The sequence below is a fragment of the Euprymna scolopes genome, chromosome 18 (assembly GCF_053919585.1).
Source record: "Euprymna scolopes isolate OS-2025 chromosome 18, ASM5391958v1, whole genome shotgun sequence".
NCBI classification, from domain to species: Eukaryota; Metazoa; Mollusca; class Cephalopoda; order Sepiida; family Sepiolidae; genus Euprymna; species Euprymna scolopes.
In genome coordinates this window covers 100,313,080-100,385,168 of record NC_136499.1, presented here as the reverse complement: position 1 = coordinate 100,385,168, position 72,089 = coordinate 100,313,080, and the positions used below count along the sequence as shown (strand labels likewise).

At 36.6% G+C, this 72,089-nt stretch overlaps 1 protein-coding gene and 3 non-coding genes across 4 annotated transcripts in view; 1 reads left to right on the top strand and 3 right to left on the bottom strand.

The window, feature by feature from the left end:
• Window positions 1–14,881: 14,881 nt before the first annotated feature.
• Window positions 14,882–14,953, bottom strand: Trnag-ucc (transfer RNA glycine (anticodon UCC)). The gene has a single exon. It is a non-coding gene; the product is annotated as a tRNA-Gly (tRNA).
• A 19,528-nt stretch (window positions 14,954–34,481) lies between these two features.
• Window positions 34,482–34,555, bottom strand: Trnat-agu (transfer RNA threonine (anticodon AGU)). The gene has a single exon. It is a non-coding gene; the product is annotated as a tRNA-Thr (tRNA).
• Window positions 34,556–52,089: 17,534 nt separating this feature from the next.
• Window positions 52,090–52,162, bottom strand: Trnaf-gaa (transfer RNA phenylalanine (anticodon GAA)). Its single transcript has one exon. It is a non-coding gene; the product is annotated as a tRNA-Phe (tRNA).
• Window positions 52,163–59,258: 7,096 nt separating this feature from the next.
• The window catches only part of LOC145297888 (uncharacterized), a 19,756-nt gene continuing 6,925 nt past the window's right edge, over window positions 59,259–72,089 (top strand). Inside the window, exon 1 of the mRNA XM_080144218.1 lies at window positions 59,259–59,851. Coding sequence (XP_080000344.1) covers window positions 59,259–59,851 — 593 coding nt within the window. The remainder of the gene's footprint in view (window positions 59,852–72,089) is intronic.

Genomic DNA, 72,089 nt, shown 5'->3' with positions numbered 1-72,089 from the left:
TTATGCAGCATATGGACTGCTATTTTTTTTTTTTTTTTTTTTTTTTAGATAGGATTTTCAAGTTAAATTCAATTTTTACGATATCTTTTGTTTATTATATTGTTAGGTGAATTAGTTACAAAAGGCTCTCGCCCCCCACGTTAATAGGTTTCTACGTTCTTATTTCAGCACGATCCGTGTTCTGCATTAATGCTTTTATAGAAAATCCAGATGGGAAATTCAATCTCTCTCTCACGACTTCATGTATAACTTTGGCCTCGTGGGGAGACAACTAAATCTGGACGCAAAAACAAAGTCCATCTGGATTATGGTACTTATGCAGAATACGGACTGTGCTATTTTTAAATAGGATTCTCAAGTTAAATTAAATTTTTACGGTATTGGGTTTGTATTACTGTACACATAGATTCGAAAAAGTTGTCAAAAAACAAATATATAACAAATAAATGTTATCAAAGGCAAGATAAGTTACTTTTCTACCAAACTGGATATATTTTTTGTGTTTTTATTCAATGTAACATATTTATTCAGCTCGAAAAACATGCAGTGTTTACCGATGTATTGGAAAATTCAAAATGGCGGCCGACTCTCTCTTAAACACGGTAAGTTCGGAAAAAGATGTTATAAATAATAAACTAGACAAAATACTATTAAAGAAACACCGAATATATGTCAACCTATGTCACGGTAATATATATTGAGCGAATTTCTAACAGTATTTTGTCTAGTTTATTATTTATAACACCTTTTCCCGAACTTACCGTGTTTAAGAGAGAGTCGGCCGCCATTTTGAATTTTCCAATACATTGGTAAACACTGCATGTTTTTCGAGCTGAATAAATATGTTACATTGAATAAAAACACAAAAAATATATCCAGTTTGGTAGAAAAGTAACTTATCTTGCCTTTGATAACATTTATTTGTTATATATTTGTTTTTTGACAACTTTTTCGAATCTATGTGTACAGTAATACAAACCCAAACAAATATATAACAAATAAATGTTATCAAAGGCAAGATAAGGTACTTTTCTACCAAACTGGATATATTTTTTGTATTTTTATTCAATGTAACATTCAGCTCGAAAAACATGCAGTGTTTACCGAATTATTGGACAATTCAAAATGGCGGCCGACTCTCTCTTAAACACGGTAAGTTCGGGAAAAGGTGTTATAAATAATAAACTAGACAAAATACTGTTAGAAATTCGCTCAATATATATTACCGTGACATAGGTTGACATATATTCGGTGTTTCTTTAATAGTATTTTGTCTAGCTTATTATTTATAACACCTTTTTCCGAACTTACCGTGTTTAAGAGAGAGTCGGCCGCCATTTTGAATTTTCCAATACATCGGTAAACACTGCATGTTTTTCGAGCTGAATAAATATGTTACATTGAATAAAAACACAAAAAATATATCCAGTTTGGTAGAAAAGTAACTTATCTTGCCTTTGATAACATTTATTTGTTATATATTTGTTTTTTGACAACTTTTTCGAATCTATGTGTACAGTAATACAAACCCACGGTATTTTTTGTTTACTAAATTTTTAGGTGAAAGAAAGTACACAGAGCCACCCCTCTTCCCTTGTCAAAAATGGGTTTAACATCATTATTTCAACATGGTCCGTATTCTGCATAAATACCGATAGAATGACGTGTAAAAAACCGAATACGGTTATTTTAAATTTTAGTAAAAACATAAAAAACCTACCCAGTTGGGTAAAAGAGTAACTTATTTTAGGTTTGTATAACTGTACACAAAGATTCGAAAAAGTTCTCAAAAAATAAATATATAACAAATAAATGTTATCGAAGGCAAGATCAGTTACTTTTCTACATAACTGGATATGTGTTTAGCGTTTTTATTTGATGTAACATGTTTATTTAGCTCGAAAAACATAGTGTTTACCGATTATTGGAAAGTTACAAATGGCGCCCGATTCTTCTTTGACATGGTAAGTTTGGGAAAAGGAGTTTAAAATAAAACACTAGACAAAATACTGTTAGAAACTTGCTCTATATATGTTATATACATAGGCTGACATATATTTGGTGGGTTTTTAACAGTATTTTGTCTAGTTTTTTAATTTTAGCTCCTTTTCCCAAACTTACTGTGTCAAATATGGGAAAGGGGGCGTATTATTTAAAAAAATCTTTTCTGTACGAAGCACTTTCACTTATCAATTTAATGAACGGTACTTGTACAGTTTAGTCAAGACATTAAAACATGAAAATATCGAAAAAAGTTTAAATTGTATGTATTCGTTATGGAACGAAGTTCTCGGGAAAAAAAATTCACTTAATTTCATCAAGTAGTTTTTTTTTTTTTTTACAGCGGAAAAACACGTCTTTATGAGAGTGCGTTGAAGACAGCCATCTTGGATTAAAAAAAAGTGTTTGAATTTTAGAAATGCCAAAGGGAGATAACTCCAGTTTAAGCGCTGACACCCCTCCCCATCTTTAATACTAGCTTTTCTTCCTAAAAATCGAACATTTTGCTCGGTATCATAACAAATTGTTTTTTCGCTGTAAAAAAAAAAAAAAAAAAAAAAAAAAACTACTTGATGAAATTAAGTGAATTTTTTTTTTCGGAGAACTTCGTTCCATAACGGATACATACAATTTAAACTTTTTTCGATATTTTCAGTTTTTAATAAAATATCGTATTATTGTTTCTTTTTTTTTTTTTTTTTTTTCAAATTTTACCATTCTACGGTATCTTTTGTTTAATAAATTGGGTTAACCTGTACGGATAGGGTCCGGACGTCCCGCCTCGTTCTGAGTTCGGGGAAAAAAATCGTCTGACGTAAGCGGTGTCGAGGCGAAAAATTACCCCTTCAATAAAGTGCCGAGTTGTTAACTTAAGAAAAAAAAAATCTCAGTTCAAATAATTAGATTTTTTTTTATTTTCACAGTTCAAATAATTAGAATTTTAAAAAATAAACAGTTCAAATAATTAGTATTTTTTTTACCCCCTTCTAAATTCCACAAATAATTAGAATTTCAACAGTTCAAATAATTAGAATTAAAAAAAAAAATAAACAGTTCAAATAATTAGAATTAAAAAAATAAAAAAACTTCTGTCGTCATGCGCCCTCGGTTGTATTTTCTTTTCGTTACGACACTGACTTTCATCTATCTCCACAATTATTCCGGGGCCCCTTAATTTTGTTGAGGTTGCTAATAATTTCTTCATGTGAAGGGCACCTCCAACAATAATTTTTGTTCCTTTTTACTTGTCATTTGTCTTTGACAAATGACGCACATAGGTCCTTCTTTTCGTAAGATGCTATTTTCTCGTAAGAAAATTTTTGCCTCATTGTAACAACTCCAAAATTTGCTCATGCTTGTCAAATCCATGTTGAAGGGGTTTTAGGGTTAGGGTAATTTTTTACTTTGACACCGCTTACATCAGACGGCTTTTCCCTGAACTTAGAACAAGGTGAGACGTCGGGACCCTATCCGTACAGGTTAACCTTAAATGGTTAGGTGAAAGTACAAAATAGTTATAAAGCATGCACCCCTTCCCATGCTAAGAATGGATTTCTAAATAATGTTATTATTTCAACACGGCCTTCTCTAGATGAGTATCAAAAATAACTGCATTTGAATTTTCGATATATTTCATTTTGTTGTTTTTCTTCGTTCCGTTGAAAACTCGTTTCGAGTTTTTACGCAACCTCAATATGGTTTGCATAAACTTCAATTTTTTGTTCTCATTTAGTGGAGGAGAAATCCTTCATGACTAAGACAGTTTTGAATTTTTGTACCTTTCTCTTTGGCCTTTTGGTCAAGATCAAAGTGTAGTATCTGTTCTTCAGATGCTGCACTTCTATTTCTTGTTCTCTTTCGGTGGAGGAGAAATCCTTCACGACTGAGACAATTTTTATTTTTGTACCTTTTCTCCACGTTAAAAAAAAACCCTGGTGTCTAACTCTGTCCCGTGTGGAGGCATAGTAAATAGGTACATTAAAAAATGACCTTGGTGTCTAACTCTGCCCTCGTGGGGAGGCAAAGTAAATAAGTCACTGCAGGAAGGCATATTAAGCTTCCCGGTGCACTGTGATGAGTCCCCAACTAAGAGCAAGTAATGAATTGGTTTGATTTAAAAAATGGTCGATTTCACCGATTTCGATGACAGTAAAAATATGAGAGTGTAAAACATTTGTTGATTATCGTTCAATCCCGGGTAACGTTGGGTCTCCCTGTTAGTTTTGAATAAAATCTGACTTTTTTTTTTATTTTTTCACTATTACAGAGTAAACTATTATAAATTGTTAGTTGAAAGAACAGACGAAGCAGAAACATATGACACCAGTGTTATGTGAAAACTTGGGTTTAATGTAAAAATTGTCCGATTACTGAATCGGACTTTGTTTTTTATTGAAAAAAAAAAAAAAAAATCAAATTAATACGAAAGAAAATATATGAAACTTTGACATGGCCGCCAGCGATTGTAAACAACTGACACCAGAACTGGTGGCCTATGTTTTTTATTTGACAAATAGTAGATGTTGTATCATTAATAGTAACAGAATTAATAATTACTAGCACAACCCATGGAAATTTCACAGTAGTTGAAAACACCGTCACATAAGCAAACAACCGAATGTTCTTCAATGGAATAATCAGTGTAATATTAGATCCGACCAGACCATGAAAAAGAAATTAATATTTTTGTAGACAAATATGGATAACTGCCTGAGATATATTATTACAAAAAATAGAAGTAAAACACTGACTGGTAAAAAATAACATTATTATTTGGATCTGGACCGACCAGATACTTACTGGCAATAACTAACTTATTATTGTAACCTACACTGACAGAACACTGGCTGGCTATAACTAATGTACTAGTATTGTGATCTGTACCCACCAGACACTGGCTGGGATAAATAACTTGTTAGTATTGTGATCTGCACCAACTAGACACTGGCTGGCGATAAAAAACTGATGAGTATTACCCACCAAGGACTGGCTGGCAATATTCCATTTTCATAAGAGAATTCAGTATAATAACGGTTGATGTGATTTTGAATATTTCATTTTTATTTTAAAGTATATTTATGAATACTATGATAACGATCTGAGTGACAAGCGTAACAATATATAGATAGTAATTTTTTATGATATTGTATGTGGCTATTATAAATACGTAACAGTAAAAAAAAATATAAAACATTAAAATTAACAATCTTCAAGTGTCAGGTCTGGTCTTGCAGACGACATCGCCGATCATGGCTCTCCATTTTTTTGTTCTTAGTCTTTCTCATGAGCTTATTGTTGGCGCCCTCTTTCTTTGTTACAAATTTGTTTAAACTGTCTGTGAATTTTGTGCGTTGTCTTCCTTTGCTTTTGTTTCCACATATTTTGCCACTCCATAACAGTTTCTCTAGTCCGTCAGTCCTGATTATATGGATAACAAATTTGAGCTTTCTCTGATGGTATTGAGAAATTAATAATAAGGAAAAGAATAAAAGTGACGTTGCAGTATCTGCAAAAGTTAAAGTCCTGAACATTCATAAAGATCACATATAGGTATCAAAGCAAGCATATTTCAAGAAATGTAACTTGTGTATACAGCATAATTTACGTTCACACAACGGTTCCTGTTAGATCGCCGAAGTTAAGCAATGTTGAGACTGGTCACTACTAAAATGGGTGGCCATTTAGTTCTAGGTGTTGTATGTACTCTGCTTAACTCGACATTGTTTTCAGTCATCTAGCAGTTCTACTTCCCACTGGACTCGAGCAGTACTGATTCTGCCTGCACGCCTGTGGAACGCTGTTCCGCTTGCCTGTTTCCCTCCCGACTTCAACCTGAATGTCTTCAAGTCCAACACAAACAAATTCCTGATGAACCGCCCCCCCCCTAAGTAATGACACTTTATTAATTCTCCAATACTATTACTACACTATCCCTTTGACTATTGTACACACAATAACCCTTATCCCCAAGTGGCCATTGGGCCTTGATAAATGGTGAACTCCATGTAAAAAAAAAAAAAAAAAAATCAGGAGAGGTGTGGTTGCGGATTGCACAACCCTTGCCTTACAATTACATACACAGCTACCCTTACAGAGGATATCCATTGTCTCTTGAGACTGAATGGCGGCATTGCAACTGTTGTGTTGCTTTGTGTAGTTACAAAAAAAAGCAAGATACGTTAGTGTTAGTATGTGACAGTGTCGTTGGATGCAATGATGATGATGATGATGGTGATGGTGATGGCGGTGATGAAAGAAAGAGAGAGCATTGTTAAGAAAGGTAGTTATGATATCAATTTAATACACACACCCACTTATTTGTGGAAATTTGATAAAGAAGAACTGTTTTATTTCATGATAATTTCTGTTGACATAAACGGGCATTAAAAAAAGAACACTAGCTGAAAACCAGACGCTTCAAAATATAGATATCTCAAAAAAAAAAAAAAAAAAAAAAAATGCTAGAAATGACGCCTTTTGGTGATTTGACAAGTTCATCTGGATAGACTTCCCCTGTGAAGAAAGGCCATTAACCAAATTCTAGGTGGTCAAAAAAAAACAAGATGGTGGATACAAAGTCAAGTGTCTGTTAATCATTGTCCAGGGAATTTGATCACCCCAAAAAGATAACCAAATTATTTGTTTTTACTCACATGAAATGGCACTTGGAAGGAAAAACATTTGCTTATGCAAATGAAGGATGGATCCTTCCACATGAACGATGCTGAAAGGTAGGGACTCTCCCCCACGGATGGAGGGTGAAGGCTACAAACTCTCGATGGGAGTGGCAGGTTAAGGAAGAAGAAGAAAAGGAAATTTTTTTTGAGTTTGTGAATTTCAAAAAACTGCCTGAGATTGGTTTTCTGAGAATTGTAAAATAAGATTCTGGGAATCAGAGGTGGGGTTAAACTCACTTGATTCTCAATATAATGAAAGGCAAAAATAGCCCCTGACTTAAGACACACTCTGCCAACTGCCTTGACACCAGTCAAAAAGAAATCTCTGACTTAAGTCTCATCCTATTCCAAGTCTCTGAATCTACACTGTGCAGAGACAAGGCCCCGGACTTAGGGTTATTCGCCATAACTTTGGAAGCTGCAAGTCTCCAGAGCATTTGTATTTAGTCACAACTTATGAACGATCCGTTTTGTAACTTTCAGTGAATAATTATTTTTTTGTTTATAAGAAAAATGACCACTGTTTTTTTATTTTATTATTAGTTAATTGCCTGTCGAATTGAATGTACAGTTGATTTCACATCTACCCTGACGTCCAGACGGTCAAGACACAAACCAAGTCATTGTGAGAAGAGAACAGCACGAAGTCAAAGTGATGTAAAGCCAGCCGAAGTAAACAGTGTTGCCATACAGACTTAGGGTTGTGCACGTTTTGTGTGCGCCAAGCATCCGAGCAGAGCAGTATTTTCCAGTGACTAGTGAGGGTCTTGTCACGCTTGAAAGGTCCAACACTAGACGAAGATAAGGGTTTTGCTACAGAGACTTAGGGTCGGTGCACATTTTCTTGTTGACGTGTGTATGACCTGGCCACTGCTGTAAAGCTACTTCAAAGCACTTACAGCAATAAAGGAATAGCTTGATTTGTTTTGTGTGGTGATTAATGCCATCTTGTTTTATATTTAATCTTTCAGAAAATACAATAAACTGATAATCCCTTATTCAAAAAAAACGCAAGCGGACAGTTGATGAGAGTTGCCAGACTTTATGAAGGAGTAATTATTATTTTAAGAAATGAAAATGAAAATGCAAAAAAATAAATGACAAATGTATTTATCAAAGAAGCAAATATGGTTGATTATTTAGTAAAGTAGTAAAACCTGCGACCAATGTAGAGAACTTCCTGGTTACAAATCGGAGAGTGCAAGGAAAAAATAATTGGGGAGGAAAAATTGTGCTACCTTCGCTAACTAAGATGTAGTTTGAATTGTGACATTCCTATGGATTAATATAAGACTTTATTATAACATGGATGAATTCAACTGCAAATATACACAAAACCTACATAAGATAATGGCTAGTAGTCTAATCATAATGAATTTATATGTGGCATCTGCGTTTGCCAAGCTATAACTTTTTTTTTTGTTTTTTTTTGTGTAGGGGAATAAGTGTTCCTATTTTATTATATGTAGAGACATGGTTAATTCCTATTTCAGTCAGATAAATTACTTAGAATAAACTGAGTAAGGTTTTTGGCTTTACTTCTAAACAACTTATTTTTACTTTTTTCAGTAATATTAAACCTGTGCGATTTTATATGTGCCTGTCGGAGACGTTAACTGTAGTGAAAATTGTCTATTCCTTCTTTCATCGGATTATTTTGATTATTGATACTTATCGAAGACATTCCGATACAAAATATATCTAAGAACACTGACACGCACATAAAGGGTAAGTTATGGGAAACGGATGTTTTTAGAACGTTCCTTGCTCTTCTAGTAAATGTTTTTATACACATTAGGCATCTCTAAACTTGTGTAAAACGTCATCATTGTACACATTAATAGCAACGTTATCAATTCATGTGTTTACTACAATCTGGGTCAATTTCTATGGAAGAGCATTGGCGCTACATTGAATAAATAAAATGTACAATAAAACATGTATAAAAGAAAACAATATGAGATTTACCTTTTGTAAAACAAGTAGATTTTTATTAACAAACTATACAGATGAGAAAATTAATTTTAATGTCTTCTGTTAATACTTATGTATCTGAAGATAATGTTGCTTACAGGCCTCTGCACTATTTTGGAAAAAAGGGCAAACATTGATTAACACCCTCTATTATTTTAATTAATCAAATCCAAACGAATTTTTTTTTAGTTGATTTTGCTTTTGCGATTTTTATTATGTCAAGAGTCATATATTCTATTATATGAATATATCTTTTTATTATTGGAAACCTGTTATAAAAAAATCTTTGTTTAAACTTCATATCATGTAATATTTGAATTTAATATCATTTAAAGCGTTTTAGAAATAATTATTTTTTAGAATTCTATTTTTTTGTTGTTGTTGTAATTCAAATAATTATATTACTGAGAAAAAAAATTATCAATAAAATTTTTTTTAACAATAATATTGATTTTATGTCCAATTTTAATTACAACTTTAAGGTAAGTGAAATAAATAACTATATATATATATATATATATATATATATATATATATAAATATATATATATAAATATATATATATATATATAAATATATATATAAAAATAACTATTTTTTAATTATTTGATCTTTTCAGCTCAAAAAAATATAAAAAATTTTATCGATCTACATTTATTTTGTTTAGTTTTTGTAACATAAACTAGGGGGGGGGTGTTAGAACACCTAAAAAAATATTTCCTCTAATATATTTAATGAAATCTACATTTATTATATAAATTTATTGCATAATGAATAAATACCGAAAATTTCAGGAAAATATGACAACTATTTGATTTTTGCTAGATTTTTAAAACATGGGTATGTCTACGGCTTCTAAAACATCACTACATAGGGACGTTGTTTTAAAGCGTCGATAATGTAAACGCAGTTATCGTTTTACATTTTCATTTTTTTGTATACTGTAAAAAAAAAAAATAATAATAGCAGTTTATTTGAAGCTTCTTTTAAATGGTAAAAAAGTTAGGATGATAATATTAAATTACAGTTACATCGTGTTACATATGTGGGGGGGGGGCTAAAACTGTGGCATGCGTTGGAGGTACTTAATGCACATTATAAAATTTTTGTTGAAATATTCGCAGAATTTTTTTTTCTTTTAAACATCCGTTTCCCGTGACTCACCCTGTGTATTGCAATGAGATTATCAACGAGTATATCTTTAACAAAACTTCTCAAGATAGAAGAACTCAATACTGTTAAGAGGAGCAATTATATATATTAAGTAAATGATAAATAATAAGAGTTATGCATAACTTTTATTATAACATCAGAACAATAAAGAAAAGCAAAAGCGATAAAGAAGAAAACGGAAATTTCTTTAGGCCGTGTTATTTTGAAGCTAAATGCTTCTCATCAGACGAGAAAAAGTGCCAGAATTATGCAAAATGTAAATAAGGACATAAACTGGCTTACTGACATATAGATTGGATATGAGAATCATGAAGAAATATCAAAAGTAGGTATAAAATATAAAGTATAAGATAGTGACCTTTGAAAATTAAAAAAATATTAAAATTATAAACAATACAACTAGGAGAAAATAGATAAGTGTACGAGAAGAGGAAGGAGAGAATATAAGAATAAAATACAAAAGAGTAGTGTATAGGTAAGTAATAGTGAAAAAAGTAAAAAAAAAAAAACGAAAATATGGAATAATGAGGATCTTAAAAATGAACAAACAATAAAAGAAAAATGGAAAAGATAGTGAACAGAAAGGATAAAGTGAAGAGAGTAAAAATGGAGATAGAAAATACAAAAAAAAAAAAAAAGTGTGGAGCATGTTTGGTCCCCCGTGAGTACACAGTGAACGAGGCATAAAAAAAAACCGACTAAGTTCAGCCCCCCCCCCCGGCCCCAATTTAGACCCAAAAGTTCCCAGGGGACATCAAATCCTGGTGAAAATGAACAAACGGTGCAGTTTTAGGCCTTAACATATGTAAGTGTGAGTTCTGCACCATGCAAAAAAAAAAAAAAAAATGACTAAGTCCATCATTTGCCCCCCCCTCTCCTCTCAACTGCAAAAGTCCCCAAGGCCTTAACATATTTAAATTTGAGTTCAGCACCATGCAAAACTGCTAAATAGACATACACAGAAAATTTTGAACAAATATGGTAAAATAGTCCCAAAAATGGAGTGTTTTTATTAGCCTTAAAAGAGCCCCTGGGCACACCCAAGAGTTATCGTGAAGTATAGACAAACAAAATTATATAGAAATCAGTTAGTTGCAACTTTTCAGAAAGTTTTATAAAAAGTCCAAGGCGTCAATTTTTTTTTTGATAAACATAAAAGTGTCAGTTTTAGCCATTTTAAGTCAAAAGGCATCCCTAGGGGGTGCAACCAGAGTTTTCTTGGAAAAACTGTTCTGTTACTTTTTTACGCATATCATGTTTAATGTTTGTGCAAAATTTCAAAAAATTCCAAGCGTAGTTATTAAGAAAAGTGCGGACAGATAAACGGACAAGGGTGAATTTACAGGTCCAAAAAGGATACGGAAATACATATGTAGGGAGAAAGGTAACAACCAATGTCTGAATTCATAATGTTGATGGGAGCATAGGTTGAAACTCCTTTCTCTGACAAGAAAAAAAAAAAAAAGTAAATAGCAACAACTTTGAAACAAAGTCCAAAACTCAAAATAATAAATTTTATTTAACCAGAAGTAGTTTATTTTTAAATATGGATAGAAGTGTAATTTGTATCCAATCTGGTATGTTTGTGAGCTTCCAGGAGCATGAAATCAATAAGATTAAAGTCCATGAATAAAGCGGGGAAACATGCATTCTTATAAGAGGAGAGTCTAGAATTATAATCCAAGTGAAAAAAATAATATTTGCCTAATTGTAAAGATATTGGCCGGAAATCTTTTGTGACTGAGGAAATTGTTATCGTTAACATATTTTATCAAGAAACATTGTGAATAAAGGCATACCAGGAAGATAAGAGTTTTGCAAAGAAAAATATTTTTTGCTTGTTGTTTGTGTAAGCTTCACTAGTAAAGGGTTGAGCAATCTATCTGTTGCAACTTTTGTGTTTGGTATTCTTTGCGGTGCAGTTTTGCGTCTTGTAGACGTAATCAGGCACGTGTGATAATCATGGGTAGCGGCAAAGTAACTTATGGACGTTGTCTGGAACTGATTTGTTTTTGATACGTTAGGCTTTTTATATTGATTTTCTAGAATGTTCCAGCGTGTTTACTGTCTATATGCACGAATAAAATATATAATCCCATGGATTTGTGTGTGTTATAAATGGAATGACCTAGCACCCCTCCATACAATAATATACAGACAATGTAGAAATACTCCTCCAGGAATGAGAGAGTTCCAAGACACCGAGAGAGATCGACTTGTGTCTTGTATCCCCTTAGTAAATAAACCTTTGTATTAACCCTAAGTGAATGTCCTGCGTTATGATTATCTAAAGAAAGATATATCAGTGTGTAAAAAGGTTGTGTCACAACCATGATTCTACGTGTTGATAGAATTTCGTGGGCGAACGGTGACAAAACGAAATTGTTTCTGAAATGAATAAATTCTGGTTGAATACATTCCTCTGATCACGTGACGAGTGATTTAATTTAGCTGGTCACTACACATATATAAATAAAAACAATCTGAAGGTAAACAAAGTAGCATCTAAAGCTTTAAATAATCTGGATTAAAAATTTTTAAAAGTTCCAAGAATGTTCAAAGATAAAAAAATAAAATTTTACAATTTCAAGTGCAATCTTTAGGTTGAGATTATGGCAACTGCTTAAGAATGATAAAAAAAAAAATACAGATTTGTAGAAAAATAGGTTTGGTAAATTTTTGTAGATCCTTGTAAATCCTGATAAAAGTTATAAATTCTTGTAAAATCATTAAAATATTAGTAAAATCCTGTGAATTAATGTACAAATATAGAAAGATCCAGGTAAAAATTCTCAAAAGGGGGATGTTGACAGTTGTTGGTAGGTTTCACTTTTAGATAATATTTCTAAAGTGGGAAAATTTGTAATCAAAACGAAAGTTAAATGCATCTAAGTACAAAATCCAGATACCAAGTGTAATATTAGCAATAAAAATATGTTTTTTTTAATTTGCATTACAAATAAATAATCAACGTATTGTTTTACTGTGTACATTTTCAGCATCCCAATTGAGTTTTTTTTGCGCATTTAAATTAAAAGATATATCAAAATTTGAATTTAACCTTAAGTATTATGGTATCTGTTCAGTGCACATTTACCTATAAGTATGGCAAACCACTTATAATTCAATGGCTGTAAGTTTTTTTTTTTCAAAAATAAACAATTATAAACAGAACGACTCATAGAAGTCTATCTATATTCTTTTTTCATTTTAATATACTTTCATAGAAATGTTTCTGTTATGTCACAAAAAACTATTTTCTTTACGTCACAAGTGTCACGCTCATACATGAATTCCATAGCTAATATAACATACTGACCCAACGGGTCAAGGGTAATCGTGTATATATATATATATATATATATATATATATATATATATCGCTTATGAAAAAAGAATTAAACCCTTGTAAAGTTGTTCCTTCACTTAATCATCAAAACTAATGTTAAATATACATGGAAATTTACAGGACTTATTTAAATGAACTTACTTAGTCCTATAATGGCTTCTGTAGTTTCTTCTAAACTATCATTAAATTTTGGATTTGTTAATGTTGCCATGCACAATCTATAGAGTGAGATAAAAGATGGAATTATTTAAAATTCAGGAATTTTTGCATATTCTTAAAGCAAAGCATCCTAAATCTTATTTAGACGAAAATAAAAAGTTAAAAATATTCAAATGTTTTATCCATTGAAACAAAAATGGCAGTGAATGGTGTGTTTTTTGAAAATTTAAAATTCTATTAAAAATAGTAAAAAAAAGTTTTATATAATTCTGCTTTTCATATAATAATTTCAGGCTTTTATCTTTCTGGGGGGGGGGAGTTGCCCAAGAATAATGGATTTTAATAGATTTTAATTTGTTTAAAAAAAAGAAAACAACAACTTTGTTTTTCTTTCATTTTTTGGCCGTTACTAATATAACAAATACAGATTCAATGGATAAGGATTTTGGAAGTTGTTTAATTCTTTCACGCTGCAAGAACTTAGACACTGGGGTCGGAAAGTGGGATTAAGAAGTCAGCGACCCAGAGGAGGGACACTCTGGCCTGCAAAAAGTGTCTGGGCAGTCCTGTCGGCATTCCCCAGTTGGGACGCCTTAGGCGATTAGCAATAAACTAACCTCTTCTCAAAGAGAGAAGGCAAAGCCTAGGAGGGTGGACCTTTTAGAACTGCACAAAATGAAACTCCGATCACAGAATTAACAGGGACTGGACCATTACAGGAATGGTCTAATCTCTGTTGATTTTGGGGGCCCATTTTCATCCTATCTAATTAATAAAAACTTCCGGGGGTCTATTTTCCTTGATCCAACATTCAAATTTAATGTTTAAAAAAAAAAAATGACATGAAAAACACCATTAAGATCATTTGTTAGTATTAGGTTTAAAGATGATCATGTTGTAATCTATAGGGAAACAGTCTCGTGGCAATATGTTCTATTTGATTTGAAGATGATCATATTGTAATCAACAAGCTGAAGGAAATTAGTTATTATGATCTTATTTCTCTCGTGAAATGGAGGCTTTACACATTTTTGTTATTAATGAATTTACTGATTTGAATTTGTTGGATTACATTTTCACTTCAAATATGGCCACCATTTTGTAATTTTCTATTTTATACATATTTCATCAATACTTCTTTTTTCCTTCTCCACAGAAATAAAATGACGATTACCAATGTACTTAATACCTAATATAGAACCTAGTACCTAATACCTAAGTATAGAACAAGTAACTGGAATTTAGCAATAAACTAACCCCTTCTCAAAAACAAAGAGCAGATCCTGAGAGGGTGGGCCGCCTAGAAATGCACAGAACTAAACTCCTACCGCATAATCCACAGGAATTGGATCATTACAGGAATGTCTAATCTCTGCTGATTTTGGGAGCCCAGGATAAAAATCACTAGCCTTGCACGACCCAATGGATAAGGGATTATTTAGTTCTATTGTGTATATAAAAAAATAAATTAAAATTGGGAAAAAAAAAAAATTTCAACAAATATATTTAACCACTTTCATAATTATTTATTTTCCAAGCAAAAATATCATGCGTCGGCCGGGAGTCGAACCCGGATCGATTGCTTGGAAGGCAACCATGCTAACCGTTACACCACCGACGCTGACTATCTTTACTTGGTTCTCTTATGTATTTATAGCATAAACATTTTTTTCCATTTTTTTTTATTGAGGTGGAATTTTATATCTAATTTTTTTTAATTATTTTTAAAATAAATGCGTTAGCAATAAGTGAAATGTCTAAACAAAAATGGAAAATTACGAGATTTATAAAAGCAAAGATATTACTACGTTTTTATGTTACGCTTGCTGCACGACCCAGTTTGACCTCATTTTCTTTCTCTGGAAGCCCACTCTCACTGCTGCTGTGTTCGTTCGTCGTTCAACGCAAAAAAATGAGATTAGACTTCTTCGACCGTCTGAACTGTTTTCTTCTCGATTAGCGTAGCAAGTTTTATTTTTGTCCTATCGTTCAAAGTGTCCTTTATTGGGGAGTTGAATATTGCCCATCTATTTAACTATCCAAAAATCATGTTTTAACTTAGCCCTTAGTTTTTTTCCCCATAAAGTAAAAAAAAAAAAAATAATAATACAATCACATAAATTTATTTAACAGTGAAATAGTTTTTTGTTTTTTTTTTCCGTTTTCCCGAACTTCTTCATGTGTCACTGTATTATTATAGATTAATACTCTCAGCTACTTTGTAAAGAAATAAAGAAAAAAAAAAAGAAAAAAAGAAAAAGATTCTCCATTTTTTAGCGAACACCCTGAAAAACATGATGGAAAGAAAGAAAGAATCACAATTTGGAACGGCAGATAAGTTTCGTATATAAATTTAACGTAAAATTATCCCCCATTTAAGGGCCATCTACAGTAATTCCTTTTTTGCTTTTTTAGGCGATTACATGTGGTTTTACGACGTCAGGTGAACTGCGTGGTAAAAAAAAAAAAAAAAAAAAAAGAAACAGTTAACAGTCCTAAAACGCTATAATTGCACGGAAATAAACCACCGCGCATCGTTTTAATTTTAATGCCAGTTCGTTATGATTCAGCCTAAATGTGAATTTGTTTTCGCTATATGAATGTGTCGTTCGCAGAGAAGTAAATTTCATTATGACGCGCGTGTACAAACATGTCGGTCAGTGAATTATAGTGCATAATACAGGTCTTTATATCTCAAAAACTACTCGTCTCTGCAAAATTTAAATGAGATTTTCTTATTCAGCATAGTCGAAAACCCGAGAGAGTCATCGTTTTAAAGAAAATGTAAAAATACCAAAACAACAAATGAACATTTTTGATACTTTCTTCAATTTACAGACCTTACCATGCTGAAATAATAATATTATTTAGAACGCCATTCTTAAGATCGGGGCTGGGGAGCTTTGTTAACTATTCTGTACTTTAATCTAACAATGCAATAAATAAAAAATTGAATTTAACCCATCTAAAAAATAGCACGGTTCGTAAACTGCGGAAGTACCCATCTTTTAAGAATAATATTAGCAAAGAAGAATTACAAAACTGTAAAATGACCAGAAAGAAATTATATATATATATATATATATATATATATATATATATATATATATATATATATATATATATATATACACACACACTGTGTGTGCAAAGTCAAGACTTCAAGACAAGGTGTTGATGGCAACAAGAAGTGTATTTCATTTTACGTTACAATTGTTTCAATGTCTAGTTCGACAATTTCAAGCATTATATCGTTTTAAAAATTTCAAAAACCAGCATTTCTTCAGACTTTATGAGTAAACACACTTTAGGCAATGTAGTATTTTTTTAATAGAAAAAAAAAGGCGGGGTTGGGGGGGGATTTCCCTAACGGGGGAAAAGCATGCGAGAAACATATATATATATATATATATATATATATATATATATATATATATATAATTATTTATTTATTATAATAATTATATATATAATTATTTATTATAATAATTATTAAGTACCTACAAACACTAGTGTTTCATTCTTTCGGGAATCGTCAGTGCAGGGTGTCACGATTAACACCAGTCGATAGATTCGAACCTGGCAACAGAAGCCATCTCTGTCTTCATTAGCAAGGATCTAATCTAATTGGCTACCTTTAACTGCGAGAAATATTGTTGAAATTTAAAGATTTATTTTTTTAATGCGGCGGACGTTGGGAATCTGAGCCTTACCTTTTAAATTCCACAATTTTCACTTTTTTAATATCATCCAATAGAGATTTATGTATCAGATAATTAAAAAAAAAAATACTTTTAAAAATCATTTTTTATGACTTTTCACGGCTTGTTCAGTTTTCTATTATAACGTTGTAGTAAATTAAACACGAACTTAAGGTCCATTTTTTTACTCTAAAATAACCGGACGTATCTCAGCGTTCACTCGGAACATGTTTCTTTTGTTAAATTGTTAGTGAACGCTGAGTTACGTCCGGTTATTTTAGAGTAAATAAAATAAAAAATGATTTTAAAAAGTATTTTTCTTTTAATTATCTGATACATAAGTCTCTATTGGATGATATTAACAAGAAAAAAGTTCAAAAAAGTAAAAATTGTGGAATTTATAAGGTAAGGCTTAAGGCTCAGATTCCCAACGACCGCCTTAAATGCTTTTTAACGTCTGTCAGAGTGATCTAATCATTATATGATGATCTACACATAAGAGCTAAATTGATTGACTTTTTATTTCAACTGAAAAGTGCTCAACAATAAGGAACGAGTTTCTTAAAGGGGCTGACATAATTATTTACTATAATAATTATTAAGTACCTACAGACACTAGTGCTTCATCCTTTCGAAAATCATCAGTGTAGGATGTCACGATTAACACCATAGATTTAAACCCGGCAACAGAAGCCATCTCTAAGAACAAAGAATCATTAAAACATGTTAAAACACTTTAAGAAGAGTTAAAAATATATTTAATTTTCGAAAAGGAGACATAAATTAAGTGGATTTTTCTTAATCCACGGAGTTTCAAATGAAATACTTTTCCTCTCATCAGAGGGGAGGAGTTAGCAAAATGCGGAATCGGATTTGGCTTGCAAAGTATTTAATGCAACTACAAGTAAACCATAGAGCTTACTTGGTAAAAGTTAAAAAAAATAGTGAAGCAGAGGGAATGGGGAAAAAAGGAAAAACGATTTCACGTGAATGGATGGTCCAAAGAAGAGTAGAATATCCAATAATGGTAAAATCAAAGAAAAGTTTGTAAAATATATTATATATATATATATATATATATATATATATATATATATATATATATATAAAATGATTCCTCATTTTCTTTTCATGATTAGTAACAAAATTTGTTACCACTAGCCATAAGTCCGAGTGGTAACATCCTAAAACTAGAGGTAATCACCTAAGAAAGTAGCAAAAAAAAAAAATAAATAAATAAATGAAAGCAAAAGAAAATGCATAGAATTTATCTTGTGTAGTCAAACAGGGATATTAGAAGAATGTCTGTCACTTCAGGGTATTCAATGAAAAAAACAGCCTATAGATAATCTACAACAAAACAAAGCCCAAGATGGAATCCCAGGGAACCAAAAAGTAGGCATGTCCATAAGCCTAGTACAGAATTCAAAATTTGCATCAGATTGGGATTTCAAACATCATTACCATATTATCCCAGATCCAACAGATTTGTAGAGACTATTACATCTCCGGTCCGGTTTCGATCATTTGAATTAACTTCAGTCTCAGCACTCGGACTTAGGGTTAGTTTCAATCTGTTCTGGCTTGACCAAGGGTAGGGGAATCCACCATCAGAAATGCTCCACCCAACTAAATCCCATCAAGTGTCAGACCCGTGGTGTTGGAGATACTCATATGATACCGAGTCGGGTATAGGCTAAAGTACTTATATCCTCCTTAGATCTTCTGTGCGTATGGTTAAACAAATGAGACAAGAATGGCAGTTGTTTGGCAGGTTAGTAGAAAGCATAAACATTCAACAAGGCCAGAAAAATGGGAAGGAGAACACAAAATCCAAAGAAGTGAGTTTTATCATTTCTTTTTTTTTTTTTTGTTCCGGTTTTTTCTTTTTTTCTTTAGAACAATCAACAATTAAACGATGCTACAACAAAACATGGTATCAACAGAAAGAAACAAAAGAAGAATATGATGGAGGAGTGGCTTTCAGAATTCGCAGTATCAGGAAGATTCATCAGGGCTTAAATTCAGAAAAAGGCCCCCTGAGCTGGAGATCATCGGAAGGCCCATTGGGGCTTAAAGCTACAAGAAGGAAACAGACAATGAATTCCTCAGTCAGAAAGGTTTCTTCTTAAACCAAGTATAGCTGCAAGGAGGAATACAACATATGGGGATCAAGCATATGGCATGAATACATTAATTTTAAAGTCTTTTGAATCAGATTAACAGGTATCGAATATATTACAGGATTTTCTTTTATTTCTTTTTTTTTTTATAAAGGAAGAGAAATATATATATATATATATATATATATATATATATATATATTTTCAATTTTCACCCCAAACAAGGCACAGTGCAACTTTGAAGCAGGGGGCTACTATCAGGGACTTTATTAGCAGGGTCATTATGAAGGCAGATGAGTAGAAAGATGTTTGTTAACATTACACTTGAACTTCTGCATATCAATGCAGTTGGGAAAGCAGAATCCCGGAAGGGAATTCCAAAGACCCGCAGTTCTGGAGAAGAAACTATTCGAGTAAAAGGCTTTCTTGCATCTAGGGATCTCTATTGTAAAGGGATGAGACTTAGTAGCTTGTCAGGTTTGTTGGGGGTAGTTACGTCGGGGAGGTACAAGTGTTTGCACACTATATTAGGTTGGCGACTCTCTTTTGAATCCTGTCCAGGAGCGAGAGACAAGCAGCAGATGCACCAGCCCAGATGTGACAACAGTACTCCATACATGGGCGAATGGTGGCCTTATAGAGGTATAGGATACTTTCAGGCGTAAGTAGTTTTCTAGCACAGTAGAGGGAGTCAACCTTCCTTGCAGCAGCCTTTGCAATGCTCTCAATGTATCTGTTCCAGTTCATATTCCTTGTAAACGTTAGGCTGAGGAGTTTAAAAGAAGTACTTTCAGGCAATGTGTTCTTGGCTATTGCTATTGGTGGTAGAGAAGGTTTCTTGTAGTTATTGAAGGAAACAAGCTTAGTCTTAGCAGCATTGAATGTGACCATCCATTTTTGTCCCCATTCCACTACAGATTGGAGGTCATCCTCTAGTGTTTCTGCCATTTCCTTGGATATGTGTTCATTTGTTTTCCCCTCATATCTGTTATAGAGAGTGGTGTCATCAGCAAATGTACCCATCTCCGAACAATTTTATCAGGTTATTGTAAGTACAGTACGTTAGTGTGGAGATTTAATAAAGTGTCTACTTAAGGGGGCGGTTCATCAGGAATTTGTTTATGTTGGACTTGAAGATATCTAGGTTGTAGTCAGGTGGGAAGCAGGCAGACGGAACAGAGTTCCACAGGCGTGCAGTTCTAAGAAAGAAGCTTTGTTCATGGAATGCACATTTTGATTTAGGCACAGATAAAGAGTGGGGAAAGTTTTTCACAGTGGATTCAGCTAGACGGGTGTTTTTCGTAAAAGATTGCCCTTTTCTCTTCCCTGCAACCTCTCTCCCATAGAAGAGACGTTGCGAGCCTGTCTTTGCTTTATCGTTACTTCCATGGCAGGTGCTCGTCTGAGCTCCAATCCCTGGTCCCCCCCCTCGCCAATCTTTCACGATAAACACCCGTTGAAACCACTGTCACAAATTTTCCCCACTCTTTAGCTGTGCCAAAACCAAAACGTAGATTCCATGAGCAAAGCTTCTTTCTTAGAAGTGCACGCCAGTGGAACTCTCTTCCGTCTGCCTGTTTCCCACCTGACTACAACTTAGATGTCTTCAAGTCCAACATAAGCAAATTCCTGACGAACCGCCCCCTTAAGTAAGACACTTTATCAAATCTCCAATACTAACAATCACTACGATACTATGCCACTGATTACTGTACCTGCAATAACCCTTATCCCCGAATGGCTTCCTGGCCTTGATAAATGGTGACTTCCATGTAAAAAAGAAAAAAAAGAAGCTATTTTTCAACAGAAGGTTAAAAGACACATTGCCTATGCACACAAGCAACGGGGCCCAAAGTTGTGACAATGTCATCAATTAATTATATAAAAGATAGGAATAACAGAAAGCTCAAGACATGACATGACTGCTAGAGATCTATCTTCATTATACAAAAGGCAGCAGCTCCTCATACAAGATCAGAACACCAATAGGTCAAAATCTAGCCCAGTACAAAATATCTGTGAGGAACCCAGAGTCTTATATGGTGAAACAGGATAAAGGTGGTGTGATTAGCAGTAACCGACACCAGCTCCGTAAGAAATCAGCATCTTGTGAAAGTGATAGCAAAACTTATAACAAAAAAGAGTATCATGCTTATCAACCACCTGCTGGGGCAGCAGATGGTAACCCTTATATGACTAGGTTTGGCAGGGAAGTGAGACCTCTTAATACAGACATGAGTGATACTCACTCAACTCTATTAAGTCACATTTTGAAAGAAAGAAATAAAAGTTTTATCTCAGCTGAAACTGAGATGATAAACGTTCTTGTGGAGGAAGTGATGTAGTACGTTCAAGCAGGAATATCTTTCATAAGGAACTACTATATAAATAACACCGATTCACCGGAAGACTCTTTTTTTTTCTTTTTTAAGCTTTCTCACGAGAAAGTATGATGTGGCTGGTTTATCAAAGTGTAGTATCTGTCCTTCAGATGCTGCACTTCAATTTCTTGTTCTCTGTCAGTGGAGGAGAAATCCTTCACGACTGAGACAATTTTTATTTTTGTTCCTTTTCTCCACATTAAAAACGAGTCTAATGTCTAACTCTGTCCCATGGGGAGGCATTGTAAATAGGAACACCATGTATCATAGCATATATAAATAAAAGTAATATAAAATTATACCAGTATCTTAGAATCCTCTTCTATTATATAAATCTCACTTGTCTGTTTAAATGTATATATGTATGTATGTATGTATGTATGTATGTATGTATGTATGTCCGCCTAAAACTTTCGACAGACGTGATCAATAATGACAAACCTGGTATCATAGTGAAGATCAGACTTCCCGAAAAAAAAATTCGCAAAATTGGCCAGTAAATATAAGTGGTTGAACTGCCCGGTTTTCTGCAGGGTGGGGGGGGAGTACCTTTTTTTTAGTTTCCCCAATAAAGAACGGATTATGTCTGCGCATGCGTGGCTAGACCATTACAAGACACTAACCGACTTTGAAGTTATTCCTTAAAAACAACTTGCTGTTCTACCGAATCATGAATTACATCTAGGTGAAAGCAAAAACAACTTTTTTTAAAATTCTTATTTTTTTTATTGAAACAAAAGATATTCTGTCTCTATTTGATTTTACAATTTTAACATACATGTAAATTAGTTTTAAAAAAAACAAAAAAACACTTGACTTTTTCTTAGTTTTGTTTTTGATCGTGTCTGAACACGAAGTTTGTTTTAGTCAACATATTTCGGTTGAGTTATTAATTTTTTCTTTGAAAATCGTTACATTTCTTTAAATATTTCTTTACATTTGCTTGTATTCAACATAGTCTAATTCAATTTCTTTAACTAAAGTTTAGGATTAGGTTAGGGTAAAAATAATAAAAAAACAAACAAATAATAATAATAAAAAAAATACAGTTTGGTTCGTTGTTCAGCAGAGTTCAGATATCACCATTTCCTTGTGTAAAAATCGCAAAATTTTTATCCGAATTTGGCGACGTCAGCATTTTGTGAGTAAATTTGATGGACGGGCAAAGGAAATAAAAAAAAGGAATAATGGAAGTAATATCTTTTTGCCATTGTTGTGTTAGGTTTTATTTAGATATTTGCACAGATATTATATTTATTAATGGATTCCTTTGTTCAGTCTTGAAAGACAAAAATTACCCCATGTAGGGGGAAGCTGCCCATGTAATTCTGAGGCAAGGGTGGTGCAAGCACCCACCATATCTCCTCTGAATTGGCATTAGCATGTTTGTGTACAGTGGCAAGGAGAAGCCCAGAACGATTGGAAACAATTTTGAGATAAGCAGAGAACATGCAGCACCTGAAAGTTCCAAATGTTCACGCATTTAGTACTAACCAAGTTCAACATTGCTTCACCTTGGTGATCCAGTGGGAACCAGTGTATCAACACGATTATACCATATATATTTATTAAAGAATACAAATATTTTAAACTATTTATTTGTCCGCTAAGCTAATACCTTTTCTAATACAATAAATATGTGTATTCAAACAGCTAACGTATTAATATGTTTTATGTTATAGCTACCTGTAGTGTGGAATGCTATCAAAGGCAAGATAAGTTACTCTTCTGTGATTAAATGCCTTAACAATTGGTAGAAACCTGTTTTTGTGCAGCCTGCAAAAGGTCCCATGCAGACAAAAAGAATGCAGAAAAAAAGAAAAAATGGCTGCCTTTTCTTTTTATATGCTTGCGATATTGTCGTCTAATACACAAATGAGATGCTTCTGGTTTTAAATAAAAAGTCTGATGCTCTACCGACCGTGTGTAACATGGCCGTTACACTCGAATTGTGTTCATTACAATTCAAACCTCTCTCAGATCCCTACGCCATCTGTCACTGTCGAAAAGGAACAAACAACTAAAAATAAATAAATCCGGGTCGGCATCTTTTCCTTTTTAACAAAAGCGTTTATTACTGTTACTCTCCCGTCTCGACACCACTTAAAAGTCTCACACTATTGTCCATCTTGCCCAGTCTACACTTTTCTTCTCTGACCTCACGCGGACCATAGCCAACAATTTCTCATCTTCGACTGTACACACCCATTTTCTTCAACATCAACTTTGTTTCTCTTGACCATGTGACACATTTTTTTTCTCCTTTTTCTTCTTGCGCACATTTCCTAATTTGCATATGTGTTTTTTTCGGCAGCTGCAGCTGCTAATCTCTTCACAAGCCAGCTATCCTTTGCTGCTGCTGCTGATATTTTCCCATGTTCTCATGTGTACTATGAAGGAGGTTGAAAGGTAGCTAGCAAAATAGTATTCTTTTACCATGAAAGGGAGAAGGAAAAGGTGTGTTACTATTGATGACAGTGTTCTAGGTCACAAAAGGGAAAGTCAGGCCAGTGTTAGACTTTCATGAATTGAACCGTTTGAGGCATGTCATACAGGGATCAATATGATAGATATGTGTGATGAAAAGATGAGGAAGGGGAGATGGTTGGTGGGAGGAACAGCGATTGTGAACCATAAACCTACCTACTTTCAGCTACATGTGGTGGAGGATTTATGGCAGTACCCGCTGGTCTACTGTAAAGGAAAAAACTTATCACCTAATACAGCTTGGATTCAGATTGAATGTTGTGCCGAAGATTATGGCAGCAGTTTTAAAAGCAGTGTTGAAGAAAGGAAGTAAAATAAAAGAAGCCACCTATTCATATATTGATAATATTATGGTGGATGTCACGAAGGTATCAGAAAAAGAAGTTGTGGAACTGTTGTCTTAAGTTAAGGAAACAGAAGTCTTTCCACGTGCGTGTGTCGGGCGAGGTCAGGTGATAAAGAGAGAGATTAAAGATGGTGCCTGTGATTTTATAAGCTGTGGTCTCGCAAAATCTTGCCACACATGAAAATGTGGAAGATAGGCTGTATAAAAGCAGCCTGAGTTGAGAAGTAGTTTTTTGTGACCTTTGGCGATTGTTGGATTTTTGGAGGACCGCCGTTATGACTTCTCACGATTTGATCAACAAAACAATAGGAACATTTGAAAGGATTTAGGCTGAGAGCAAAAGGAGTGGCACTGGGCCTTAAGCTAATGAAATAAAGGATGGGAGAGCTAATATTCAGACGAGCCGACAAGATCCCAGAGATAGGAGGAGAAATTAGTTGGCGGAAGTTATTTTCTATCTGTGGCAAATTGTTAAGGCACTATTCAGTTGCTGAATGGCTCTGACTAGCATGTAGTTATGTTATGTTAGAAGAGCAAGTGGACTAGATTGGGAGGGCAGAGTTGATGGCAATACTGTCAAAATAATACAGGAAACTCTACCTGATATAAATAAAAATGACCCTGTTACTGGAGCTTGACACATACCTGAATCAGAAATAGGAGTTATGTGGTGGGATGCAAACAATATAGCAACAGGTGTGGTTGTGGAGATTGACAGTTTGACGGTGGAAGATACAGTATGGTTGAGGAAGAAGAATGACTATAATCATATTAATGTGGCTGAATTTGATGCTGTTCTGAAAGGCATCAATTTACCTATAAAATGGGGATTGAGAGAAACTGAAATACAAGGGGCATGCAATAAGTAATGCCACTGACCCACTTCTCATAGCAGTAGAGCAACGAAACTTGGCTCAGTTATTAGTCTTTCACTACATAGGAACCACCCAGAGTTATGAATTTCTCCCATTGTTTGATGCAGCTCTGGAGACCGTTTTTGTAGAACACCCCAGGTTGGTCCTCCAATCATGACGTGACTTCAGAAATCAAGGCTGCATCATCTGGGAAACGCTTTCCTTTCAAAAATAACTTCATGGCTGGGAAGTGGTGACAGTCAGAGGGTGCAAGGTCAGGAGAGTAGGGAGGATGGGAGATGATTTCATAACAACACGCCCGTGCTTCTGATCTGGCGACATGCAAGTTGTGGACCGGAGCATTGTCCTACGGGAGAAGGGTACCTTTGCTGATCTTGCCCTGCCTCTTGATTTTGAGAGCTTCCCTTAATTTCCTCAAAAGTGAAGCATAATAGGTTCTTGTAATTGTAGTACCCTTTGCCAGGAAATCTGTCATCACTACTCCGTCCTGGTCCCAGAAGACTGTGAGCATGACCTTGCCAGCGGAGGGCTGCACCCTTGCCTTCTTTGGAGGTGGTGAGTCCAAGTGCTTCCACTGCATTGACTGGGCCTTGGTCTCTGGATCATAGTGATGGACCCAGGTTTCATCCTGTGTAATCAGTCTTTTGAAAAACTTTGACTTATCTTCTTGGCACATCTCCAAATTCATCCTCAAGCACTCGACGCGTTCTTGCTTCTAGAATGGTGTGAGCAACCTGGGAATCCATCTGGCAGACACCTTATGCATATGCAAATGATCATGAATGATAGTTTCTACAGACCCTGTACTAATCTTGACATCTTGGGCTATTTGGCGAATAGTAATGCGCCAATCTTCCAAAATGGCAGCCTCAACTTGACGGACAGATGCCTCATCAATGGCAGAAGGGGGGGGGGCGAACAGGTCTGGGAGCTTTTTCCACAGACTTCTGGCCACGTTTGAATTCATAATGCCAGCGTTTTACAAGGTCATATGATGGGGCATTATCACCATAAGTTTCTTTCATTTCATCAAAAATCTCCTGTGGTGTGCGTCCTTTCAAATACAAAAACCGGATCACTGCTCGACATTCAACAGGCTCCATTTCACACCTGACTCAGTTCAAACACCTGTGAAACAGAAACCACAATTAGTTCAGAGCTGTAATTTGCCACATAACCCGTAGAGATATAAATCATTGCGCATGCAAAATTTCAGCTAGATCAGACAACTGGAAGTGGGTCAGGGGCATTACTTATTGCACGCACCTCGTAAGACCCGATTCAGCCATGGTAGTAAGTTGGGGGAACTTTACAGTGTGAAGAATATGAACAAAGGGTGCAGGTAAATGATTGTAAAATGGAGATTAGGGATGCTTGGGGAGTTAGTATCTGAATTTGAACTATGAATAAAGGCAGTGTTTGAGCCTTTAGAGAGAAACAAATACATTAACACAGCCAAAAATAAAAACAATTGTTAGTTGAGAAAGGAAATGGCCTGGTTTGCTGTCTACAAATTGGTGAACTAAAACAGTTGCATGGCATACACCACATGGGAGTGGAAAGAACATTATATTTGGTGCAGAAAGTTGATTCACACATAAAACAGGAAGTTCAGAAGGTGGTTAAGAATGATGTTCAATGTCAATTAATCTTGCCCCCCAAATACATGATTCTGGGGAAATTGTGAACTCAAAGAATTGGACAAAATTAGCTATAAACATAACACACTATCATAAAGTTATCAAAATTATTAATTAAAGTTAACAAAATTAGCTATAAACATGACACACTATCATACTTGTCGATGATTGACTGTGGACCTGGTAGACTGGCAATATAGAGATAGTTACATGCAATTGCAGTTGTAGCGGAATTGGAAAAGGTGACGCTTGAATCAGGTCTAGTAAAGAAGGTGATAATGGATAACGGCAGTGTTTTTCACTCAGAAGTTTTCCAGACGGTGTTAAAAAAATTGAAGATAAGCTAATACAGGACAGCCTATAAGCCCGGAGGAAATGGAATAGTGGGGCAACATCGTTGGATGATAAAGCGATAGCTGAGAGGAAAAGATATCACCTGAAGGGCCACATTCTAGTATAACGTGGCTCCCAAGGTCGGACAGAGAGAGGCCACAGAGATCAGCTTTTAGTTATGAATGAACCCAAAATCACCAGAAAGTGATGCGCACAGACCCTCCAGAATTCAAATAAGAGAAGGCGTTTGAGTAAAATCGCCAAACGCACAATGTACAACGCAATGGGGAAGAGGATTGATTACTGAGGTGCAATCCCCTACCAATTTGAGTGTTGATGGAATGCTATACCATATTTTAGATTTAAGGCATGTGATTCATGTAAATGATGAAGATGTAATTGCTGGGCAAGACGGCAATGGAGGTGAACTAGTGCCAATGCACAGACTGCAGATAGACTGTACTGAGCCAATTTGGGCACGGGATTATCTAATGTAAAATGATCTTTAATGATGGGTGGGGGTCGTGTGGTCTGAAATGCTATCAAAGGCAAGATAAGTTACTCTTCTGTGATTAAATGCCTTAAAATTGGTAGAAACCTGTTTTTGTGCAGCCTGTAAGGTCCAATGCAGACAGAAAGAATGAAGACAAAAGAAAAAATGGCTGTCTTTTCTTTTTATGTGATTGCGATATTGTCACCTAATTTTATAGGTTTTAGGGTGTGAATCAGTGTTCACTAATTCATAATGCTTCCGATTTGAAATAAAAAGTCTGATGCTCTACCGTCAGTCTCATTACATGTTAAAAGTTTGTTCAATTCTAATGTACTTTGTTCAGATTTCATAAAAACGAAATATGGGGAGGAATGAACATGCAACAAAAGAAAAATATTTGCTCTCATATATTTGAGGAAAACTGCATTTTAAATCTAAATTAATTCAAAGTGAATAAGTATAGAAAATTTCATGAAAATCTGACCATTAGTTTTTTGCTAGATTTTATAGGTTTAGGGTGTGAATCAGTATTCACTAATTCATAATTGGGATCTATCAGTTTTTAAAACCAAGGTTGCAGGTGCCGGAATCTCTAGAAGTTGAAAGTAGTAGAGTATCCACGGGACCATTAAAGGTAAATTTAACTTAACCTCCGATTTCCAAAAGGCTTCCACCAAACCACATCCTCACACATATAAAATAAAAAAATGTGGATAATTTCGGAAAAGCAACGACACTTGACAAAGAACTTGGGATCATTGCGTTGAAATGAGATAACATTTATTTACATGCTTTTTTTTGTTTTTTTTACATGAGCATCACCACTTATCAAGACCAAGATGCCACTTGAGGATAAGGGTTAAAGAGTGTACAGTAGAAATTGGACAATATAGTAATTGTTAGTAGTCGAAATTCGGTAAATTTGTTAACTTATATGGAACGGCTCATCAAAAACTTGTTTATGTTAGACTTGAAGACAGCCATTAAAGAAACATTAATTCAAATCGTTCTGACGTTAGTGCTTTTTTGCAACGAGTGCTTATTGGGCAGGCTTAGCTAAATGACTGTCTTGTGAAAAGGGCATAAAGTTTAAGATTACTGATTTTTATGAACAGAAGGGCACACATGGTTATTTTTTTTTAGGAGAAAAGAAAGTCATTAATCCATGTAAGCGTCATGCATGTGTGTGTGTGTGTGTGTGTGTGTGTGTGTGTGTGTTCATCACATAAGAAAACATTAGTTCGAAATAGCATTGTTGAAACAAAGAAATAATTCTCGTTCGCTGTGGTAATTTTCCATGATGAGAATTAAGGTTCATTTGTTTGGCACCCAAATTCGAGACAGGAAATTTTAACGCCTTCCAAGGCAGAGTTACTTAAGCCTTAAATGTTTAGATGAAACAAGAGAAGAAACTGGGATAAAACTAAACTGAACTGATTTGATTTTCATGGGTGAAACCTTATATATGGGTGTTCTGGAACATTCCAGCCTGTGTGTTGCATCACAGTGCAACAAAGTTTTCTTTATCGCATGTGTGCGGCTGGGTAAATTATGACGTTGTAATTCTGTGCGCTCTGATATCTATGGACGTTGAAATGTTGATTGCTATGAAAAAGTCTCTGCCAAAGATTTTGTAGCGTTTACCCCGGAACTAATTTTGACAGTGACATTGAACATTCACCGTTTCTAGAGAGCTCCAAAAAAAGACAAAAAAAAAAGCTGTGGCGCTAAATTCGAGGAGTCTCTCGCTCTCTTTTTGCTCGCGAACACCAGAGGAGTAAGAGGCATTACTGCCACGCTCTGTCGCTCGTGTGTGACACACCCTGTGCCGGTTACAATGGTGAAACCACACAAAAAAAAGAAAAAAATTCTCCTTATCTATTCACTCCGCTCCTTTACCGAACGGCTTTTCTAAAGAAAATTAATTCATCGTTTCTTTCCAACTTAACGCCAAAAACATTTGACCAGTCGGGAAGGATTTCTTCTTTTTTTTTAGGCGAGGACTACTATTCGTCTATGCATATATCGACGATCTCCTCGTGGCAAGTGCATCAGAACATGAACACTTACAGCATCTGCAGCAGTTATTTCACAGATTGACAGATTATGGCGTTATTATTAACCCCCAAAAATGCGAGTTTGGAGTTTTTTCACTTTCGTTTCTCGGCCATTTAATCGACAAAGAAGGTATCCGTCCCTTTCCAGAGAAAGTCCAATCTATAGTCGATTACCAAGCTCCCACTTCACTTCGTAAACTTCGAGAGTTCCTCGGTTTAATTAATTTCTATCGACATTTCGTCCCCCATTGTGCTGAAATCGCGCAGCCATTAACCGACGTACTTAGAAATAAAAACAAAAAAAATGAGACGATTACATTAAGCGAAACGGAATTACGTTCCTTCGATAAGGTCAAGCAGGCATTAACAGAAGCGACGATGTTGGTTTTTCCCCGTCCAGATGCACCCCTAGCTTTATCCGTCGATGCATCCGACGTTGGCATTGGAGGTGTACTGCAACAATTAGTGGATAATACTTGGCAACCACTAGCTTTTTTCTCAAGGCGTCTTCAGCACGCTGAAACCAAATACAGCATTTTCAGCAGGGAACTTTTGGCCGCATACTGCGCAGTTAAACACTTTCGTTACATGTTGGAAGGATCCACTTTCACGCTTTTTACGGATCACAAGCCGTTATCGCATGCTTTGCTTGCCAAGCCCGGAAAACACTCACCCAGGGAAGCTCGCCATTTGGATTTCATATCACAATTTACTGCGGATATCAAGTATATCAGAGGGAAGGAGAACGTAGTTGCAGATGCATTGTCGAGAATGCACATCGATGCCATGCAAGCGATTGATGAGATCGAACTCCACCAGATCGCCATCGACCAACGGGATGACGAAGAACTAAATCGCTTACGTCACTCCGAAAATCTAACCTTCAAGCAAGTCCCAGTACCTTGTTCCAACGAGACGATATGGTGCGATATTTTGAACGGTCATGAACGCCCCTATGTACCCCTTAAGTATAGGCGAGCTGTCTTCTTTCAATTACACAACTTGTCACATCCTGGCATTCGTTTCACGCAGAAGCTGGTGACTTCTCGTTTCATCTGGACAGCCATTAACCAAGACGTTCGTGAATGGACCAAGAGTTGCGTCCCTTGCCAGAAATCGAAAGTAGAGGCATATTAAAAGTCCCCTTGCTACCTTCGCAACCCTTGAGGCACGATTTCAACACGTTCACATAGATTTAGTGGGTCCACTCCCACATTCGATAAACTGTACATACTTATTGACTTGCATCTACAGATTCTCTAGATGGCCTGAAGCCATCCCCATCGCAGATATTTCCGCAGAAACTGTTGCCCGAGCCCTGGTTACACATTGGATATCGCGTTATGGTGTGCCTCACACCATCACAACTGATAGGGGCAGACAATTCGATTCCTATCTTTTTTCTGAGTTGTCTCGCCTACTGGGAAGCAAACACATAAGGACTACCTCGTACCACCCGGCGGCAAACGGCATGATCGAGCGTCTGCACCGTCAGTTGAAAGCAGCTATTAGAGCACATTCCGACCCTAACAAGTGGACAGATTACCTCCCCTTCATTCTATTAGGTATCAGATCCACCATAAAAGCAGATATTGGCTTTACGCCTGCCGAAATGATTTACGGAACAACGCTGACTCTCCCTGGACATATGGTCGCACCGACCACTCCTACACGCATGCCTGACCCAACAAGTTATACCTCTCGTGTGAGGGAATACTTGGCGAAACCTTTTAACGTTGCCCCGAGAACACAGAACACATGCACTCACATCCCCAAAGACATACAATCGTGGACTCATGTGTTTGTTCGGAACGATAGAGGCACGGTCCCTTTAAGGTATTGAAACGCTACTCAAAGTTCTTCGTTATCGACATTGACGGAAGACGAGATTCAGTCAGTGTTGATCGCCTGAAGAAAGCTATTCTGGATGATGATGTACTAGCACGCTAACGGACACAAAACACTGCAGTTCAGAACGGAAACTTCGATTCACCAGTAATTACAACTTCTACCAGATCGGGCAGATCAGTGCAACGTCCTCACCGATTTGCTGTGTATACCCAGTGACTTTTCTACTTTCTTTTGTTCGACATACTATCTAGTAGGGGGGTATGTAGCGTCTACTCCGGAACTAATTTTGACAGTGACATTGAACATTCACCGTTTCCGGAGAGCTCCAAAAAAAGACAAAAAAAAGCCGTGGCGCTAAATTCGAGGAGTCTCTCGCTCTCTTTTTGCTCGCGAACACCAGAGGAGTAAGACGCGTTACTGCCACGCTCTGTCGCTTGTGCGTGACACACCCTGTGCCGGTTCCAATGGTGAAACCACACAAAAAAAAAGAAAAACATTCTTCTTATCTATTCAGTCCGCTCCTTTACCGAACGGCTTTTCTAAAGAAAATTAATTTATCGTTTCTTTCCAACTTAACGCCAAAAACATTTGACCAGTCGGGAAGGATTTCTTCTTCTTTTTTTTCGGACTCAAAATAAACACGAGTGTGATACACCAGGGCAAATAAATTTACACCTCTTACAACAAGCCAAGTCTGATTATTTGTTTTTAATTAATTTTTCTAAATATTTGTTTTCTTACTAATGTTTTTGAAAAATTAATTTTAAGTGAGCTGTTTGTTGTTTTGCCCAGCGAGCACCTCGCTTCAATTTGTTTTGTCTTTATGTAGCGGTCGTTATAATTTATTAAACACGGGTATGTTTATGCGTTTGTTTTTAATTTTGCGGTTTTTGTTATTTTATTAGTACGCTGCGAAAAAATAAATAAAAAAAAAAAAAACCCAAAGAAATATTAGGTTATTTTAGGTTTTTTCTTTTAAACAGTACAAAAATTATGATGATAATATCAACTTATATTTAAGTTACATCGTGTTTTGTATGTGACGTGTCTTGGGGTGTACCGTCATTAACATTCGTTATCGTCCCTTTAATTAGCCAACTCTTTTCTGTCATAGTGATATTTGGGGGAGGGTGTATCTCTAATTTCAGAATTAAAAATTTTTTTTTAATTTATAACAAAATTAAAAATCCTGGTATTTTTTTACGACCTGCTTCAGCGTAGTATAAACACTCCCAACCTTCACATATTTAGAACGGCTTTTGAGGTTGGGGGGTGAGTATTTATTCCGAAAGCCGTTCTTAACATGGGGAGGTTGGAGGGAGGGGTCTATACTATGTTGAGGCAAGTCTTATAAAAAAAAATACCCCCCATATATATTTAAAACAGAAAAAAAAAAAAAACTGGATAAGTTAAAAAAAATTACCCCCCCCCGCCCCGTCTAATTTTTCCGTCCCAAAATTGAGAAACCGTTAGTTGGATAAGAAATGCGGGTAAATTTTTACTTTAACTACAACAACACCGACCAACAAAATTTGTTTTTGTAGGTTTTCGGGGTCGCTCGCTAACAACGAATCTGATATTCAAACGCGTAGCAAATTTACCGTTTCCATGGTATTAACCCCTGAACCCTCGCCAACTTACCGTCATCGTTTATGCTATCCTTACATGATGCGTTTGCGCATGGACGCGCGTAGTAAGGTGACTTGTCATATCGCGGAATAATTGTTTAGCAGACATTTGAAATAAGTTTTCAGAAACCCAAAAATGTGGTTCATTTTTCCGTGTTGCGTAGTTTTTAATGCTTTTTTAAGTGATCTAAAAAATTAGGTTTTTACTAGCGATTTACAAAAGTATTTTTATTTTTCGTTTTTTTATGAGGGGGGGGGAGGTATTCAATGTACAACATTTAACAGATGCTTCTGCAGTTTAATTTACCGTTTTTCCCGTAAGTAACGCAGTAACGCAAACGCACTGACATACACCGCGACCGCGCAGGAGAACTGTTTAATTTTTCACAAAAATTCTATTTACATTGGAGGGGAGGCTGTGAATGGGAGGGGCAGGGGGAGGGGTGGTGTCTGCGTGCGCGACCCCCCCCCCCCTGCCCCGTCCCTCCACCTCCAATGTAAATAGAATTTTTGTGAAAAATTAAACAGTTCTTCTGCGCGGTGTATGTCGGCGCGTTACTTACGGTAAATTGGTGGGGTGGGGGCGTTACTTTCGGAAAAACGGTAAATTAAACTGCAGAAGCACTTTTTGTACAAGTTCTATGATTGAATAACCCCCCCCCCAAAAAAAAGAAAAAAAACGAAAAATAAAAATGCTTTTGTAAACCGCTCGTGAAAACTTATATTTCTAGATCAATTAAAAAAGCATCAAAAACTACGTAACACAAAAAAATGAACATTTTTTTTTTGTTTCTGAAAACTTTATTTCAAATGTCTGCTAAACAATTATTCAGCGATGTATGTGACAAGTCACCTTACTACTCGCATCCATGCACGAACGTATCATGTAAGAATAGCATAAACGATGGCAGTGTGTTGGCACAAAATAGTGCGAGGCTTCAGGGGTTAATACCATGGAAACTGTAAATTTACGACGAGTTTGAATATCAGATTCGTTGTCAGCGACCCCGAAAACCCACCTAGAACCAAATTTTATTGGTCGGTGGGTGCTCTGTTGTAGTTAAAGTAAACATTTACCGAAATTAGCGCTCATTTTACATTTAAAATTGTTAAATTTATATAGATAAGTTTAACAATTTTTAGTAACGACGTCTCAATGTTTTTCTTGTGGGTCGTTTCAGTGGTCATCAACGGAGTACTAAAAAGATATAGATGTCAATGTCAACACCTACAGAGGCTCCAGGGGGATTCGAACCCTCGACCTCCAGTTTACTAGACTGGCGCTCTAACCAACTGAGCTATGGAGCCATATGAATTTTCGGCGTCGATAAAAAGTATTAAATAACTAACTTTATAACTCGATTCGTATTTATTTAAATAACGAATCCATCGTTTAAGTTATTTTTGTTTTATAAAGCAATTTTTATAACATTTCCAAATCTGTTCAAGTACGTCCAAATAAATTTACTAATTGAATTTGTTCAAGACGTCCAAATAAATTTACTAATTGAAGCCTTCTAAAGAAGATATATTTTTTTAAATAAATAATTTTTATACTGCACTAATTAATGTTGTTAATATTCTTTGTAAGGTTACGTATTTTTTATAACAATATTTAAAAAGAGAAATTGAAATTTTATTTTTATCATTCACTTAGTGTTAAAAAAATATTTTAACAATTTTATTATTAAAAAAAAAAATGAATATCAACAAAAATGAAGATTTATTAAAATCTTCATTTTTGTTGATATTCATTTTTTTTTTATCCTAACATTTTTTCTTAAATTTTTTTAAAAGCAATTCTTTAGATTCTAAAGGTCAGTGAAATAAAATCTAACGACGAGAAAGTTCGAATCGTCGGCTGTTTTTGTCTAAACCAACCTACACCGCGTTTGTCGTTTAACTATCATGGTTGCCTTTGTGAATCTGGAGATAACGAAAAGAAATTAACAAACCATTTTTACTTCAATTATTATTTTAAATAGATTCATTTTATTCGTGGGTTAAGGTAGCAAGGTGGGGTCCGAAAATCCAACCTCGTTCTAAGTTCGAGGAAAGATGGGTCACGTGTTACTCTGTCCCCGGTTGCAGAACCTATCCCCTTTGAATAAATTAAGTGCCGAGTTGTTAACTTCGGTCAACAGAAAACAACAAATAATTTTTTAGCGCTTTCTTCTACACTATCGGGACGAAACTTCGGAAATCGTAATACTTAATTTCATATGAAAACAATGATATCTACGTATCCTTCGTATTTAAAGATGATTATATCCAAACAAAAATCGATAAGGTAGAAACGATAATGTGAACGGATGGGGTCCGAAGATCCAGCCTCGTTCTGAGTTCTGCCAAAATTCACCACAGAATTACCCCACCCTATATGTAACACGATGTAACTTTATTATAAATTAATATTATCAGTAAAACTTTTGTACCAATTAAAAGAAGAAGGGCAAAATAAACCAGTAATAATTAAACATTTTTTTTTCATCGTGTTTACATAATTGGCGCTTTAAAATAACGTTCCCATATAGTAGACATTCCAAACGTGAAAACATACTCGTATTTAATAAATCTAGCAAAAATCAACTAATGGTCAGATTTTCGTGAAATTTTCGATACTTATCCATATTACATATAAAATGCAGTTTTCGTTAAATATATGAGGGGAAATATTTTTTAGTGCGTGTTCTCCCCTCCCCCATATTTATTTATTCGAAATTCGAACAAAATATATTTAAATCTATCGAAATTTCTATTTATTATGAAACATAAGAGTTCAAATAAGTAAAAAATATTTATTTTTTTAAAAATTTAAATATACATATTGAACAAAAATTTACTTTGAAGTTGCAATTAAAAAATTGATATAAACTTAATATTATTTTTATTTTATACAAACAGTTCAAATAATTATTTTTTTAATTAAACAGTTCAAATAAATATATTTTTTAAATTAAACAGTTCAAATAATTATATATTTTTTAATTAAACAGTTCAAAGAATTATATTTTTTTAATTAAACAGTTCAAAGAATTATATTTTTTTAATTAAACAGTTCAAATAATTATATTCTTTTAATTAAACAGTTCAAATAATTATTTTTTTTAATTAAACGGTTCAAATAATTATATATTTTTTAATTAAACAGTTCGAAGAATTATATCTTTTTAATCAAACATTTGAAATAATTATATTATTATTAATAATAATAGTTTTTTCGAATTAATATACAGGGTGTCCGTAAAGTTACTATACAGTCTTACCAGTAAATAAACCTGTAAAAAAATAAATAAATAAAACAATAAGACTGTATAGTAACTTTACGGACACCCTGTATACTATAATCAGTTGAATTGCCCAGAAAAAGAAACTTTGTAAACATTAATTAATTTTTAAAAGATTAAAACGATTAAAATTCCATTATTTCAAAATGTTCCGTTACAACATAGATTTTTAATTAATTGTGTTTAATTTTTTTTTTAATATTAACTTTTTACATAAACATGACTCTTGTCAGCTATTTTATCGACAGATTAAAACCAATTTGAAAATATTATTGCACAAATATTAAGCATTTTGTAGCCCCCCCCTCATATTTTGTTTGTCTCTTTTTACCCAACAAAATATGGAACCCCGTAGATAACCAAATGAACATTCAGTAAAACAGTATTTCAATACAAATGTTTATAATATTATTGATCGTCAAACTGTGTAAATCTTAAAACCTAACAAAATTATAACAAAGATTAATTATTAATTACAGTTTGAAGAAGATAAACAAAGGTTTTAAAAATCATTAAGTCGCTTCCGCTTTTCCATAGTCCGTATAGTTAACAAAAATATGACGTCACTGAACCATTCGGTCCATTTTCACAATCGTTTGTTATATATATATATAGACAAAATACTATTCAAAAACACCGAATATATGTCAACTTATGTCACGCTAACATATATTGAGCGAATTTCTAACAGTATTTTGTCTAGTTTTATATTTATAACACCTTTTTCCCGAACTTACCGTGTTAAAGAGAGAATCGGGCGCCATTTTGAATTTTCCAATACATCGGTAAACACTGTATGCTTTTCGAGCTGAATAAACATGTTACATTGAATAAAAACGCGAAAAATATATCCAGTTTGGTAGAAAAGTAACTTATTTTGCCTTTGATAACATGTATTTGTTATATATTTGTTTTTTTCGACAACTTTTTCGAATCTATGTGTACAGTAATACAAACCCCCAAAAATATATAATTATTTGAACTGTTTAATTAAAAAATATAATTCTTTGAACTGTTTAATTAAAAAAAATATAATTCTTTGAACTGTTTAATTAAAAATATAATTATTTGAACTGTTTAATTAAAAAAATATAATTATTTGAACTGTTTAATTAAAAAATATAATTATTTGAACTGTTTAATTTAAAAAAATATAATTATTTGAACTGTTTAATTAAAAATATAATTCTTTGAACTGTTTAATTAAAAAAATAAAATTATTTGAACTGTTTAATTAAAAAAATATAATTATTTGAACTGTTTAATTAAAAAAATATAATTATTTGAACTGTTTAATTTAAAAAGTATAATTCTTTTAACTTTTAATTAAAAAATATATAATTATTTGAACTGTCTAATTAAAAAAATATATAATTATTTGAACGGTTTAATTAAAAAAATATAATTATTTGAATTGTTTAATTAAAAAATAATTATTTGAACTGTTTTATTAAAAAATATAATTATTTGAACTGTTTAATTAAAAAAATCTGCTTCGAACCGTTAAAAAATCTAATTCTTTGAACTGTTTAATTAAAAAATTCTAAATTCTTTAAACTGTTGAATTTTTAAAAAATCTAAATTCTAATTCTTTGCAATGTTTAATTTTTTTTCCAAATCTAATTCTTTGAACTTTTTATTTTACTTTTTTAATTTTAATTCTTAAATTTTGTCTATAGTAATAAATATGATATATTTAAAGTGTTAATTTTTTTTTGTTGCCTGGGCACTCACAGAGTATGACGTAACACACCTTTACCCCGAACTCAGAACGAGGCTGGTTCTTCCGTTCACATTATCTGGTAGAAAATTATTTATTCAAGAAAATAAAAAATAGAATTTGATGAAAACGATCGTAAGACACAGGAGAGTTCAAAAGGGAAGTAATTTCCCGTTTTGATTTAAACAAGATGGCGGAAAATTTTCACCTGATAACACGATTAAAGTTTTTTCAAAACAACTTTAATCCTGTTATAAAAAGTTAGGATAATAATATTAAATGGGTTTGTATTACTGTACACATAGATTCGAAAAAGTTATCAAAAAACAAATACATAACAAATAAATGTTATCAAAGGCAAGATAAATTACTTTTCTACCTAACTGGATATGTTTTTAGTGTTTATATTTACTGTAACATGTTTATTTAGCTCGAAAAACATACAGCGTTTACCAATCTATTGGAAAATTTAAAATGGCGCCAGATTCTCTTTGACACGGTAAGTTTGGGAAAAGGAGTTATAAATAAAAAACTAGACAAAATACGGTTAAAAACTCGCTCAATATATGTTACCACCGTGATATAAGCAGACATATATGCGGTGGGTTTTTAACTTTATTTTGCATATTTTTAGTGTTGTTGTTTTTTTTTTTTTTATATACTAAATATTGTTTTTTTTAATCTTTTTTTACTAAAAATTTTGGGGTTTTTTGGTTATCCTGGCGCTCCGTACTTCTTTGTTTACCTTGGAAGTGACGTCACACAAATCTTATAATACGGATGGCTACAATTGTAAAAATAATTTGTTTTATTTTTCTTTCATTTTGAGCTCCTTTTTTCTCCCGTTTGTTTTTGTTTTCTACAATTAATAAACCAGTTTACAAGTAAAAAATAATTTGTTTTACTTGTATAGTTTTTTAACAGGTGCTTCCTTATGCAGTTTAATTAACCGTTTTAACATAAGTAACGTGCCGACATCAACCAAGCAGAAGAACTGTTTATTATTTTACACCGACACCGCTTCCCACCAAATGTAAACAGGTAATTTTAAAGAATTTTCCGATGGTAGAAAGGAAGCCCCCCCCCCCCAAAAAAAAATCACAAAGTGGGTGATCATTTTACGTTAAATTATTATAGAAAAGTGATCACCCACTTTTTAAAACTAACATTTCTTCATATCTTGGAAACTACTCGTTTGCCTTAATTTTAAACGTTATTTTCGTTTTCAGCGACCCCGAAAACCTTCAAGAGTGGTAATTTTAAAGGAATTTTTGAGGGTGGAGTAATTCTTCATATTTACCTTTTTTTTTAATTGAATTGTTAGGTGAAAGTACAGAATAGTTACAATACACCCTCTCTTCCCCATGTTAAATAATAGGTTTCTAAATAATAGCGTTAAAAAATAGCTCGGGTCGTAAAGTGCAGGACTGCAGGAGGACTGAGTACCTATAAAAGGTAACGCCGGATCGGAAAAAGAGCTCAAAATGAAAATAAAATAAATTCTCCGCTCAAAATAAGAAATGGGAGAAAAAAAAAAGTTAAACGGGAGAAAAAAGGAGCTCAAAATGAAAGAAAAATAAAACAAATTATTTTTACAATTGTAGCCATCCGTATTATAAGATTTGTGTGACGTCACTTCCAAGGTAAACAAAGAAGTGCGGAGCGTCAGGATAACCGTTTTTTTTTTTACTTAAAATATTTTTAAAGGTATATTTAGGGTGTTGACATGTAGCCGAACAAAAAAACAAAATAAATACAATCAATTTTATTTTTCATGGCATGGGGGCAAAGGGTAAAATTTGACACAACATTCAGCTCAATGGTGATTGGCTCAAGTAATCATAGTCTAGTGTGTTAGTTCAGATTCTTTAACAGAAAATTAATAAAATAAATAAATAAAAAGTAACGAGTCTTTCTTTTGTTAATTTAAAAAAAAGGGTCTGATTTACAATATACGGTAACATTCAATCGAACCTTTATATTCATAAAGACAAAATCCAAAATAATTTGCGTAAAATATCGTACATGGAAATCCGAGTTTTACGAATAACGGTAAGCTCATCGCATTTCAAAATAAAATATACTGTCTCTTAAATCAACGATAAAGATCTTTAAACACGATTCTAATTTATGGTATCAGTGTTAATCCAACGTAGAAGAATAATATTTAAGATTTTTAGAAAAACAAACAAGCAGTATTTTTTAATTGTTCTTTTTAATTTTTTTTTATGCGCATTGTTTTAAAGAACGATAACTCGATCAAGGAGTTTAGTCGAAATGCAGTTATCTTTCTTGGTAATGCACGTTTACGAAAATTGGCTGAAAATTGACTACGTTCTCGCACTAACCTTATTTCAAGTTAATTCAACTTTACACAATAGGCGCACCATATTTTTATTTACTGCTTATGTATATGCGATTTCAGGGCGTTTTATTAATTAACTATTATTATTTTTTAATTCAATTAAAAAAAAAAAACAAATTTCATAGCTAAGCTTAAAACTATGAAAGACGATAATGTGACACCATTTTGGAAAAGGAAGGTGCGGGATAACTTCAATTAGTGCAAATTTACGAGATTAAAAAAAAAAAATTCTTAATATGAGGAGTGGAGAGGTATTGGAAAAACTCCAATTATCTTTAAAATGATTTTATTTATAGAAATGAAACTTTTGGAGATTGTGCAGTTAAGAAGAAAAAAAAAACAGTACGACGGGTTTGCATTACTATGCACATAGATTCGAAAAAGTCGTCAAAAAATATATATAACAAATAAATGTTATCACTTTTCTACCTAACTGGATAATTTCTTAGTGTTTTTATTTAATTTAAAGCGTTTATTCAGCTCGAAAAAAACATACAGTATTTACCGATGTATTTGAAAATTACAAATGGCTCCCGACTCTCTGTTGAACACAGTAAGTGTGGGAAAATGAGTTAAACATAAAAAACTATACAAAATACTGTTAGAAACTCGCTCAATATATGTTACAGTGACATAGGCTGACATATATTCGGTGGGTTTTTAACAGTATTTTGTATAGTTTTTTATTTTTAACTCATTTTCCTTGACTTACTGTGTTCAACAGAGAGTCCAGTGCCATTTTTAATTTTCCATATTCAAGAATTCTGGGGAAAGAACTGAGTTGCAGAATTACTGCCTCATCAATCTCTTTCTGCTCTTTGTTAAAACCTTTGAATCATTAATCAAATCTAGCAATAGTCCACTTCCTTGTTTATGCTAAAATCTTTGTTTGGATTTAGGCAAATCCCTTCTGCTCTGGGTATCCTAATGTTCATCTCCAAACGCATTACTATACACTAAACAAGGCCAGTGTTCTGATTAGATGACGTATGTAATGTATTCCACATGAAATAATAAACTTGTTTGAAAATAAAGAAATAGATCATTAGCTACAAAGTATTTCATATCCTCTGCATTAATAAACCCATTAAATAATATCTCATGGGTCTGTGTTTTGCACCTCTATGTAACTTTGATAAATACACATTGAATTATATTTTTATCTACTATTAATCGAATATGTATTAAAATCAAATCTGTTATATAAAGGGCAGTTGTCTGTCTATCTGTATGTATGTATGTGTTAGTGATGGGACGATTCCAATATTTTTCCAGATTCCGATAAAATCACTGATTCCGATTCTTTATAAATTTCTAAATATTTACAATAAAGTTGTTATTTTTATCTGATTACCATAAAAATACATGTTCAGTTTGCAGATATTTTGCTGAAACTTGGAAAAAACACTTGTGGGAGTGATCTATAGATTTTAGTTTCACAGGTATTTTAAAACCAATAAATATTTATTGTTTTATTATAACCATCAACCGTGGAAGATTTTATTTTAAACAAAATCAAATAGAAAAAGAGATAATTAAATGGAATCGTTTTGGCATTAGAAAATAAATACAAATTTTCCAATTCCGATACCTCAAGAAGTTCCGATTTTTCTGATTCCCGATTCTAATTAATCGTCCCAACGCTAGTATGCATGTATGTATGTATGTATGTATGTGTTTTGATTGTAAAAACCTCAAACGCATGTACCATTTGCTTAAAAAAGCTTTTGGTCCTCAAACACTATCTACATCTCCCCTACTCTCAAGTGATGGAATTGCCCTTATAAAGGATCCTAACAAGATTCTCCTTCGTTGGATCGAGCATTATTCTAATCTCTTTGACAACCCCTCTAATGTTGATGAGGACGTCATCAATAAATTTTTATCACAACAGAAGCTTATTTATGAAATATCTGTGTTCCCATCTGAGAATGAAATTAGAGATGCAATCAAGGAAGTGAACGTTGGGAGGGCTCCAGGGCTTGATGGTATTCCTGTGGAAGTCCTCTTACATGGGGGTGATAAACTTGTTCATGAAATTCTTCATCTTATCACTGATGTCTGGAAGGGTGTTCCTGTCCATCAAGATTGGGTTGATGCAATTCTTATATCACTACAAGGGAAATGGGCCCAGGACCGACTGTGGAAGTTATCATGGGATAAGTTTGTTGGAAGCAGTTGGCAAAGTATTTTCCAGAGTTCTACTCAATAGATTGTTAAAGTATATTTGTCCATTCATCATTCCAGAAAGCCAAAGTAGCTTTCGTCCGGGCAGAGGAACCACGTACATGATCTTCTCTGCTTGGCAGTTGCAGGAGAAATGTACTGAACACCATGTTCCACTTTATCAGGTTTTTGTTGATTTGACTAAGGCTTTTGATACGGTGAATAGAAGTGCCCTATGGATAATTCTGGGGAAGTTGGGATGCCCACCTCAATTTCTACGATTACTCAGGGAGCTCCACATTAATATGAAGGCTTGCCTGAACTTCAACGGATGCCTATCGGAACCCATCTCGATCGACAATGGTGTGAAGCAGGGTGATATCCTAGCACCTACACTTTTTTCAATTTATTTTGCAACTATGTTATCGTATGTCTTTAGGGAATGTTCTCTAGGTGTTTATTTGCGTTTCAGAATCACAAGTAGGGTATTTGATCTTCGTCGTTTTCATGCTTCTACAAGGACCTTTCAGCACCTGGTTCGTGAATTGCTTTATGCGGATGATGCCGATCTTGTGGCCCATGGTGAGAGGGATATGCAGGGTATCATGGATCTTTTTTAGGGGGCCTGTGTGTCTTTTGAGCTTACTATTAGTCTTAAGAAGACTAAAGTCATGTTCACACCTCCACCCGGTAGTTTGTATGTGGAGCCAAATATTTTTGTTAACAACCAGAGACTTGCCGTGGTTGACACATTTGTGTATTTGGGTAGTAATCTCGCCAGAGATGGAACCCTGGATGCTGAGGTCAACTATAGGATACAGTGTGCCACTAAGGCTTTTGGTGGCTTGGAGAAGCGAGTATGGTCTGACAGGGGTATAACTATTCATGCAAAGATCAGTGTCTATCAGTCTTGTATTTTACCATCCCTGCTTTACGCTTCTGAGGCCTGGACAACTTATGGTAGACACATAAAAGTCATGGAGAGAGTGCACCAGAAATTCCTGAGACACATTCTGGGCATCAGGTAGAGCACTTATATACCTGATATGGATGTTCTCATGCGAGCTGACGTACCTTGTATCGAGAAGTTGATTATATGCAACCAGATGAGGTGGGCTGGACATCTGACAAGGATGGACGACGATAGATTGCCAAAGCGCCTGTTCTATGGCGAAATTACACAAGGAAAGCGTCCACAACATAAACTGAGGAAACACTTTAAGGATAACATCAAAGATAATCTTAAAGCTCTTGGTATTGACATGTTCAGTTGGGAAAGTGCTTCCAATGATCGTAAAAAGGGGCGCTCCTTGGTCTATCATGGCTGTGATAGTTTTGAGAAGAAAAAATATGAGTATGCAAAATGAAGCGTGATATCTGAAAGAAAAATCTGTCAAATATATCAGGTCTGTTGGAAGATTTCATGCAGAACCACACCTTTGATTTATGCAGTAAAATGACTTTATCCGGAGCTGGCCTAGCTAGCCACAAGCGTTCACATGGAGATCAATCTTTCTTTGATGGGGAAAACATTGCAGGGCACAGATGTTCTGTTTGCTCTGTGGTCTGTAAATCGAGTGGAGGCCTGAAGCGTCATATGAGCGTCCACAGTAGAGCAGCACCAGTTGGCATCCCTCAATCTCAGCTTAAGTATGACCTTTGCAACAGACTGGGTAAGAGCAGGGCTGGTCTGAGGAACCACCTTTGTTCCCACAGACAATAGGAATTGATGCATCTTGATCACATCTTCACATGTATATGTGTGTGTGTGTGTGTATAAGTGCATATATGTGTATATATTTAAAAAAAGATATTTCAAAAATACATGAAAATGAATGAGTAATCAACAATAAAGCAAGGGAAAGATGGTCTTTTTCTGTCAAGAAGTGACAATCACCATGTATGTATGTATGTATGTATGTATGTATGTAGAGAGGGCTCCCGTAAGCCGTGGTGAAGGCAACCTTTCTAGGAGAAGCAAATCTCTGATTTAAAAAACCATAAAGCGGAAGACCAGTACCCACATTAAGCTGGTCTGCAGTTTAATTTGTTGCTGGCTATCTTGCTCTTGCTTGTTGCTAGATCTCAACATTTTGAACCGAGAGAGAGACTTAGCTGTCGTACAAAGCTAAGATTCTGTAACATAGTCTTTGTATAGATACTCCCTCAGACATTTGGAATCATGGATTTTAAATGTCTGAGGGAGTGGCACTCGTCTGACAAGACGTTGCAATCATCATGAAGGTTTAAGGATCCTCTGAAAAAAACTTAAGATGCATGTTGATAACTGGAAAGCACGATCAGACAACTAATGACAATAAAGTACAAACATCAGAGAGAGATGTAAAGATTTCATAGAGCAGTATGTAGAACGTGCTGTCTTAAATCGTATTTTATGAAAGCAGGATAAAAGTATAGTGTCAGAACTGAAGTGGTCTGTATGTGATCGGTTTCCTCTGTCAAAAGCTGGATTTGTAAATCATCTTTAAATCACAAAACCAAAGACAGGATCGAGTGCTATGTTGTTATATTTGTGGTTTAATCTGCAAATCTAAAAGTGGCTTGACAAAACATCTGGGGATGTGAGAACCTTTACCGGAAAGAAAGTTTTTGTGTCACATATGTGAGCCTCCATGTGAGATTGAAGTTGAGTTAAAGAGCAACCTACATGCATAAAGCTACACAGCAGTTATCTGTAGAGATGGAAAACTTCTGTCAAGAAGAACCAATCAACATATATGTATGTCTAGCTAAAATTTAAAAAAAAACTACAAAACAAAGCCCCATAAAGCTGGTATATTCTTGAGAGGTGTTGTCTCGACTGAATAATATCTAAAATAAAAAAAATTATTTATTCTTTAAAGCTGAGAAAGTAGTGTTACATTTTTATCAATGAAATAGGATCACACATATTACATTTTCATCAATGAAACAGAGATCATACGTTACATTTTCATCAATGAAATAGAGATCACACATGTTACATTTTCATCAATTAAATAGAAATCATATGTTACATTTTCATCAATGAAACAGGGACCACACATCTTACATTTTCATCAATGAAACAGGGATCACACATGTTACATTTTCATCAATGAAATAGAGATCACACAAGTTACATTTTCATCAATGAAACAGGGATCACACACGTTACATTTTCATCAATGAAATAGAGATAACACATGTTACATTTTCATCAATGAAACAGGGACCACACATCTTACATTTTCATCAATGAAACAGGGATAACACATGTTACATTTTCATCAATAAAATAGAGATCACACATGTTACATTTTCATCAACGAAATAGGGATCACACGTTACATTTTCATCAATGAAATAGAGATCACAATGTTACATTTTCATCAATGAAATAGGGATCACACGTTACATTTTCATCAATGAAACAGGGATCACACATATTACATTTTCATCAATGAAATAGGTATCACACATGTTACATTTTCATCAATGAAATAGGGATCACACGGTACATTTTCATCAATGAAATAGAGATCACACATGTTACATTCTCAACCATGAGCGACCAAGAACTGAATGAAATAAAGTCTTTTTATCCAGACAATTTCTCTGTATCATCGCTTTTTTTCCCTTGTCCTTGTTTCATGATAGGCCACATCGTCTCATGTAGTGGTCGGTGATCTTCTCTGTAACTAAGACAAATAAAACTACTCATGCATGAAAATACAATTTTTTTTTTTCAAGGTTTTATTTGAGAGAATTTACTTATGGGGGCAGAGATAAATGTATCTTAATTATTATTTATTTATTAGTTTACTAACTTGTTCCTAAGAAATGGGCAATGCAATGGACAGCAATGTTTGCCAAGATTATTTACATTATTCGACATACCTCGTCCACACGGCTTAGCTTCCCAAAGAAGAATTGACTAAAAATCCTCTGTTTCTCTCACTCAAAACATAACATAATCTCATATCGTAATCATTTGACTATATGTTTTGACTGTTTCCTTCTGCTTCGAATCCACATCATGGGTTTCTGTGTACATTTCTGTTTGCCTTGGTTATCCTGACATGTACTTATGTGACCCTTATCAAAATTCACACTAGCTAACTTAATTGCTACTTACTGGCATAGGGTCCAAATATATAACAGTAGGACATGAATCTCACAGTTTCCAACAGTGGCAGAAAAAGCGAAAGACTAATTAAAAATCCTGAGATGATCAACGTACAAACACCCTGCATATTGAAAAGCACCAAATCATTTGATGTCAATGCAGACATTGACACATATATTTTGTGTAGTAAAATCGCATGTTACTCTGCTTGAGAGCGGGTGTGGATCCCAACATTGTATACTATAGTTTTCTTCTTCATCTTCTCTTCTGGCCATGTCATTGTCTCTCATATAGGCGGCTGCTGAAGGGATTCACAAATATGAATAAAATAAAATAAAACAAAACCCAAACTGCACATTCTACAAATATCAGTTGCACTCTGGATGTGTGTATGACACCATCGATTTTCTATGCACCAAGATCTGCATCTATGGTCTGTCAAAGTCATGTTTGTCAGTTAATGTCAGCTCATTTTGATCTCCTAAAGCTCTCTCGATCTTATCAAAGCCATAACCTAGTCTTCTGATGAGGGCTTGTCACATAATCCTGCATCACGCAGCCAAATATATAACCATGACGTCACTGGACCATAAACACAAGGGCATTAACCTTAAGTCTCAGTGGCTACACTTTTATCTTCGTTTAGTGATGGACCCTTCAAAATGTAACCAGACACCTACTGATCACTTGAAATTGTCATTCTGATGCTCTGAGTGCACAAAACGCTGGCAAGTCTGTGTGGCAATACCTTTAGCTCATTGGTTGACAGTTTCTTGCCAGATGCTATGGTTGAGTTCCTTCGTTGTAGGTACTCTAGTGAATGGCTGTTGGGTTGCTCCTTTTGGTTGTAGCTTGGCATCGGGTTCAGGGTGGATCTGAAATTAACTGTTAATCTGAAACTAAAGCAATCGATAATTAATAAAAACTTCAGAAATCCTTTTTTATAAACGAAAACAATCATTGCATAAAATGATTTCAAATACAGTTTATGCAAAGGAAAGTAAAACGATTTCCGGTTTTCTCTGTGTTTAAATAATAGACTAGTTCCTGGATACAGGGTTTCAACTTAATTCGATCTTTGTTGCAAAGTTCCAGACAGGGTCTATGTTTGTTTATGCTCGGCCCGTTATGGGGAAAAGAATCACTCCACTTTGCATTTTCGAGGAGGGATCCAGCTTCGTGTACTCTGTTTGAGAGCAGCAAACAAAGTCGCTCTGTTTACTGAAACAAATAGCTTTTATGAAAACCCTAATTCTGCCTCCATCTCTCTGAGATCAGTATTTACTCCTCTTTTTTCTTTCTCCTGAAGTCTCTCTCTCTCTCTCTCTCTCTCTCTCTCTCTCTCTCTCTCTTAAACCTCTTTCCCTTTCTCTCGTTTTTTGTCTTAAGAATTTTATTATCAAACTTTCTTAGGTAGTCTGTCACCTGATATGCGTCCATCATCTTCCCTTCGCTCCAATCCAGTAAAACAAACATGACAATTACGATTTCTGCTTTTTTTTTTTTTTTTTTTTTAACTCTGGTTATCAAACTAAACTGATAAAGAAAATACAAACTTTGTCTTTCTTTTTCAATATAAACAGGTGTCTATTTGCTGCCAACTTGTGGACATTTCACTGTTGCAAAAAACTGTTACGTTTCATTTACAATTGAGGATTTATTTTCTGAATCTCAAGCACAGAAAATATTCATCATCATCTTTCAAACACATGTCAAACACATTGACTCACCGCGTTTGCTAGCAGGCAACTTGGTGTTACTGATGATATTAAATAGTGTTACATTCGCCCCTTTTTTTTTTTTACATAGGCATAACCACTTATCAAGGCTCAGAGACCACTCGAGGATAAGGGTTAAGAGTGTATAGTAGTCAATTGGACAATATAGTAATCATTAGTAATGGAAATTTGGTAAATTTGTTAACTTAAGTGGAACGGCTCATCAATAACTTGTTTACATTGGACTTGAAGACAGCCATATTGTAGTCATCTGGAAAGCAGGAAAACGAAGGACAATTCCACAGGCGTGCAGTTCTAAGAAAGAAGCTTTGTTCATGGAATCTACGTTTAGGTTTAGGCACAGATAAAGAGTGGGGGAAATTATTGATATTGGTTTTCTACTAGACGAGTGTTTCTTGTGAAAGTTTGGTGAGAGGGGACCATAGATTGAAGCTCAGTCAAGCACTTGCCATGAAAATAACGATAAAGCTGAGACAAACTCGCAACATCTCTTCTGTGAGATAGAAATTGCAGGGAAGAGAAAAGGGCATCTCCTACGAGGCTACAAAGTCTATTTTGAACTCTATCAAGGCAGGACAAGTCCTTTCTAGCAGCTCCTGCCCAGATGTGGCAACAGTACTCCATCCTTGGGCGTAGCTGGCTCTTATATAGATAGTAAAGTGCATCAGCAGTGAGATATCTACTGGATCGATAGAAGGATCCCACAATTTTTCCAGTGGCCTTGGCAACAGATTTAACCGTCCATTAGTTTTTCCTGAAATTTTGTCACAAATTATAGTTTAATATATAAATGTGTGTATAGTAAAAACATTTTTTTTTTCTTTTTTTCCAAAAAATCCTGTTTTGCCCGCAGGGGGTCAAAAGGAGCAAAAAATGGCCAAAAATGACATTTTTTGTCCCGTAACATTTGATCCATCGATTAGATTTTTCTGAAACTTGCCCAAAATGTGGAGGGCATTGTTCTTAATATAAATTCAGTATGGTTGACCCTGACAAAAGTTTGGTTTGTGTCCCCCGGGGATTTGTTTGTGCTGAAAACGCCCTTTCTTCTGGCGCGTTTCTCATATTTCTCAACAAAAACTTGATATGTCTATATAGTGGTTTCCCATGTTGCTGAATGTAAATATACATGTGTTAAGGTGTGAAACTGCACTGTTTGTCCATTGTCACTGGTATTCGGCATTCAAAGTGGATCATCAGGGGTAAAAAATGTACCAAAATTGCAAAAAATGACACTTTTTGCCCCATACATTTTTCTGAAACTTGTTCAAAATGCGCAGGGCATTGTTCTTAATATAAATTCAGTATGGGTGACCCTAGAAAAATTCTTCTTTGCGTCCCCCGGGGACTTTTAGTGCTAAAAATGCCCTTTTTTCATATTTCTCAATAAAAAACTTGATACGTATATCTATATAGTGCTCTCCCATGGTGCTGAATTCAAATATACATGTGTTACGGTGTGAAACTGCATAGTTTGTCCATTGTCACTGGTATTCAGCATTCCAAGGGACTTATGAGGGGTCAAAAATGTACCAAAATTGCAAATAATGACACTTTTTGCCCATAAATTTTTACCTATCGATTAGACTTTTCTGAAACTTGTCCAAAATGTAACTTTTCCTTGGCTACATGGCTAAGATCAAAGTGTAGTATCTGTTCTTTACCGGTGCTGCACTTGTTTGTAACTAATAAGTAAATGTGTTATGGACTGACCGACTGATGGAGAATAGTTTTTTAAAAATGCATACCACAAAATAGTTTTTTTAGTCGTATGCAAGCAACTCTATAAGTCGGTCGTTTGGTCGGTCTGTAACACATGTACTTTTTATTTCTTTTTATGTTTATTATACACTATTTAATGGTTTTCGGGGTTCCTGAATACGAAAATAACGTTTCAAATTCCCTAAATCAAATAATTTTTGTGATATAAAGTGGGGGATCACTTTTCTGTATTAATTTAATGTAAAATGATCACCCACTTTACAACCAGTCAGTCTCAAAGTCATTCTCCAGATCATTCAAGTTGGTTTTGAAGGCTTCCAGTTATTTTTTAAGCATTCAAGTCATTCTTAAGGTCATTCAATTCATCCTTAAGTTCATTAAAGTCATTCTAAGTCATTTACTTTTTATTTATTTAAGTCATTTCAACCTATTTTTCGGTCATTTTAGTTTATCTTTAAGAATTTCATGTCAATCCTACATTCACGCATTCATTCATTACACAAGAGCATGCGACTAATGGCTATCGGCCTTGTGAACTAAATAAACTCTTTAAAATAAGTTTAAACACCATAAACTTACAAAGTTAGGTAGAAAACGAAAACTTAGAAAAATCAATTTAATTTTTTTAAAACAATAAACATGTAAAAACATGGGATGTGCATTATTACCTAAAAATATACAAATTTATTTTCTTTTGGAGGGGAGGGGGGAAGCTCATTTTAAAACTATATCTACCTTAATATTTTCTTTAATTTTCTATTTTTGAGCAATTATCCTCCTAAAACGTGATCCTCTTATGTCGGACATTTTTTGTTCATAAGTAACACTCGACATTACTTTTTTTTTCTCTTTCTTTTTTTTTTTTTTAAACTAAATAAACTCTTTAAAATAAGTTAAACGACCAAAAACGGGTTTGTATTACTGTACACATAGATTCGAAAAAATTGTCAAAAAACAAATATATAACAAATAAATGTTATCAAATGCAAGATAAGTTACTTTTCTACCAAACTGGATATATTTTTCGTGTTTTTTATTCAATGTAACATGTTTATTCAGCTCGAAAAACATACAGTGTTTACCGATGTATTGGAACATTCAAGATGGCGTCTTATTCTCTCTTTAACACGGTAAGTGTGGGAAAAGATGGTATAAATAAATAATGACATAGCTTGACATATATTCGGCGGGTTTTTAATAGTATTTTGTATAGTTTTTTTTAATTTATAACACCTTTTTCCATACTTACGGTGTTAAAGAGGGTGTGACTGAGACGCCATCTTGAATTTTCGAATACATCGGTAAACACTGTATGTTTTTCGAGCTGAATAAATATGTTACATTGAATAAAAACACAAAAAATATATCCAGTTTGGCAGAAAAGTAACTTATCTTGCCTTTGATAACATTTATTTGTTTTATATTTGTTCTTTGACAACTTTTTCGAATCTATGTGTACAGTAACACAAACCCCCAAAAACTTTCAAAGCTAGGTAGAAAACGAAAACTTAGAAAAATTAATATAATTTTTTTAAAACAACAGTAAACAAGTAAAAATATTTTTTTTTTAAATATCATGTGATGTGTATTCTCCTTTAAAGACAATATCTTCTTCAAGAACGGTCATAAAATGTGTTTTCAAACGATATTTATTCAATAAGGGATCAATTTTTCTACCTAGCAAAAGGGGACGAGTTTTCCTAAATTCCATAAAAATATTGTGCCTGCCTCCGGATGCCGAAACCCGGGATTGAACCAGGGACCTTTAGATCTTCAGTCTAACGCTCTCCCAACTGAGCTATTTCGGCGGGCGACATTAACGGTGGAAATAACTCTATAAGTAATAACATGCGTAATGGAAAATGCCGAGTGGCTATTCTATCAATTTCTCTCTTCCCTCTTTCCAATGACCTACATTTATTAGTGTTTCGCTTTTTCTTTTTTTTTTTTTTATCATTAATTATTTATATTATTTCTTTCACTTTATCGAAGTAGTCATGGTCTTCTTTAATAACGGTTGAATATTTATGCATTAAAAGAATAGAATGATCCGCTCTAACCGGTCTACTACTCCCACCCCGCCCATCGTTCCCGCTCCATTTTTTTTTTTAAAGAAGTAAAAATTATATCAATTCATCAAATAAATAGTCGATTATTTTCTTAAATGCTAAAACTAAGATAATTGTATAGATTAACTACTAAATCTGCTTATTATTGACTAGGTAAGATCCGGTAAGTGTTACAAGTTACAACACGCGAAAGACGACCACACAAAATGAAACTTGGGACCCTGAGAACGAGGGAGGGAAAAAAAAGAAAAGAAAAAAAAAAGGGATTTGATTTGTTTAAATTGCATTTTTTTGTTTGTTTGTTTGTTTGTTTGTTTTACTTATTGTTGTATTACATTTAAGAAGAAAAAAAACTATGTTGCTATTGGTAGCCTAAGTTATTTTAAAAGAAGTATAATTTGGAAATTAGTTAAAACAATTTTTGTGTTACCTACACATTTGTGGACCAGAGACCCTGGATTCTTTTGTGCTTTACTCTGCCCTTGTGGGGAGACAACTAATTGAGGACTTTAATAACTAATTAGTGCAAGGAAACGAAAAGAAAAAAAAAACTGAAAAGAACAAATTAGCTTCTGCTTGTATATTCATGAGTTAAAAATTATTAAAAACAAATTTTTCATTTTTACTTACGAAAAACTTTCTTACTTTTTTTTTTTAAAGCTCGCTCAAGAATTGATTAAAATTACTTGTTTCCCTGCGAGGGTAAAATTAGACACACGTTCGGGTTTTGATGTGGAGAAAAATCCAGTTCCCCGAAAACGGGCATTCCGTATTGGGATAAAAATTAAAATTGCCTCAGTCTAGAAGAATTTCTATTTCAATGAAGGACCTTCACTGAGGACATACAATATAAACAAGAGAATCAAAATATTATCAGAATATCGGAATATTAACTTTAATGGGTTTGTATTACTGTACACATAGATTCGAAAAAGTTGTCAAAAAACAAATATATAACAAATAAATGTTATCAAAGACAAGATAAGTTACTTTTCTACTAAACTAGATATATTTTTTTGTTTTTATTCAATGTAACATGTTTATTCAGCTCGAAAAACATGCAGTGTTTACCGACAATTCAAAATGGCGACCGACTCTCTCTTAAACATGGTAAGTTCGAGAAAAGGTGTTATAAATAATAAACTAGACAAAATACTGTTAGAAATTCGCTCAATATATATTACCGTGACATAGGTTAACATATATTCGGTGTTTTTTAATAGTATTTTGTCTAGTTTATTATTTATAACACCTTTTCTCGAACTTACCGTGTTTAAGAGAGAGTCGGCCGCCATTTTGAATTTTCCAATACATCGGTAAAGACTGCATGTTTTTCGAGCTGAATAAATATGTTACATTGAATAAAAACACAAAAAATATATCCAGTTTGATAGAAAAGTAACTTATCTTGTCTTTGATAACATTTATTTGTTATATATTTGTTTTTTGACAACTTTTTCGAATCTATGTGTACAGTAATACAACCCCACTTTAATTCTATTTTGAGAAGTTTTTTTAAATTTTTTAATTAATGAGTAAAAATAAACTGAAAAAAAAGGTACTAATCGACCACCAAAAATTGTTAAAAAGGTTTTAAACTTAAAAAAAATCGTTATTAATATTTTACATGGAAAAAACAAAAAAACAAAAAATTCTTGCTTTTGTAAAATAAATAAATAAATAAAACGACGATTGAAATAAAACACAAGGCAAAAAAAAAAAAAAAATATTCACAGCAAAAGTTTATTTTTTTAAATTCAAATGATTGACCACGATTGGTTAATTTGAGTTACGTCAAACAAAATCTTGATTGTGATCAGTGGCGAAATATAAAAAGTCCTGGCTTTTGCGATATATTTGTGTTATATTGTATCATGAACTTTTCAGCTTTAAAATGATTACCATTAAAACAATTAAGTCAGTTTTATAACATTTTGATTCAAATTATAATTTAACGGCTAACTACGGTATTGTACTTCCTATCAAAACAAAATACCCGATACTACTTTATGACTTTATTAACGACAAATAATTACGGAATATAAAATGTAGTACTTATTTAAAATTACATTTATTAAAAAATAAAAATAGTTATGATGTACGTACTCGTCATCGAACGAAAATGTCATATTCCCAAAATCACGTAAATTGATCAAATAGTTTGGTTTTTAACTAAGAAAATCAAATTTTATGACTAAGCGAGACAGAAAACTCGTCTCCGGAAAACTCGTACCCGGAAAACTCGTACCCAAAAATACTTCCCCCCCCTCCTTTTTGCTAGGTAGGAAAACTGGTCCCTTATTGAATAAATATCGATTGAAAACACATTTTATTACCGTTCTTGAAGGAGATATTGTTTTTAAAAGAGACAATGCAGTGCAAAATATTATCGGGGTGCATTGTCAATGCACCCCCATAATATTTTTTAAAAATATTTTTAACTCTTGCTTAAAAAAAAAAAACTTGATCACGGTGTCAAGATACGAAAAACGAAACCAAATATTTATTAAAAAATACTCTAGTTTTAACACTTTTTGTGTCATTACGAAACAAAAAGAAAGAAAGAAAACACGTATTATCAAAGAAAGCAATTATTTTATTTAGAAGAATTAATTCAGCTTAAATAATTCTTGTGTTATCACAAAACAACAAAAAAGAAAACACGGTCTTATGTAATTTTGGTACCGCGCTGAAATAATAACGTTATTGAATTTAGGAAAACTCGTCCCGGGAAAACTCGTCTCGGGAAAACTCGTCTCGGGAAAACTCGTCTCCGGAAAACTCGTCTCGGGAAAACTCGTCCCCTTTCGCTAGGTAGGAAAACTGGTCCCGTATTGAATAAATATCGATTTTATGATCGTTCTTGAAGGAGATATTGCTTTTTAAAATAGACTATAGCCCCCCAGCTAATATTTTAAAAAAAAATATTTTTATTTGTCTAATGTTTTTTTTTTTTTTTTTTAAATAAAATCGATTGCCCGTTTTCTACCTAACTGGCTAAGTTCTTAGTGGTTTCACTTATTTTAAAGCGTTTATTATGTTCATACAAAGTTAATTACAATTTTTTTGTTTCTTATTTTAACGATGTTTTTTGGAGTCATAAAACAATAATAAAAAAACAAAACAAAAAAATTAAAAACTGGGAGCGTTACTTTTTTGTTTTGGTTTTTTATTTATGATATTTTTTTGTTGTTATGTTTTCGTTTTCTCTCATACCAAATGCACTCATGCGTTATTTAAAATTATAATTTTATCAATTATCAACATTTATTGTCGTCCTGTCAAATTTTGCAAAAATTAACTAATAAATTAAAAGCGAAATATTTTTTTTGGCGCGAGAGATGCCATGTGCTAACAATCTCTCGTTAACTAATTTTTAATTTTAAAAATTTTTATTTCAAAATTCTAAAATCAATCATTCAGAGAAAAAGTAATCACTAAATAAATTTATTAATCAATTTTATTGAAAACTCCGCTATCGTTTATCAAGAATCTTTTTAATTTCATTTTTTGTTGGTTGTTTTTCGGAGGGAGATATAGTTTTACCCCCCCCCTCTCTGGTGCTCGGAAAACTCGTCCCGGGAAAACTCGTCTCGGGAAAACCCGTCTCCGGAAAACTCGTCTCCGGAAAACTCGTCCCCTTTCGCTAGGTAGGAAAACTCGTCCCGTATTGAATAAATATCGATTGAAAACATATTTTATGATCGTTCTTGAAGGAGATATTGTTTTTTTAAAATAGACTATAATATTTAAAAAAAATATTTTAACTTGTTTAATGTTTTTTTTTTTTTTTTTAAATAAAATTGATTTTCTAAGTGTCCATTTTCTACCTTACTGGCTAAGTTCTTAGTGGTTTCACTTATTTTAAAGCGTTTATTATGTTCATACAAAGTTAATACCAAATTTTTTGGTTCTTATTTTAACGATGTTTTTTGGAGTCATAAAAACAATAATAATAAAAAACAAAACAAAGCAATTTATAAAAATCAGGGAGCGATTCGATTCTTCGTTACTTTTTTTGTTTTGGTTTTTTAATTATGATAGTTTTTTTTGTTTTTTTTGTTATGGTTTTGTTTTTTCTCTCATACCAAATGCACTCATGCGTTATTTAAAATTATAATTTTATCAATTATCAACATTTATTGTCGTCCTGTCAAATTTTGCAAAAATTAACTAATAAATTAAAAGCGAAATATTTTTTTGGCGCGAGAGATGCCATGTGCTAACAATCTCTCGTTAACTCATTTTTAATTTTTACTTCAAAATTCTAAAATCAATCATTAAGAGAAAAAGTAATCACTAAATAAATTTATTAATTAATTTAATTGAAAACTCCGCTATCGTGTATCAAGAATATTTTTAATTTCATTTTTTGTTGGTTGTTTTTCGGAGGGAGATATAGTTTTAACCCCCCCCCCTTCTCTAAATTATATTTTAAAAATACAACTTTTTCCAATCAATGTGTACAGTAATACAAACCCTGATAGAATTATAATTTTAAATAACGCATGAGTCATTTGGTATGAGAGAAAACGAAAACATAACAACAAAAAAACTATCATAATTAAAAAACCAAAACAAAAAAGTAACGCTCCCAGTTTTTAATTTTTTTGTTTTGTTTTTTTTTTATTATTGTTTTTATGACTCCAAAAAAAAATCGTTAAAATAAGAACCCAAAAAATTGTAATTAACTTTGTATGAACATAATAAACGCTTTAAAATAAGTGAAACCACTAAGAACTTAGCCAGTTAGGTAGAAAACGGACAATCGATTTTATTTAAAAAAAACAAACAAAAAAACATTAAACAAATAAAAATATTTTTTTTTAAATATTGGGGGGGGGGGCTATAGTCTATTTTAAAAAGCAATATCTCCTTCAAGAACGATCATAAAATGTGTTTTCAATCGATATTTATTCAATAAGGGACCAGTTTTCCTATCTAGCGAAAGGGGACGAGTTTTCCGGAGACGAGTTTTCCGGAGACGAGTTTTCCCGAGACGAGTTTTCCCGAGACGAGTTTTCCCGGGACGAGTTTTCCTAAATTCAGTTTTAACCCCCCTCTCTAAATTATATTTTTAAAAATATTAAAATTTGGGTTTGTATTACTGTACACATAGATTCGAAAAAGCAGTTAAAAAAACAAATATATAACAAATAAATGTTATCAAAGGCAAGATAAGTTGGGTTACCCGATAAGTTACTTTTCTACCAAACTGGATATAATTCTCGTGTTTTTATTCAATTTAACATGTTTATTCAGCTCGAAAAGCATACAGTGTTTACCGATGTATTGGAAAATTTAAAATGGCGGCCGACTTTCTCTTTAACACGGTAAGTTCGGAAAAAAGTGTTATAAATAATAAACTAGACAAAATACTGTTAGAAATTTGCTCAATATATGTTACCGTAACATAACTTGGCATATATTCGGTGGTTTTTTAATAGCATTTTCTCTAGTTTATTATTTATAACACCTTTTCCCGAACTTACCGTGTTAAAGAGAGAGTCGGCCGCCATTTTGAATTTTCCAATACATCGGTAAACACTGTATGCTTTTTGAGCTGAATAAACATGTTAAATTGAATGAAAACACGAAAATTATATCCAGTTTGGTAGAAAAGTAACTTATCTTGCCTTTGGTAACATTTATTTGTTATATATTTGTTTTTTGACAACTTTTTCGAATCTATGTGTACAGTAATACAAACCCGAAAATTTATTAATAAATTTATTTCGTGATTACTTTTTCTCTTAATGATTGATTTTAGAATTTTGAAGTAAAAATTTTAAAAAATTAAAAATTAGTTAACGAGAGATTGTTAGCACATGGCATCTCTCGCGCCAAAAAAATATTTCGTTTTTAATTTATTAGTTAATTTTTGCAAAATTTGACAGGACGACAATAAATGTTGATAATTGATAAAATTATAATTTTAAATAACGCATTATCTCCCTACGCCAGAGACAAGTGGTGACCCCGACGTGATACTACAGACACAGGCTTGGAAAAACGGTCAGGCAGAGAAGATGGCAGAAAGCACAGAGCCGGAGATTAACTTTTCTGCCCCGCTGGTCCAGTTACCGCCTTACAATCCAGTGAACCCCAGGAGTTGGTTCATCCAGCTCGAAGCAATTTTTGCAGCCCGGAGGGTCGTTCGCCAGGACTCGAAATACGCCTCAGTGGTGCAGGCACTACCTCCATCTATGGTAGAAGAAGTAGAGGACATCCTCCTCAACACTCCAGAGCAACTCCCATATACCTGCCTAAAGGAAGCAATCCTCAAGCGAACCGGCCGTTCAGACGAGGATCTCATCAGAGACCTATTTTCAAATGTGACTCTCGGGGACAGAACCCCATCCCAGCTCCTGCGACTGATGAAGAGCCGACTCGGCAACAACAGCATGGCAGAGCCCATTCTCCGCGGTCTTTGGTTGGATCGGCTTCCGCAAAACATTACCCAGGTCCTGGCACTGGTACCCGTAGAGACGCCCCTGGAAATAGTGGCAGACTCGGCCGACAAAGTATACTCACAGGCCCACCAACGGATACATCATGTCGAGAGTGACCCCGGGCACCGCTCACGACGATTGGAAGACGAACTTACTCGACTGCGAGCAGAGCTGAGAGAGCTCAAACTCTCCCTACGCCAGAGACAACGTAGCCCAATACCCCACACCCGGAACCGAAGCCGTACCCGCTCCCCAAGCCGAGGACGAAGGAACCTCCCAGGCACATGTTGGTACCACCAATCCTTCGGTGACCGGGCCCAAAAATGCCAACCTCCTTGCAATTACAATAAGGCCCAGGGAAACGAATAAACCGACAGACAGCGATGACTACTCCTGTCGGGACACATCCACACAGTCGTCTTTTCTATGTGTGGGACTGTAATAACGGTCTCAAATTCTTAGTGGACACCGGCGCCGCTATCAGTGTTATACCACCCACCAACAGACCCACCCTGAAACCCACCTCCTTTCAACTTCGAGCAGCAAATGGATCAACCATACAAACCTTCGGCAACAAGGAACTCACCCTCAACATCAACCTCAGGCGGGACTTCAAATGGTCATTTACATTGGCCGATGTGAAAACACCATTACTCGGTGCCGATTTCTTGGCCCACTACAACCTGTCCGTCCACATGAGGACAAGGACCCTGTCTGACGGCGTGACCTCGATAAAAATCATAGGAACCCCTTCAAGCCTCAACACGACGGGAATCAGCGTGGCAACACAACACGATCCACGGTACGCAACCATCCTGCACCGGTACAAGGACCTAACTCAGCCCATTAAATCTACCGATGCAGGGGAACACCAGACGCAACACCACATTAAGACGACCGGAAAACCAGCATTTTCCCGACCCAGAAGACTACCTCCACACAAACTAGCTTACGCCAAGAAAGCATTTGAAGAGATGTTGGCGGACAACACCATCCGCCCATCGGACAGCCCATATGCTTCACCACTGCACCTGGTACCCAAACCGAATGGCGAGTTCCGTATATGCGTGGACTATCGGAAACTAAATTCATCCACGGTCCCCGACCGGTACCCCGTTCCTCACATCCATGACTTCGCCGCCGGCCTACAGGGAGCCAGAATTTTTTCGAAAATAGACCTGACTAAGGCCTACTATCAGGTCCCAGTGGCCCCAGAGGACATCCCAAAGACAGCAGTGACAACTCCCTTTGGACTCTTTGAGTTTACCAAAATGCCTTTCGGATTACGCAACGCAGCCCAAACATTTCAGAGACTCATAGACGAAGTCTTGCGTGGACTACCTTACGTCTATGCTTACATTGACGACATCCTGGTGGCTAGCAGAGATGCTGACCTACACGAGAAACATCTGGATGAAGTGTTCCGCCGCCTAGCACATTACGGCCTCCGGATCAACCCAGACAAATGTGAATTCGGAGCACAACACATTGACTTTTTAGGCCATCACACCGACGCTCGTGGAATCACCCCTCTGCCAGAGAAAGTAGAAGCTATCCAGAATTTTCCGGTACCCACATCAATCAAACAGCTGCGACGTTTCCTGGGAATGATAAATTTTTACCGAAGATTCATCCCAGGATGCTCAAGTCTCCTCACCCCTCTGACGAATATCATACAGAGAAAAAACAAACCCATCTCTCTGGAAGGCGACCAGCTGAAGTCCTTCCACACAGCAAAAGCATCACTGGCTAACTTCACGAAATTAGCACACCTTGACCAGGACGTCCGAACGCGGATATTCCTCACGACAGACGCTTCAGACACTGGAGTCGGGGCCGTGGTAGAACAAGAAATCGATAATCAGCGAAGTCCAATCGCATTCTTCTCAGCTAAATTATCGTCGGCACAGTCGAGGTACAGCACCTTCTCAAAAGAACTCCTGGCAATATACCTTGCCATCAAACACTTCTGGCACCTATTGGAAGGAAGACATTTCACGGTTCTTACAGATCACAAACCGTTAACAACCTCCCTGTCAAACAACTCTGACAAGTATTCGACACGCGAAATCAGGCATTTGGACTACATTTCGCAGTTCACGTCCGATATCCAATACGTGAAAGGAAGAGACAATGCTGTTGCCGACGCCCTGTCCCGCTCTGACGTCAACTCTATTGAAGACGGCCCACTCAGCCAAGAGATGATAGCGACAGCTCAGGAATCCGACACAACCCTCCCTGAGGCCTTAGAAAACACATCTCTGCAACTAAAGGAATTTCCGGCACCGTTCAGCAGTAAGACCTTGTACTGCGACACAAAGTTGAGCAATCCCAGGCCCTACGTACCACCGGCACTGAGGAAACAAATCTTCGACCACTTTCATGGATTATCACACCCCAGCAAACGGGCAACCGTTAAACTTATCGCTGACCGTTTCGTCTGGCCTAACAAAAACTTCGATGTCCGGAACTGGGTAGCGACTTGCCTTGAGTGTCAGAAATGCAAGGTCCAACGACACACGAAATCTCCACCAGGCACATTCAACAACCCTGACGCACGATTAAGCCATATTCATGTCGACATCGTCGGACCCCTCCCGATGTGCCAGGACTTTCAATACCTCCTCACCATAGTCGACCGATTCTCCAGGTGGCCAGTAGCAGTACCCATCAGTGACACCTCTGCTAACACCGTAGCAAAGACAGTACTGCGAGAATGGATAGCCATCTTCGGCGTACCCGGTATTATTACCACAGACCGAGGTGCGCAGTTCCAATCCTCACTTTTCCAGGGATTTACGCAGATGCTCGGCGTTAAACATATAAAAACCACCGCCTATCATCCATGCGCCAACGGTCTCGTCGAACGATTTCATCGAACACTCAAAGTTTCTCTATCTACGAAACACCCCACTAACAACTGGGTAGATGAACTCCCCCTAATACTCCTATCTATCCGGAACTCCCTCAAAGAGGATTTGGAATGTTCACCAGCGGAAATAGTATTTGGCACACCACTCTCCTTGCCCGGTCAATTTTTCGATGATACGAAGCTTGACCTCACTGCTACAAACTCCTTCACCCAAGAACTACGCCATAAAATGGCCCAGTTAAAGTACTCACCGCCAAGGCAACCCACACCAAACACCCACGTTCCACAACAGCTCCGGGATTGCGAATTTATTTTCATCCGTAATGACGCGGTCAAGAAGCCCCTGACACCGACATACCAGGGTCCCTTTAGAGTCCAGAAACGCTCGGACAAGCACCTCACCATCGAGCGAGGAAATCGAACAGACACCGTCTCGATCGATAGAGTAAAACCTGCTCGACTAGAGAAATCCATACACGAGCCTGAACGCAGCTCAATCCATAGAGATCCCCCATCTGCACCAGAAAGCATCCGGGTACAACCTGCTCCACCAGAGCCAGCAGCGGATCGTGAAGCACACACCATTCCACCAAGAAAAACCCGTGTAGGAAGGAAGGTCACTTTCCCAGAAAAATACAAATCGTACATTTACTTTAATTGATAACGATCAATTATCCAGGGAGGGGGCCTTGTCGCGGCTTGGCCGCTAACAACAACAACAACGACAGCATTACAGACGACCAGCAATTAATAGACTCCGCCGAAATCAGCAGTAGCAAGTAAACAACAACAACAACAACGACAGCATTACAAACGACCAGCAATTAATAGACTCCGCCGAAATCAGCAGTAGCAAGTAAACAACAACAACAACAACGACAGCATTACAAACGACCAGCAATTAATAGACTCCGCCGAAATCAGCAGTAGCAAGTAAACAACAACAACAACAACGACAGCATTACAAACGACCAGCAATTAATAGACTCCGCCGAAATCAGCAGTAGCAAGTAAACAACAACAACAACAACGACAGCATTACAAACGACCAGCAATTAATAGACTCCGCCGAAATCAGCAGTAGCAAGTAAACAACAACAACAACAACGACAGCATTACAAACGACCAGCAATTAATAGACTCCGCCGAAATCAGCAGTAGCAAGTAAACAACAACAACAACAACGACAGCATTACAAACGACCAGCAATTAATAGACTCCGCCGAAATCAGCAGTAGCAAGTAAACAACAACAACAACAACAGCGCAACAGACGACAAGCAATTGACGGCCTTCGCCAAAATCAGCAGTAGCAGTAATGTCGGCGGCTGTCACGTGATTTCAGGGCCCCGTTGTAGAAAAGAAATTTAAAAAAAAACATCTTTTCTACAACAAAAACAAAAACAACAAACTTTAATTTCCTGGAAAAACTTCGTGAAATACAAACAACGAAATCCTTCAGCATCGACTGTTCGTAAAGAACACATCCGGGAATTAATATTAACTGTTGTTTAGAAATAGAAACAACTTCTTGCCCGCCCCCGGTATCTAGCAGCCCTCTGAATATTTTCGGCGAGGACTACAAGAAGCTCTTTGACTCCAAGTACAAAGACTATACGGAGGGGAACACAATCAAACCCCTCCCGGGTCAGGTCGAAGGCTTGGAGAAAAGAGTCCTCTCCTTCATCACGTCAGACACAAAGACGAGGGGTCTGACGGGGGTCAACAAAGACACCATGTTGAAACTCCTGCTGGAGCAGAACATCCCAGCCAGTTACGTCTGCAGACGGAGCTACGCACAGTGGGATGTGCTGCTCCCCACGCCAGAAGCCGCCGACAAACTGTCCAGGACCGTACACCAGAGCAGGAACATCAAGCTGCAGCCGGTGTACCTGAACAGGAGAAGGACAAACGTCTCCGCCTTGAACGTCCCCTGTTACATGGAAGCAGACCAACTGGAAGCCATCCTCAGCCAGTACGGGGACGTCGAGGAGGTAACTCCAGTCCGCGGTCAAAAGAACATAATGACCGGGGACTACAAGATCCAGATGGTCCTGGACAAGGCCGGCTTCTTTGGAATCCCGGCGACGCTGAAGTTCGGGGACTGGACCCTCTCCCTAATAGTGGAAGGGAGAAAGCCCCACTGCTGGCAATGCCAACAACAGGGGCACATGGCTAAAGACTGCCCCAAGAAGACCAGAAACCCGCCCAGGACAACTGGAAAAGTAGGAGTAGCAGCACCAGTCAAAGCCTCCGCTCCTGCCCCGACCACAAGCCTCCCAGAAGCACTTGCGGGCTGGGTTACGGTCACCAAAAAAGGGAAGACCCCCCAACAGTCATCCCCACAGACGGTGACCAGAGACCAACCCGAAAAACAAGAGGCCATGGAGACACAGGCACCCCCCTCCTCAAACAAGAGGAAATTACAAGAGTCTGAGGAGGAGGTATTGTCTGAGAAAGAGGAGGCAACGGCAGCTCCAACCAAACTGAGTGCCACAGAAATCAGGAGGGCCAGAAGGAGGAAGAGCAGGAAGACACGAGCCGACCCCCCAACTCCTACTGATAAAGACACCTCAGCAGTCCCGCAAGTTAAGCCACCTGCCACCCCACTACCTCAGCAGCCCGAGCAACTACCCCCCTCCCCAGATCTCCCCAAAGCCCCAAGAGACCTTTCACCACCCCCATCCTGTGATAAACCACCCCAGGAAGAAACTGTGACAACTACCCCCACTCCACCCCCCTCCCCTCACCCCCAACCTAAAAGCCCCCCTTCCCCAACAAGGCCAGTTCGCATGGAACGAACTAAAAAACTACCATTCCTGCCAGGGGGTAGAATATGCGAGCTAGACCCGCACCACACAACACCGGACCTCAAAGGACAGCAAAAGGTCCATTATAACAAGCTGAAGGGTCTCGCATACGTTGATGGCGACAGCGTAGCGGACCCAACAAAATTCAAGGACGCGCCGATGTTGACCACCTTTGTGAGGATCAACAAGGACGCTAGGACACAAGCCCTCTGGGCCATGATAAAAGCAGCGAAGGATGCGATCCCGGGCCAGCAGCTGGTGGACAGGGACCATCCTTCACTGAAAAACTTTTTCTTTAAGTGTGAGGGCAGAGTCCCTGTGTATATACACCCCTCATTCTACAGGGCACTCAAACTAACCTTCCCCCTGGACGTGGGAGGTGTGGCCAAGGACGGAGTACCCTCAGCAGATTTACTTACCGGCAGCCTCGGCCAGGCCTGCCACGTCCTCACTGCCAAGGATTTCAGACCCGTCTGTGACACTGAATAAGGTAAGTGAACATGGCTTTGAACTTGGCTACATTGAATGTGAGGGGCATCAGGTGTCGAAGCAGGGCCTCGCGCGTTGTGAGAGACTTGGTGTCCCTTAAGGTAGATATCGCCGCTATCCAGGAGACCCACTTTATTTGTGACGAGGATTGTCAGGTGCTGGTGAACGATTACGATGTTTACTCAGCATATGGCAATACTAATAGTCGTGGAATCTCCTTGCTAGTGAGTCGCACCCAGTCAGCGTCGGTGAATGTTGTTCACGCAGGCGAGGACGGGCGGCTAGTTGTTGTTGATGTTGCCGTTAATAGTAGTGTGTTTCGGATTGTCGCGGTTTATGCTCCCAATTCTGCTGTAGAGAGGGCATCCTTTTTTCGACGGTTGGAGGGCTTCTTAGTGGATCCGGAACGGTTAGTGCTAATGGGTGATTGGAATGCAATCCTTGATCCCCAAATAGATTAGGTCGGGGGGACTAGTGGGTCGGTGCGGTGTGACAGCACTCTGTTCGACCTGATGGCCTCGTGCGATCTCGTCGACAGATTCCGTCTGGACCATCCGGGGCGGGAGATGTGGACGTGGCATCCTGGAACGCCTTCCCATCCGAGTACTTACTTGGATCGGATGTTAGTTAGAAGAGGTGACGTAGACTTTCTATCGTGCCCCACGTTCCACTTGTTAGGACACTCGGACCATAAACTCGTCATGGCCCGTTTGAACTTAAGTGCTAGGCCTAAACTAGCCGGATACTGGAAGCTCAACAGCACCTTGTTGGAGTTGGAGGACTACCGGTTGAAGGTTACAGAATTAATTCAGCGGGCTTTAGTGGGGGCGGTTACAGGGAGTAAGTGGTGGGTTAGTCTTAAGGCCAAAATTAGGCGCTTCTCTGTCCAATACAGCCAACGCCTCGCGTTAGATAAGGCTAAGGCAAAGAAGCGCTTAGAGGATAAGCTGACCCGGGCGGTGGAGAGGGGGGATCCCCTAGAGGCAGCACTAGCTAAACAAGACCTCAGCCGCTTGGCTAGCGAGCGGTATGAAGGTCAAGTAGTTAGGGCCAGATTAATGAAAGTTTCCAACGAGGCTGTGAATGTTGACGCTGTTGAGCGTAAGGCTGCTCTAAGGCGCGGTTCGGACGGGTACATTCGTAAAGTACATAACCTGGAAGGACACGCCCTAGCTTCGACTCGGGAGATCTGTGAGGGGTTTCGGGAGCATCTATTGGAGCGCTTCACCCAACTACCCGGACTCAGGGTCAATGAGTTTGGCAGCTATTTGGCTGACTCGCCCCGCCTCACGGCGGCTCGGGCAGCTAGCTGTGATGGTCTTGTTACTGAACATGAGGTCATTACTGCGTTGAAGCAGGTCGGCTACAACAAATCCCCGGGGCTTGATGGTTTACCCTACGAGTTCTACCTGAGGCTGTCGCCCATGTTGGTCCCTATTCTGAAGGATATGTTCAACCATTGGTTTGCTCAGGGTTCCATCCCTGGACAGGTGACCAAGGGAGTGATCACATTGCTGAGGAAAGGTCAACGGCATGGTGGGGTGGAAAATTTCGAAGATTTTAGGCCCTTGACTCTGCTAAACACAGAGTTAAAGATTTTGGCAAAGATTCTTGCGAATCGTTTGCAGGTTGTCATCACTGACTTGATCAAACCGGACCAGACTTATGCTGTGAAGGGGAGATCGATTCAAGACAATTTGCATTTGATACGCTCGATCATAGAGGGGACAGAAGACGACGCCGAAGCCGCGCTGATCAGTCTAGATCAATCCAAGGCATTCGATAGGGTCGACCATCGGTTCCTGGGAGCTGTATTAGAGGCCGCCGGATTTAATCCGGACTTCCGCAAGTGGATCTTTGTCCTGTATGATAGGCCGACGGTAGCGGTGCAGATCAACTGTAAGCTGTCGGAGTCGTTCGCTGTCTCTCGGTCGGTGCGTCAGGGCTGTCCGCTGTCGCCTCTGTTGTACGTCCTGGCGTTGGAACCCCTCCTTCGCAAGTTAAGGGACGAGGCGGCTACACCAGTCCTGCGCGGAATAGCCCTCCCTGGAGGCACACGAGCCAGGGTTTCCGCGTTCGCTGATGACGTCACCGTGTTCGTGTCTTGCCACACGGACGTTCAAGCGGTGGTCGAGGCGCTCGCTCGATACGAAGAAGTTACAGGGGCCATGTTCAACCGCAGCAAGTCTGTCGGCCTGCGGTTGGGGGCCTGGACCGGGGTAAACTCGCTTCCAGGTATTTTCAGCTGGACCGATGGACCGGTCCGTATTCTCGGTATCTGGTTTGGACCGGGACTTCAGCTGGAAAAGAATTGGTCGGAAGTATATGGCAAGGTCAAATCGTCGGTGAAGACTTGGATTGGAAGGAAATTGTCCTTGAAGGGTCGGGCGGAGGCGTGCGCTACATACGTCTTTCCGCTCATCCTTTACCGATTGTCTGTACTTCCTCTCCCTGCAGAACGACTAACCCACTTACAAGGGCGCCTCGATTCACTATTGTGGAAGGAGGGTAAGCATTATGTCTGCAGAGAGGTCTGTGTCCAGAGGCTGAGCGAGGGAGGCCTGGGTCAGCCCAGTCTCTTGTGTCATAGAAATGCCGAGAGATTGGCTTTCTTGGGTCGTTCGCTTGAAGAAGACGCTCCTTGGGTCCCTGTGGTTGAGAACGCGTTTCCCAATCTCAAATCCAACTCCTCGGTAGAAGGTCGTCGTAGGCCGAGGGGGGAGTCTAAGTTCTTCTCCGAATGCCGGACCGCTCTTAGAGCTTTGCCGGGGACCAGTGTCCTCGATCAGCCAAGAAAGAAACTATATCGGGAGCTAGTGGAGGGGACCGCGAAGGATCCACTTTGTAGGCGGATGGGATGGTCGATGGAGGTTGTCCGCTCTCATTGGAGTTGGGCGCCGGGACGGGAGATTCTGAACAACTCGGAATTTTCCCTCACCTGGCGACTGGTCCGTAACGCGCTGCCCCTTCTCGACGTACTCCGCCGGTATAAAGAAAATGCAAGTGGCTTCTGTCCGCGCTGTGACGAACGCGAGCCCGAAACGATCGGGCACGCGTTTTTTAGTTGCAGCCGGATCCAGCCCTTATTGGAGTACGTCGAGGGGGTAGCGGCTCGCATCGATGCCGAATGTCCGCTCGATCTCGACGAAGGGTTTTTTGTGTACAACATGGAGCCGCCGTTCCCCAGGGAGGAAAGAATGGTTATCCTGGCGATCCTGGCAGTAGCGCGCATGGTGATTTGGATCACGCGCCTCAAGTTGGTCCACGAAGGGACATCTGTTCCGGATCGTGATCTGATCGTTTACTTTAAACATCTGCTTAAGGTAAAGATCAGATGCGATTGGAGGAGGTTGCCTAGAGCGGATTTCGACAAGAGGTGGGTGCACAGCACTAGTTTGTGCATCCGTCGAGGAGTCAAGTTTCAATACGTGTTCCCTCCTTAGGCATGGCACGGGCGGTGCTGGGGCCTTCGGAACCCATCCCGCTTAGGTTCTAGCTAAGAAAAACTTAAGAAGACTCTTGACTGGTGGTATAAATGAGATCCTGTTCCTGATTTTATTTTTTGGTACTAGAGAACCTCTGAGTCTGCCCATCCCCTTTGTGCCACATCCCTGTTTTTTCAACATCCCCGGTCACTCCCCTACTCAGAGGTCACCTTCCAACCCTCCTCCACCCGTTGCTTTGTCTTCTCCCACTGCCATTAAGATATTTTCCCCAATCCCCAATTAGGGATGCCCTGCTTGTTTTCGGTTCCCCGGAAAACAGTGGGGGGTCTAGTCACCTAGATTAGTACAGGGGGGTCTCACTAACAACTCAGTAGGACTTATTGTTTGTTTTTCATACGAACACTTTTTAGTTTTTTCCCCACTCCACGAACAACCTTTCTCTTAATTCAAAAACTTTTTATTTCTAATGAAATTGAACTTTATTTTCTCACACATGCACACACACACTTTAAAAAAAAAAAAAAAAAAAAAAGGCATACACAAACACACAGACAACTGTTCATCAATTGTAAATATGGTTTTCATTCTTAAACGCTGGGGATTTATTAGTTAGTTTAAGATCCATAGAGTGAATGAGGTATTTTGGTAAATGTTGCCAGTCAAGAGTAAGACTCCAAAGTCTACATTCATTACCTTTTTAATCACTTTAGTCACAAAGACCCTGAACCCTTCCCCTCCCAAACTTCTTGTAGGGCCTTGTGCCTAATTTTGTTGTTTAAGAAATTTTTTGTTAATTGTATTTTCAAGATTTTTTACTAAGCAATAAAATATATAATCTCGGCAAAGCTCTGCACTTGCTCACGGTTCCCTAATCGTTCGACGCTCGCGCAATCACTGTGACTCCAGTCTCACCACTGTAGCAGTCCAGTCCACCACCACTACAGTGGCTCCGGTCTCCACACCGTAGAAGTCCACCACCACTAAAGTGGCTCCGGTCTCCACACCATAGAAGTCCACCACCACTACAGTGGCTCCGGTCTCCACGCCGTAGAAGTCCACCACCACTACAGTGGCTCCGGTCTCCACGCCGTAGAAGTCCACCACCACTACCGTGGCTCCGGTCTCCACGCCGTAGAAGTCCACATCATCACCACGACTCCGTCCTCCATGTCGTCTGTACCTTTCATACACTGACTCCTCCCTCAGTGTCAGTCCGATCCGAGCGTCTGTCCGTACCTGATGAACACTGAACCCTCAGTGTTGCCAATTCGTTCGTCCGTACCTCTCATACACTGACATCTTTCTCAGTGACAGTGTGATCCGAGCGCCCGTCCGTACTTGATGAACACTGAACCCTCAGTGTTACCAATTCGTTCGTCCGTACCTTTCATACACTGACTCCTCCCTCAGTGTCAGTCCAATCCGAGCGTCCGTCCGTTGCTAATTCGTTCGTCTGTACCTTTCATACACTGACTCCTCCCTCAGTGTCAGTCCGATCCGAGCGTCTGTCCGTACCTGATGAACACTGAACCCTCAGTGTTGCCAATTCGTTCGTCCGTACCTCTCATACACTGACATCTTTCTCAGTGACAGTGCGATCCGAGCGCCCGTCCGTACTTGATGAACACTGAACCCTCAGTGTTGCTAATTCGTTCGTCCGTACCTCTCATAACCTGAGGCTAACGTATCAGTACTATCCCAGTCGGACCCAAGTCAACCAATCACCCGCATCAGTTACCACGCCGATTCCTCCGACGTCATTCCAGCTTACGGCGAACCGACAAGCATCCCCCTGACAGAATACACCGGCGACGGATCCCGGACCAACGTACGTCGCCCAGTGAGAAAATTCGCATTTGCCACCCTTTCGTTTGCTTAAATAAAAGGCTAATCTTCGTCTTTAAACTAAACCACCCGAGTTTGTCATTCTTCTTTGTCCTATTGTTTTCTTCCTTGTACTTGTGTCTGATATATATTTAGTTGCACGGTCAGTTGGCTAACCACCTTCTGGCCTCCCCGCAACAAGTGCATTTTGTATGAGAGAAAACAAAAACATAACAACAAAAAAAATATCATAATTAAAAAACCAAAACAAAAAGCAACGAAAAATCGAATCGCTGCCTATTTTTAAATTTTTTGGTTTTGTTTTTAATTATTGTTTTTATGACTCCAAAAAACATCGTTAAAATAAGAACAAAAAAAAATTTGTAATTAACTTTGTATGAACATAATAAACGCTTTAATATAAGTGAAACCACTAAGAACTTAGCCAGTTAGGTAGAAAACGGACACTTAGAAAATCGATTGTATTTAAAAAAAAAAAAAAAATTAAACAAGTAAAAATATTTTTTAAAAATATTAGGTGGGGGCTATAGTCTATTTTAAAAAGCAATATCTCCTTCAAGAATGATCATAAAATGTGTTTTCAATCGATATTTATTCAATAAGGGACCAGTTTTCCTATCTAGCGAAAGGGGACGAGTTTTCCGGAGACGAGTTTTCCGGAGACGAGTTTTCCGGAGACGAGTTTTCCGGAGACGAGTTTTCCCGAGACGAGTTTTCCCGGAATCCCCCCTCTCTCTCTAAATTATATTTTAAAAAATATTAAAATTTATCATTTTCTTTTTAAAACCAAATCTCCCTCAGTAATTTCTTTAATTTTCTATTTTTTAGCGATTATCAAGACCCCCTAAGATGTGATATACCGGGCCGGGCATTATTTCTCGTTCTTCCGTAACACTCGACATGTTTTTTGTTTGTTTTCTGTTTTTTTTTTTCTTTACCAAATAAACGATTCCAAATAAATTAAATAAACAACATAGTCGGCGAGGTAGAAAAATCGATTTTACCCTTTTATAAACAACAGTATATAAGTAAATTCTTTTTATATTAATATAAAAAAAAATATGCGGTCTCGTTTATGAACATAAACGTTTTTATTAAAAACACAAAAAAAACATTAAACAAGTAAAAATATTTTGAAAAAATATTATGGGGGGGGGGTATAGTTTATTTTAAAAAACAATATCTCCTTCAAGAACGATCATAAAATGTGTTTTCAATCGATATTTATTCAATACGGGGCCAGTTTTCCTACCTAGCGAAAGGGGACGAGTTTTCCCGAGACGAGTTTTCCCGAGACGAGTTTTCCCGAGACGAGTTTTCCCGGGACGAGTTTTCCCGGCACCAACGTTATTATTTCGAAGGTGCCCGGAAAACTCGTCCCGGGAAAACTCGTCTCCAAAAAACCCGGACCCGGAAAACTCGTACCCCCCCTTTTTACTCGGTAAGAAAACTGGTCCCTTATTGAAATAATATCGATTGAAAACACATTTTATTATCGTTCTTGAAGGAGATATTGTTTTTAAAAGAGACTATGCATGCACCCCCATAATATTTTTAACCCTTGCTTAAAAAAAATAAACTTGCTCACGGAGTCAAGATACGAAAAACGAAACCAAATATTTATTAAAAAAATACTCTAGTGTTAACACTTTTTGTGCCATTTCAAAAAAAGAAAAGGTACTGGTCGCGGTAAGAGTTCCCTGCCGAACACCCTCCAAAAACAATGATGTCTCCCGTTTCTCGCGCAGCCGCC